The 72089-nt window shown below is 38.7% G+C and overlaps 3 protein-coding genes, 1 long non-coding RNA gene and 1 other non-coding gene across 5 annotated transcripts; 2 read left to right on the top strand and 3 right to left on the bottom strand.

Moving 5' to 3' along the window:
- Window positions 1–15388: 15388 nt before the first annotated feature.
- LOC141634109 (uncharacterized) lies at window positions 15389–15980 on the bottom strand. Its single transcript, XR_012538835.1, has 3 exons — window positions 15905–15980; window positions 15702–15800; window positions 15389–15594 (listed from the first exon to the last, which is right to left on the bottom strand). It is a non-coding gene; the product is annotated as an uncharacterized LOC141634109 (long non-coding RNA).
- Window positions 15981–20845: 4865 nt separating this feature from the next.
- On the bottom strand, window positions 20846–23857 carry LOC141631904 (uncharacterized). The gene has a single exon (XM_074444511.1). It carries the CDS (start codon window positions 23855–23857, stop codon window positions 20846–20848), a length of 3012 nt encoding a protein of 1003 aa, XP_074300612.1.
- Window positions 23858–33313: 9456 nt separating this feature from the next.
- Window positions 33314–34019, top strand: LOC141631906 (uncharacterized). Its single transcript, XM_074444512.1, has 2 exons — window positions 33314–33802; window positions 33963–34019. The coding sequence occupies exons 1-2, from the start codon at window positions 33314–33316 to the stop codon at window positions 34017–34019; spliced, it is 546 nt and encodes a 181-aa protein (XP_074300613.1).
- Window positions 34020–46981: 12962 nt separating this feature from the next.
- On the top strand, window positions 46982–47088 carry LOC141636607 (small nucleolar RNA R71). The gene has a single exon (XR_012541212.1). It is a non-coding gene; the product is annotated as a small nucleolar RNA R71 (small nucleolar RNA).
- A 3196-nt stretch (window positions 47089–50284) lies between these two features.
- On the bottom strand, window positions 50285–50779 carry LOC141631907 (uncharacterized). Its single transcript, XM_074444513.1, has one exon. It carries the CDS (start codon window positions 50777–50779, stop codon window positions 50285–50287), a length of 495 nt encoding a protein of 164 aa, XP_074300614.1.
- Window positions 50780–72089: the final 21310 nt, after the last annotated feature.

Consider the following 72089-nt stretch of genomic DNA (forward strand, 5'->3'; position numbering starts at 1 on the left):
ACAGTACCCTTCCTTGAGTTAGTTAACCAAGTGCCAAAGATACACTAAATTCATGAAACAACTCCTGTCTAAGAAAAAGTCGCTTGAACATGTTCACACTGTCGCATTAACGAAAGAGTCATGATCTTACTTGTCTCACACTGCACCCCATAAGCTAGAGGACCCGGGTAGCTTTTATGTTCCTTGCAATATAGGTACCTTCTCTATTGAGAAGGCATTATGTGATTTAGGGGCTAGTATAAGCGTCATGCCTTTGAGTCTAGCTAGGAAGCTCAATTTGACTAGGTTCGCAGTGATAGATATGACAGTTCGGATGGTGACCGATCCGGGGTCCAAATGAATAGGAGTCTTAGAGGACATTCCTGTCCAAATAGGGAAGTTCTTCTTCCCCGTCGACTTTGTTGTACTTGACATGCCCGAGGATGCTCATATACCCATTATTTTGGGTAGGCCATTTCGCACACTCACTGGTGCGATCATAGATGTCGGTCTTGGAACCTTGACTTTCAAAGTGGGAAAGCATTCTATTGTTTTTGCCCAACCTGCTAAGAAAAAGGACCCCATGTGGCTCGTGACTTGTAATACGGTCTCGAAAAGAAATCGTACTTTGTGCTTCCCGAATTGCTGTCTTTATTACTACTTCTGTGTTAACCACTCCGCCCCAGACCGGGAGCAAAAAGGAGGAAGAATCATTTGTTTTAGATGTTGCGGTTTGGTTTGGGAAGGAAGTGCTTTGCAAGTTGCTCCAATCTGTAAAGAAGCCGATCATTCAAAGAGGAGGTCTTGGTTGCCTGAGCTATGGAATTGATGAGGTAGTTGATGACGAGCCGGTCACAGCCAGAGAGTCTGATTTGGATTCTGACAAGCCCGAAGAGATCCTTGACTGGGGAGATGACGATAGTGTTGATCCGTTGAGCCATACGGACGTGGAAGCTAAGAAGGGTGCAGCTGCTCAAATAAGCACCGTTGAGGCTACCTCTAGTAGCCAGAAGCCAACGAAATGGGCCATACCGTGGTCGTTCTTGATCAACTATTAGTTGATCGAGCTCTTTATAAACTTCATTTTATTTGCTTTTGTTAGACATTTTTCTTTTATTGCTTTTGTGTGCGCGAAAACTTCGCAATTTATTCTGCTTGCTTAGGATTTCATACGTTTGAGACTTTGTTTTGGGTTTTGCGCAATTTCGGGCGCGTATTATTGTGCACTTGCAGGTTTTTAGACCTCATTAGCTCAAGTTACTGAGCAAATACGAAGAAATAAGGAGTACAGCAGTATTTTCAGTCGATCGACTGGCTACATTGGTCGATCGACTGAGTTGCACTTTCCAGGAGCTACTGTTCCTGACACATTGGTCGATCGACTGCCATCCTTAGTCGATCGACCAAGGACGCTGCTGTACCTATTCACGACCTCTCCCCTGCTGTGTTTGGTCGATATGCGGACTTAAGGGAGTTTTCTACTCCACTTTATTTTCCGTCCAATTATTTATTTCTTCTAATTCTCTCAATTGTGCACATATTTACCGCTTCAAATTGTCTTCTCGATTTTATGCGTGGGTTTTATTTGTCTTTCAGGTACCTTATTAGTAGCATCACTGCTCACTGAAACCTCCTAGCTCACGCTGGTTTGGGGAGGTTTCCCTTTTGCTGCGCTTAAAGTCTTGTAAGTTCCCGATTTTCACTTCATGTCATTTTTATTCATTTTCCCGCAAATTCCCATTTCTCTTTTCTTCATTACATGATTTTGCACAATGGGGACATTGTGTGATTTGGTTTGGGGAAGGGTTTTGCATCGCATATCATTTGCTTGCATTCACGTTTACATTCTGTTTTGCATTGTTTATTTCATTTTATATATATACAAAATTCAAAAAAAAAATTGAAAAATTTCAAAATTTTCCATAAAATGCACGTTTATTATAGCATATAAGCCGAATCGGAACGGTAGTATTTCAAGGATGATTTTGCATTTTGCACCTGTTTTGCCTGAGCCTTTCTTGATTAACAAGTTATTAGTAGAATCATATATGCATAGTCTACGAGTTCTCGTTAATTATTTGCTGAACTTGAGACTTGACTTAGAAAATTGGCAAACTACATCATATTTCTGAGATTTAGAGCCTATAACTGGTGACATCTATGACCGGTTTATTTAGGAATGTGAGTAGTACTCCTTATGAGGCATGTTACATAAATGTGCATAAATATGAACTTAATCTGCTTAATACCTGTACGCATTTGGTCTGTGGTTAGTTGACACATGTGGTAGAGCTTTCCCCTTATTCGTTTTGCCCATGAACACCACACTTCCAAAAATATCCTTTTTGTCCTAATTACTACATCCTACATTTAGCCTGTCCTTGGTCAAGCTAGTAGTCTGTGTTCTTGGGGTTGTTACTCATTTTTGGTTGCATATGCTCTGTTGAGACGTTATTGGGAAGATGAAATAAAGGAAGGAAAGAAACAAAGAAAGAAATAGAAAAGAAAAAAAAAAACAGAAAAGATGAAAAAAAAAATGATTCGAAAAAAAAAGAGTTCTGTACTGTTTAAGCAGTCGATCGACTGCCCATTTTGGTCGATCGACTGATGTTCGTGGAAAAGAGAAAGAAATCAAATTCGCATAATTCAAGCCTTTATCTTTTGGCAATTTTTGCTCCCATGTATTATTCATATTTTATGGGGAGTTAGTTGATTACTTTTATCTCTGGAAATTGTGAGATTTGTGCTTGCTATAGCACCGTTCCTTTTGTTTTTAAGCAAGAAGTTGGATGTTGCCATATGGTTCCGTTTCGGTACTAGCTTGATCACCTGTACCTCCACTTTTCCATAAATGTTTTTGCCTCTTCTTACCCATACCTCACATATCCACATATATACCTCGGCATGTGTCATGGTCTCTTGTTGGTTGGAATGCGTATGTACGGTTGTAGAGATTGCTTTCATATTAGACTGCAGGCATGTACTTATAGGTCGTAGTTAGGTGAGAGTCATTACATTTACTTCTTTCTATCTTACATATACTCACCTGTGATTATTAAGTGGTATGAGCGACCCGTGAGAGTCCAATTTGATAAGTCTCTACAGTTGACGGTTCAGTAGTTTTAACGGCTCCATAACTCATTTGCATGATTCATTTGCTAATTGATTGTTGGTTGTGCATTAAATTGGTTTAGGCTTTACATGTTGCATTTCGCTCTGAGATTGAACTCGTTCCATTAGGTCATTAGATCGAGTCTAGTTCTTGCTTGGGGACAAGCAAGGGTTTGGTTTGGGGAAGTTTGATGCGTGTCTTTTATATGATGTTTTACATCCCATTTTACACGCATTTCAGAGCTCATTCATGTAGTTCATGCTACATTTCTCCCTATTTCCGTCTACTTCAGTATTTTTGTACATTATTGCAGAAATGTGAAGAATCCAGCGGAAATCGAGCTAAATCCACCCCCGAGTATCCTGCATTGCATGTGACGTGAATTATTCACCCGAGGAACGAGCTTGGTGCGCAATTCAAGGCCCAAAAGACAAGTCCACGAGTTTATAGAAGTCAAGTAGCAGCTCAAGCAGTCGATCGACCTCTGCCATCAGTCGATCGACCAACTTGCGGGTTCCAGAAGCTACTGTTTACTGAAGATCAGTCGATCGACCAGTCCTAGCAGTCGATCGACCAAATTTCTATTCTAGACGATAATTAAAAGACCGTGAATCTTGAAGCCCAAAGTTATGTTATGTTTAGGAAATAAGGTTACGTTAGTTGCTATATAACGTAACCTAGAATCATCAGTTTAGCATTCAGTTTTTATCTAAGTTTCACATTCAATTTTAGAATATCATAGTTAGGGTTTGGGATATTGATTGCATCGGTTTTTTATTCATACTTCTAATCATTCCGTAACTGTTCTCCTGTGATTCTCGGTATTTTTCTGCCTTATTTCAGTTTACTTCTATTTCGTCATTAGTATAGAATTGCTAGTTAGATTCCCGAAACCATCTTATTATTGCATGTTAATTGTTTGTGCTACCGCTCTAATTATGAATTCAATACTTTTATGCCCTAGTATTATTGTTGTTATCACTTTCAGCATGAGTAGCTAAATAGTATGTGCTAGGATGTAGGCGAATTATGGCGTAGGCGGCGTAGTATTAAATTGGACTGAATTCGCGTGTCAGTCTATCGACCGCCATACCTGGTCGATCGACTGACCACGTGAGGTTACCTTTCGTTTTAATTGATTTTAATGTTGTATTTAACGAATCGAATGCATGCGACCAGTTAGATGCTTAATTTATGACTGACCCATTGGATCGAAAGATAGGGAAAGTTGTTAGACCACCAATTAAAATGACTAAACTGTGCTGAGATCGAAAGATAGGTATAGTTTAGACCGTTAGTCACTTTTCAGGATGAGAGTCAGTATTAGTGATATTAGGGACTTGTAGCGAGATCGAAAGATGCTATCTGTTAAGAGTGGACCGAGAGGACCTCTTTATTTCCCGCCTCACCTGTGTTTGATTCAGACCGACTTAGTATGCTGCCGCCGAAGCTTTAATGAACCGACCATCCTAGTACCCCTTCTTTATCTTTTTAAATCCGTCTTTTTAGTTTACTGTCTTAATTTATTCTTAGCTATAGACCAATTCAACTCAACCCCCACAATCGTTACCTTAGACTATAATTAGACAGCTATAAATTACGTCTGCCTCCTTGTGGTTCGACCCTGTTACCACTAGCCTAGGTTAGTCTTAATAGGAAATTATAAATCTTATTTTTGGTACTCACAACGACGGGTAGCACTTATTCAATATTCAACTTATCAATCATGTACTACCCAAATGCTTTTATTCTATAACTTTACGAAAAAACAATAACATAATATACGACATAAATCCCCTATTCACATGTTAATAACATAGAAACAGTAAAAAATCCGCTTCCATCACATACACATGTTTTTCACATGAATTTCATATTCTCATGCAATTACTTACTTCATGTTTTCAAACCAATTCATCGATCATATTCATACAACGCATTCATATAATTTATTCATCCAACATATCCATCCACCATATTCATCCTATCATATGCATATAAATAATAGTAAACTAGTAGCGATCCCAACAACGTACTATTCATGTTATCACAAACAATAAGTTTAAGTGATTACATATCCAAAATCCATAACCGTAAAGTGAAATACATATGTTCCAGAATATCAAACCAACTGAAAGAAATATAAGTTCAAGACACATCGGAAGACTCTTGTGGCATGTGATGACTCCATCCCCGCTATCCCTCGCGCAATCCATTTCATACCTGCTCAATAATTGCTCACCATCCCCGAATGGATCACCACAGTTTTTAAAACAATTACCGGGGTCAGTTTACTGCATAACCAAAATAAGACAAGTACGAAAAGATAACCAGCTGTTCACCATCCACCTCCAACTCCCAATCACATCATATAACCGATTACACACTAAAGTGTGTAGCCGTGCTAGTGGGGGACCGCAATCTTGCCCACCTAAGCCCCGCTCATCAGTGAGAGATAACCCTTTTCATTAATGTGCACATGCCCTCCCGTGGCGGGTTTTATAGGGGGCAAAACTAGGCCGTGAAGCCAATCCCGCAAGTGACTCAACTCAGCCGAGGACGCACCTCGCGAACATCACCATTAAGCATCACAACTCCAACACCCAACTCCAATTCAACAATCAGCAGATAATCACAATATCAATAGTACAACAATCACAATACAATCTTAAATCAATTAACAGTAAACCGAGTAGGGAAACCCTACCTTCTCGTAATCTTTTATGCCACAGCCAATCATGGAAATGCACAACGAGTAACACTTCATCACCTACAACAATGATAATCAACAATCAACAACAAATACGATGACCAAAATCCTAAACCCTCAAATTAGCCCAACCTAGGGTTTGCTAACTTATAAGAACAACAATAGATCGACAAGGATAAGACACTTACTACGGCGATTGACACGGAAAAAGATGCTAGAACCCACAATCAACGACCTTTGCCTTGGAATTGATGAAGATGATTAGAGGAGAATGAGAAGTCGTTTAGGTTTTGGAGGAAATGATTTTAGAAACTGATAAACGACTTATGTATAATCTCTAATCAGGTTAATCAAAACCGCAGAAATAACCCGTAACAGACCGGGTACTCGGTCGAGTATAGAGTATACTAAGCAGATTATCCCCTACTGGTCGAGTATTACCATACTCGGCCGAGTATTCCTGGACAGTAGCCTGACAATAGCACCAGTATCCCTAACGACATGTTACTATCTACAAAAACCAAACAATAGCACCCATCATGCTTATTGATGCGTGTCTTTTATATGATGTTTTACATCCCATTTTACACGCATGTAAACAAAAACAACAACAAGGTAAACAAAAACAACTTAATACACATAAAACCAGTATCCCTAACGACATGTTACTATCTACAAAAACCAAACAATAGCACCCATCATGCTTATTGATGCGTGTCTTTTATATGATGTTTTACATCCCATTTTACACGCATTTCAGAGCTCATTCATGTAGTTCATGCTACATTTCTCCCTATTTCCGTCTACTTCCGTATTTTTGTACATTATTGCAGAAATGTGAAGAATCCAGCGGAAATCGAGCTAAATCCGTCCCCGAGTATCCTGCATTGCATTTGACGTGAAGTATTTGCTTAAGGAACGAGCTTGGTGCGCAATCCAAGGCCCAAAAGACAAATCCACGAGATTATAGAAGTCAAGTAGCAGCTAAAGCAGTCGATCGACCACTACCTTCAGTCGATCGACCAACCATCGGGTTCCAGAGGCTACTGTACACTGCTATTCAGTCGATCGACCGGTCACTTCGGTCGATCGACCAAGACGCTATTCCAGACGAGAATTAAAAGATCGATATTTATCAAGCCCATAAGATATTAGGTTTAGGAATTATGTTACGTATACTTTCTATATAACGTAACCTAGTTCGACAGATACAATCATTCAGAAATTTACATAAAGTTTTACATATAGTTCTTTAGAAATAATTAGGGTTCGAGATTACTTTCGGTATTGAATACAATTCACTTTGCCATTCGGCTTTGTTCTTTTCCTTCGCAATTCACACGGTACTCTCCGGTTTTATTCTGATATTTTATTTTCGTTCATAGTTGTCGAATTGCTAGATCAGTTCCCAAGCCGAATTGCCATCTTTTGTTAATTGTTTATTTTACCGTTTCAAGCATGAATTCTTCTGTCTATCTTATTAGTTTTATTGCTGTTACCGCCCTTAGCATGAGTAGCTAAATAGTTTGTGCTAGGATGTAGGGGAATTATAGTGTAGGCGGCAATATAATGAACACGGCCTGATTCGCGTGTTGGTCGATCGACTGCCATACCTGGTCGATCGACTGACCACGTGAGGTTTTATTTTCGTTTTAATTGTTTTAATTCTTTATTCGACGAATCGAGTGCACACGACTAGTTGAATGTTTAGGATTTGACTGACCCATTAGATCGAGAGATAGGGACAGTTGTTAGATCACCAATTAAAAATGACTAAACTATGCTGAGATCGAAAGATAGGTAAAGTTTAGACCGTAGTCACTTTTCAGGACGAAAGTTAGTATTATTGATATTAGGGACCTATAGCGAGATCGAAAGATGCTATTTGTTAAGAGTGGACCGAGAGGACCTCTTTATTTCCCGCCTCATGTGTTTGATTTAGACTGTTTAGTATCTTTGCCTAAAACTATAACGAACCGACCATCCTAGTACCTCTTTTTATACTTGATTTCATATATTTCATTAGCTTACATTTCTTTTACTTCTATTAGTTGTAGACCAAATCCAATCAACCCCCCACTTTATTGTTACCTTAGACCGAATTTAAACAACTAGAAATTACGTCTGCCTCTCTGTGGTTCGACCCGACTGCTGCTAGCTATAGTTGTAGTTGGAGATTATAAATTTATTTTTGACACCTCACGACGGGTATCAGTAAGCCGTATTCGGCCGATTAACAGACTTAGAAAACCGTAGTATTATAGTCTTCCCTTCTTAAAAAGAACTTCGTCCCCGAAGTTCCAACCCAACCTATAAAACATGGACACCTAACACTAACTCCACCAACCACGCTTACTTCCACAACATGGCTCACGATATCTTCTCAACTACAGCATAGTCTCTCAATACTAACTCCATAGTACTATCGAATACCCACAACGTAAGTTTTTCTAACTCTGTCTTACTTCCATAACACTCACTAGCAAAATCAATACCAAGACAATCCACTAAACAAGATCAAAACCAAGATGGAATGTTACATTCTACCACCCTTAAAAAAACTTCGTCCTCGGAGTTTACTCATATACATAAACATCATTACCCAATCCACTAACACTATCGAAGTTTACTCACACTCCTAACATCATACTACTACAAACACGACCATTACCTGTAATAAAATCGACCATCACACAAATCCATCCTTATTCTACACCAGCACTCAAACTTCCAATTGCAACCTGTATGACCATCAAACTCTCTTGTCGCATCCTACTCCTCTTAAGATAAATGTTTCATCCTCGTAACTCACTATTACTAGGTCCTTTGCTATACCTCTCATAATCCTTATTACCACCGCATGTCAACAATAACCCACTATAACCTCAACACCTACAACCATTCCTATATCCAGAGCTCTCTTTCTATAACAGTTATCATACCTCAATTCATTCTGCTCTCTATATACCCTATACCATAAAATTCTCAGCATAACCACTACCCTAACTCTTTAACATTACCGCAAAATGACATACTTCTATATATATACACACTCATCTCCACGATCATAACTCACGATCCACAATTGTTACACACACTCACATTAGCTTCTCAAGTTCATTTCTTTTATTACCACAAAACTTACCCATAACTTAACATGATACTAAGTCCTAATACTCCATACTCACAGTCCCAATCAAAAGATTATAAACCACCTGCAATTTCCAGTTCAATACCACACATGTTCCACAATTCCCTTACCACAACTATGTCCAGCAACACCTCATCTTAAACAAGATTAAAAGTACACTAACAACCTCTCACAATTATGTCCCATTAACAGAATATTGTTATACCATGACAACAACGTAAACATACCCAACTCTCTTTCATATCATACTCTATCCTCACTCCCAAGCCGACACTGGTAAGAAACATCAGCAACCAAAACAACAGTCTATATGTCCAAACCGAAACTCACAGGCAACAGCAGTAAACAAAACAACAATCTACATAACTGATATATACTTTCGAAAGTTCGTCTCCTCAGTATCCCGCCTATTCCACCAGAACCGATGACGAGATCGCATCACCGCCACTAACAGCCGCACCGCAGCGCGAAAATACTCGTATCAAAACACGAATTACCGTGCCCGGATCGCCACACAAGGCACAACAACCACATCGATAGTCATCGCAACTTATACAATCCAATAACATTAACTCAGTACAACTTTCTTGATCATAAGACTTTCTTAAAACCACTTTACTAGATCACAACGCAACATATTACATGGAATCATAGATACTAACCTTATCAATATTATCCATACTATGACTCATGAGGTCAGAACCTCACACAAATATTTACACATATCATGCCCAATCTTATACCCCCTCACAACCATACATACCAATCAGGCGTCCATAAAATTAACCCCTTTAGAACAACTAACTTCCTTATGTAACATCATCCTCAACCACTAGTGACAACAATACGACACCACCATCCATCATGTGACTACTCTCTTACTATCACTTCTCAATATAACAATCCTTTACTCTTTCTGGTTCTCATCCCAATAACGAACACCAGATCCACCAACAAAATTTACCTCAACATTCTTTCCAATTCTGTCCTTTATCGTATCGTCACCTAACTCTCCACCAAAATCTCATATCGTGCAAACACTCTACCAGCTTCTTATTCCCTTAATACCTCGAATCACGGCTAACATGTCGTCCCGAACTCCTATATAACCATTAACTTTCACTCTCTCATGATGCTATCGTACATTTCCATGATTTCTTACTTTCATGTTCCATAACTTTGGTCAACGTTCTCTCGACTTACTTCCCAATTAATTCATCTCCTTCCTTCTTCTACCTAACTCTTTAGTAATCCGGTTACCTTCTTGTTGCTCCACAACTCAAATTTCATTAATTCATATCAATATCTTCTTATTCTGTCTTATCACTGATTTCCCCCATCATACTACTCACTCACACTAGTCACCATCAAGACTACACAACTAACGGTTACTCTTCAATAAGTTGTATCTCCCTTTCGTATCCTTAGAAAACCAAAAATTCACCTCATACCGTTTATTTCCCAAAGAATTACACACTAGGCTCACCTCTTGATAATCCAATTTCCCAAACTCGACCACTATCTACACATCGCGGCCTAACTCGATCTCACTATACACCATTCGTTTCCATCCCTTTATAACGACCTTCCATCACATATATCCTTAACCAACACAATCCTAACAGCCTCCCTCCATAAATCCTTACACATCCAGATTTGCCACTATTCGCATCCCTTATCTCAATCTTTGCATTCTAACGTTTCTTTACACTTACATAACCCTCGCCCATATACAGTTACTTTTATATTACTCAACACACGACTATATCACTCACCACATCTCAAAAGACATGCTCCCTGCCTCGATAAGCTCTTCAATCTTTCATTTCCCTTTCCACTATCACTCACAACCACAGATAACTTATGTCCTCCCTACCCAACACATATCCCTCATAAGTCCGCATTCTCTACATCATAGCATCAGGTAACTTACGTATCAAGACCGTCACAGATATAAAAGAACGCTTTAAAACCAAAAATGTACATGTGCACATAACCTACTACTCAAAACATATGTAAGAACGTGGCCGTCGACTCAAAACAACCGCCAACAGAGATACTTGGTCGAGTGCATGACGTACTCGACCGAGTACAGGATACTCGGTCGAGTAATTAGACTACTCGGCCAAGTACATGACCAGAAGCTGAACAGGATTATCACGAAAAGATTACTCGGCCGAATATGGGTTACTCGGTCGAGTATGAAGATACTCGGCCGAGTATGGCGTACTCGGTCGAGTACCGGCACAGTTCTCAGCAACACGTCCAGTTTCGTAAAACAGTCATATCTCACTCGTTACTTGGTCATTTTGGGCGTGTGACCTATCGTTAGAATTGTAAGTGAACAAGCTATCAACTCCAATTAGAATCACATCAAAATCATATATACATCTCAAGTTATAACATTTTAAAGACAACCTCTCTATAATCGGACAACAAAACTACTAAATTTTTGCTTCCAAACAACTTAAACAACAACAAGGTAAACAAAAACAACTTAATACACATAAAACCAGTATTCCTAACCACATGTTACTATCTACAAAAACCAAACAATAGCACCCATCATGCTTATACAATATTCAACTTATCAATCATGTACTACCCACATGCTTTTATTCTATAACTTTACGTAAAAACAATAACATAATATACGACATAAATCCCCTATTCACATGTTAATAACATAGAAACAGTAGAAAATCCGCTTAGCTTCCATCACATAAACATGTTTTTCACATAGATTTCATATTCTCATGCAATTACTTACTTCATGTTTTCAAACCAATTCATCGATCATATTCATACAATGCATTCATATAATTTATTCATCCAACATATTCATCCACCATATTCATCCAATCATATGCATATAAATAATAGTAAACTAGTAGCGATCCAAACCACGTACTATTCATGTTATCACAAACAATCACCTTCATCTTTTCCACCACATCTCCATTCAACCACATAACACCCATTCAACATATTCATATAAATATAAGTAAACACATAGCGATCCCATGACACCCCATAGTGACCGGTTTAAAGTTGTATCGGCAGCATTGCGGTTTCGAGACGTCTCTTAAACCTTTGCGGTAGCTCCAAACAATTCCTATCCGGGTTCATTTTTATTAGACACCCTAAGTTCATTTGTTCATTGGTTTCAGGTTCCATAATCATCGCTCTGATACCACTTTGTGACACCCCCACATACCAAGGTGCCTTACCAGGACCACCCTAGCATAAGAGACCATCACCATCTCGGTTACCCGAGGCAATGTATATCACATTGACCATAAAGAAGCATACTTTAGATAAATAAGTTTAAGTGATTACATATCCAAAACCCATAACCGAAAAGTGAAATTCATCTGTTCCAGAATATCAAACCAACTGAAAGAAATATAAGTTCAAGACACAACGGAAGACTCTAGTGGCACGTGATGACTCCATCCCAACTATCCCTCGCGCAATCCATTTCATACCTGCTAAATAATTGCTCACCATCCCCGAATGGATCACCATAGTTTTTAAAACAATTACCGGGGTCAGTTTACTGCATAATCAAAATAAGACAAGTACGAAAAGATAACCAGCTGTTCACCATCCACCTCCAACTGCCAATCACATCATATAACCGACTACACACTAAAGTGTGTAGCCGTGCTAGTGGGGGACCACAATCTTGCCCACCTAAGCCCCTCTCATCATTGAGCGATAACCCTGTTCATTAATGTGCACATGCCCTCCCGTGGCGGGTTTCATAGAGTGCAAAACTAGGTCGTGAAGCCAATCCCACAAGTGACTCAACTCAGCCGAGGACGCACCTCGCGAACATCACCATTAAGCATCACAACTCCAACACCCAACTCCAATTCAACAATCAGCAGATAATCACAATAACAATAGTACAACAATCACAATACAATCTTAAATCAATTAACAGTAAACCGAGTAGAGAAACCCTACCTTCTTGTAATATTTTATGCCACAGCCAATCATGGAAATTCACAACGAGTAACACTTCATCACCTACAACAATGATAATCAACAATCAACAACACATACGATGACCAAAACCCTAAACCCCCAAATTAGCCCAACCTAGGGTTTGCTAACTTATAAGAACAACAATAGATCAACAAGGATAAGACACTTACTACGGCGATTGACACGGAAAAAGATACTAGAACCCACAATCGACGACCTTTGCCTTGTAATTGATGAAGATGATTAGAGGAGAATGAGAAGTCGTTTAGGTTTTGGAGGAAATGATTTTAGAAACTAATAAACGACTTATGTATAATCTCTAATCAGTTTAATCAAAACCGCGAAAATAACCCGTAACAGACCGGGTACTCGGTCAAGTATATATTATACTCAGCTGAGTATCCCCTACTGGTCGAGTATTACCATACTCGGCCGAGTATTCCTGGACAGTAGCCTGACCATAAATACACGACGTATTACTCGGTCGAGTAACAGACTTAGAAAATAGTAGTATTACAGTCTTCCCTCCTTAAAAATAACTTCGTCCCCGAAGTTCCAACCCAACCTATAAAACATAGACACCTAACACTAACTCCACCAACCACGCTTAATTCCACAACATGGCTCACGATATCTTCTCAACTACAACATAATATCTCAATACTAACTCCATAGTATTATCGAATACCCACAACGTAAGTGTTGCCAACACTGTCTTACTTCCATAACGCTCACTAGCAAACGCAATACCAAGACAATCCACCAAACAAGATCAACACCAAGACGGAATGTTAAATCCAGAACCTCTAAAAGTATGACAGATGCATCAACATTTAAAAATTAAGTGGTTTAGCCACTTGAATCACTCGATTCGGAGTCCGTATGAGTAAATGGCAAATGTTTTACCGTTTCACGTTCTATAAATGTATATCCATTGTGTATGATGATTGTTTGTGCTTATTATTTGTATCATGACCCATATATTCCCTTGTTGACTTATATATGCTTATGGGTGATTCGATTTTGGTTTGTTTTGGTTTTGCCTCGTGTTACTTAATTCATTTGTTATCGTTTGTTTACACTATGTTTAAGTAACATGTAAATATGAAATATAATGTTTATTAATCTTAGGAAAGTATGAAATGGTGCTATGTACTTCATATTTGAGTTCTCATTTGTTTGTTTATTTTTTGCCTCGTGTTTCGTATTTGTAACACCCCAACTATCCGGCCAAGATAATTGGAGCGTTACCATCTCGTTTTCCCGAGGTAGTGTTTCAAAACTTCGATAAAAGAAAATTTTATAAATAAACATAATGTTTAGTGAATTACATAAACGTAATTAAATGAATAAAAGTACAACTCATGACAACTATACTCTCTAGCCAACTATACTCGTCTCGTGACTCATCAAGCTCGTCTCGTCTCCTACGTGCTATCCAAACAACCTGTACTGAATCTGCTCCCCATATGACCAAAGGACATCATATGGATCGACATAGGCCAACCCAAAAGAGATAGGTGACAATTACGCAGACACACAAATGTCAGTAACGATAAATAAAGTGTGACACGACTCAAGTTCAACTATCAAACCTCAAACTGCGGTCTTATACGCTCGTTACTAAATTCCACAAATGACTATGTTTCAGGTTCAACCCGCTCTCTTACCTATTGCAAATCCATTATCAAATCTCATATCGTCTTATGCCATTGTTATAATCCCAATCTAGAAACCTCTCTAGAAGTCTCTTTACGGGTACCCCTACGAGCCTCCCAAAGGTCAAGCGCCAGGTTTAACCCGCGGTTCGAAACTCTAAATCTCATAGATAACTTCTAACTCATCTCGGTTTTATGAATACGTATTTATCACGGGGTATAACTCGATTATTACTACGTCTCTATATCGCGTCGATCCTCACACATTAACATGTATGCTCATCAAAACACCAACTATACCTACAAAACAGAGGAAAGAAGACGGTTGAAAACCGTCCTTATATCACTACGGGAACCGTGCTCCCGTTAGTCGTCCTCTTTTCCTAAGAGAACGGTTGCTGCTAATCTGACCGTGCTCTTTAGATAACTTAAACAGAACGGTTCAATTAATAACCGTCCTCTTTTGTACACCCTTTTAGAACGGTTAAACACATAACCGTTCTGCTTTTGCGTTCTTTTTCCAAATATTGAACCGTTCTCTTTATTAAAATTTCCCGCGCAAACTGCTATAATTTTGAATTAATAGAGCACGGTTATTAAATAAACCGACGTCTTTGTACATGCTATTTTTTTTTATATAGAATTTTATTTTTAATATTACCAGCCTATATGGCTCAAATCAGCTATATAGCTTACAATAATAGCGTAAAATCTTGCATTGTCATCCAAAAGAGTCTCCAAAAACTACATTAACCGCAACATACATCTCCGATCCACAAATTCTAGCTACAAGTTTTGAATTAGCGTACATAAATATTTCTAAGTTCAATGTTCTTTTACGAAACAAGGAAAGTAAAACAAACCTAACCTACTTAAGCTAAACTTAATCATCGCTTATCTTTGGCTTAAATTGGAGTGCAAAGTTGGCCCATATATCCCTCACCTCATCAATTTGCTCAAGTGTATATGACTTTGGGGCTTTAAGCATGAACTGCAAACAAATTTAAAGAAAATATGTGAGAAAAATTCTATCCATGACGTCTAAATGAAAGTAAACAAATAGGTTGTAATGATTTAAATAAAGAAGCAAAAACATACATTTGGAATAATACTAACATATCGTCCTCTGATTATCTCCAGCATGTATCGACAAATATAATATCCACATAAGACGGTACCAAAGGGCTGCATAGGGCACTAAAATACAAGCTCGCATTATAAATACACACACTACTCAATAAGTGAAATTAACCAAAACTAAAGTATGTTAAAACACTAAAATATTGACACACAAGAAGTACCTTTATCTTTTTCAAAACAACCTCTTTGGCCTCATATCCGGCAAGTAGATCTATAGAGTTCCTTTTATTAAAGGCCCTGTATATATTGATAGAACTTATTCCGTTTTAGTCAATGAAATTTTAATTTCAAGCATAAGAGCAAAAACAAGATCACATAATCATTGAACATACTTAGTAATTATACGAAGCCAGATAAATTATGGTCCAACGGGTGCATACTATTTACTTGAAAAGCAGAAACTCTTGAGGTTAATCGCAATCCTAGTTAAGAAGGAAGAATGGCTGGGGTTCAAACTAAACAGGCATAAATCCAGGAAAACAAGGCTCCAATGCAGGATCCTAAGAGCCGTCATGAATGCTTGTGTGTATAGTATTTGGTACCCATGTTACTAGGTCTAGTTACATTCCAAACTTGGCATTATTGCTGCTGTCCTGCAACTTTCCATCATTTTACGAATAATACAACTACTTACATATTAGCAAAAAAAAAAAGACATACTTAGTAATTGTATCCACGAAAAATTGACGAGGCTCCTCATATCCAAAGAGATCACACCAATAAACTATACTTTCAAATGGATTGATCGCACCCAACATCCAATGTTCACTTTGTGAGTTGGAAAAAAATAATTAACATATCAACTTAATTATGTGTGAATGAATAAGATAATCATTATAATACTATGAAAAGAAGTTTATATTTACCCCTCGACATATGGAGCAAATATAAGTGTCCGACCTCTACCACATCCGGTACATGTCATGGCGCTAGCAATATAATCAGATCGAGAATTTTCATTCTGGACAGTGGAATATGGGGATAATGTATGTGGGCACAAAAATCCATATGAACTCGTACTTCGCATAGTCTCGGTAACATCACTCAAATACCTACCACAATAAGAAATGAGTTTTACTAAAAGGTAAATAAAATCAAAATAAACAGTCATTTTTACTTGTGAAATTTTTTCCATTTAGAAAGGAATAGAAATCTGCAATTTTATTGCAAGAATGATTCAGGCAAGGCAAGGCAAGTAATTAGTTGACAAATTAATGAAAAGTCTTGTAAATCAAGAACAGAAAACAGCGAACCTCATAAAAAGAGTAATGTGAGAGGCACCAATCTCAGCTTCATCTAACAAATGAACAAGCTCTTCATAACTAAGGCTGCAAGTTTGTTTATTGTGTAATATATGTTCATCAATCTCAACATTGATCATTGTCCCGCTTGCCTTTAAAACCCGAGCCTCGGTTTCTAACAACTTCAAATCCATAGTCCTCTGCTTTTGCTTAAACTCACGACTAACTTTTATACCAAGGAAAGTGTTTGCTGGTGGAATCAAGGGCGAAGTCTTTTGAGGCTTGGACTTTTTTGGTAATGCTTTTTCTTCTTGATGATTCTTTTTCATGTTTATTTAAATTACCATAAATAAGTTGATAGACGACATAAATGTTAAATGTATTTTATATTAAGATACTAGAAATCTTAATTACCTTATCGGGACCATGAATATGACTTTGCGGCCCCTTTGAATAAATGATTCCTTAGCTTGTATCAATGTCATCATATCATCAACGAACACTTTGTATATCAGCATTTTCTGACCCAGAATAGACCTCCTTGATTGAAACTTTTCTAAACCCATCACGAAGGGAGATGCCATGAACAGTAACAAATTCGTCTTTTCTGGATAGGTATACCAATCCTGAAGCCACTATCTTTGGTGATTTGCTTGGCAATGATAGTACACAAGCTCTCCAGGCCTAAACATTTACGTTAATACTGAATTTCAAACTATTTTCATTACTTTGAAATTGAAATTAGTGTCTTAAACGAAAGCTTATAAAACCTGCTTTGGTGGTGGGTCAGAAATATTCGGAATAATGGTCTTGGGAGCACGATAAACCTCCTCTCGTGGTGTCTCCTCACTGGGTGTCTCCTGTCGGAGTGGCTCTTCATTCATTTGTAGTGATTGCTCTTCATTCAGTTGTGGTGATTGACTATGAGACCCCTTCATAGATGTTGACTTTCTCGATCCTTCGGTACTCATAGATACCCCTTTCATTAAATCATCTAATACTTCAGGACTTGGCTTCTCACCAGTTTGCCAAAAATGCATCATCATCGCTTTCATCTTTTCTATGTCATCAATTTTCACTTGCATGCAATTTATCTTCTCGTACAACTCTTCTCGTGTCTGTTTTTTTGGTCCCTTCCCAAAATACTCAGTAATGGATATACCTTGAGAAACTCCACGCACACGGCCAGGATGCTCAGGCTTGCCTATTGCCTTAGCGAGTATGTCTTCCCGTCCTTCGGGCACAAATACACCAGCCTCAACATCCTTTTCTATTGCTTCCTACAAAACAAGAAACAGTAGCTAATGAGCCATAAAAACCGCAGCGAAACAGCGATAAAAAACTAAACAGCACAAAGACGATTTCAGCAGCAAAAAAGCGCACTTTACGCCCTCGAAAAAGCGATAAAAACCAAAACCAGCAGCAAAGAAAAGTATGTCCTTAACATAAAAAAGCTAAGATGCTAAATTACAGATATCTTGAACTTACAATTTTCAAAGCGACTTCCTTAACATAATCAGTCATGTCCCCTTTGTCAGACTTGTGACCCCTTAGCCAAGTTAAATATCGATCAACTTTTTCCACTTGTTTTCCCTTGGCAGCTAAATCTTTTTTCTAACAAAAACAATAGAGTTCGTGAAAGTTAACGCTAGCTTTTAACTTGTAAGTCAATTATAATATAAAATAAATACAAACAACTTACGACTTTAACTCGAACCCCTCGATATCCTGCTCGAGAGCCATAATATTTCCCTCTTCTTCTACCAGCATTCTCCTTGTTCTTTTTACTTATTGTCTTATTAAAAAGTACGAAGTATACAAGAAGAAAATTGTTTGAGATACTATATTATCATAAAATAATTAATGTGTATAAGAGAAAAAAAGATGAAAATATTACCTTAAATTCTTCAGTACTGTGAGATGCCACAAACGCGTTCCAGTGATCTTGAGTTATCTGCTTATACAAGGATGGTGGTGTCATTTGGACAGCTCCAGTCTCATCATACATCCACTTACGATGCAAGGTACATTTCCATTTTCTCCACAACTCACCCAACTTTTGGAGACACCAATCATGACGCTCTTCAATGACATTGAACGCACCCTAAAATATACAACAAACCATATTCAGTAGCTCTTGATTTGGTGTCTGTAAAGATAGATTCATTCTGAGCGCATCATTGAAATGAAGGCAAAATGGTGTAATAAACATTTATTTATACTGGATTAAGATTTAGAATAAAGGACTACCTGCATATACAGTATTTTGTTATAGGTATTTGGAAACATAATCAATAATTGCAAGAGAAAGGTTGGGCACGTCTTGTGCCCTTAATCCATCTTGAGTGGGAGCCTTTTCAGTGGGTTAATGATGATGAAGATACAAAGAATTTCAATGTATCACCATTAATAAAACATACACAGAACTTCCAACAAATGCATTTGAACACATAGAATTTCTAACATAATTCGGCGCTAGTTTTGAAGACTAACATTAATCTGATCTTGAGGAGCTAGCTTGCAAGTTAGAGGTCAATTGACGAAGACTACAAGGATATGTATGTATATATATAGCTGTATACAAACATAGAACTGATATGATTCAAATCTTATGGTACTCAAATTTATTGATCTCACTAATCTTACAGTAGCTAACATACCCCCGAGCAGTCACTGTATACAAAATTTAGAGGCAGCTAAATAAAACATACCGTGAGTTCACCCAACATAAGATCTAAGGTCGGTCCATCCACTTTCTCCCAATTGTCCAATGCGCAACTAACATGCCCTCGAGCAGTCACACCAATCCATGAACTAAACTTAGGCGCGTATTTTCCTGTAGGCAAATTATCTTCTTTATCCCACTCAAGTTCAATTTGTTTTTTCTCTTTAAAAGCTTTTGCGACCATATCCAACACTATTCGGCCCCCTGTGACCATATCTCCTCTTCTTTCTGCTTGCCTCGCCATCAGAGGGGTTCTTCCAACTTCGTTTACGTCTTTGCGGGGCCATCACGCAACCTGAACATAATAAATCAAAATCGCATTAAAATATTAAATTAAATAAAGGGTTTCAGTTAGGCATAAGCTCTGATGATTTGTGTCTGGTTTGTGGTAGAGCACCTGAAACTCATATGGATTTGTTTCAGCAGTGCCAGTACACTAAATTGCTTCTGCAGAAACTCAGTGCTGTACTGCATATTTATTTTCCAGAGGTTCAGCTACTGAGTTGGGTCCAATCAAAACCTTGAGCTAAAGTCAAGAAGAAGGTTACCATTGCCTGGATTCAAGCTTTACAGTATCATATTTGGCTGCAACGGAATCAAGTTAGGGTAGATGCCTGGATTCAAGCGTTACATTATCATATTTGCCAAACTCTGTGCTCTACTGAATATTTATATCTCTAAATTAATTTACCCTAAATTAATTTCCCCTTCAACCCCTACTTAATCATAATCACAACCCCTAAATTAATTTACCCTAAATTAATTTCCCTTCAACCCCTACGAGTTTCCTAATTAGAATGATGGTGTTTGGTATGAAGAATGACAATGAAGAAGGAAGCAGAAAAATAGAAGTTGACCCACATATTGACCTGTTGGGCAACGGGTTGTATCAGGTCATATGTGGGACGACTTACTTTGAATTATTACCATGAAATAATTCTTAAATAAATGGTAGTACATGCTGTATATAATAAAACAAAATAAAAGCATGTAATAAAAATAATAATAAATTGTACTTAATCATGCATCAGAACTGCGAGGGCGTTTCTTTGAATTAGACTCACTAATGATCCATATCCCTTCATCGTGATCATCACGCGTGTATAAACTAGAAGGGCCAACTATATCCGTATCATCTAACCGTGATACATGAGGATCAAAGCCCTCAAATACCACATCGTCATCGCAACTATCCGAAAGTGTGCGCTTACACCTTCTGACAGATAGAGCAACGACCACTTTTTATCCGACGGGTCAGTGACATAAAACACTTGTTTCGCTTGTGTCCCTATTATAAAGGGATCTTCCTTATGACCAAATTTACCAAGATTTACCAGCGTGAATCCTAATTCATCCTTGCGATCGCCATTATTATTATCAATCCACTTGCATCCAAATATAGGTATTACAAAATCTGTGTAATCTAACTCCCAAATCTCTTCAATAACTCCATAATAATGCATTTTACTTAAAACCGGATTCTTATCTTTTGAACTAGCGAAATGCATTGCTTCTGCCTCTACACAAACCCCACTATTTTGCATCGTGCTCATGTCATCTTGCTCACGAGTGTAAAAGGTGCATCCTTTAATGGCATAACCACTATAAGACGATGCAAAAGTCTTTGGCCCGAAACAAAGTCTTCGTAATCGGGAAGAAATACAATCTGGATATTGTTGCAAGTCTTCTATCACTCGAGCCTTGAACCAAACTCTAAAAGTCTTGTTGTGCTCACTTGAAATCCACTTCTTAGTTTTATTCCGATGCTTCTCCCGCAACGACACCATGTGTTCCTCAATGTACGGTTGTACCTCATCCTCGTTATGAAGAACATATGTATGTGCTATATGCCACTTCTCAGTTGTCATATCTTGACGAACATGACCCCTAAGACCTTTGCCCATCATCCACTCACTATGCCTATTCTTAGGAACTCCAATTAACTCAGAATTTGATAAGTGTGTATAACAATAAGAAAGTGCTTCATCCGTGATTGCACGCTCAGCGATACACCCTTCAGGACGATATTTATTGGATGTATAGTCCTTGTACACTTTCATCAATCTTTCAAAATGATATTGATACGTTAGATAAACTGGACCAATATATTTGATTTCTCTAACCAAGTGTACAGTTAAATGCACCATTATTATGAAAAATGAAGGAAGAAAGTACATTTCCAATTGACAAAGAGAAGTGACAATTAGTTTTTGCAAAGACTCTAACTCAGTGGGATCTAACACTTTATTGCATATGGCATTGAAGAAAAAGCAAAACCTAGTGATGGCATATCGAACCTTTTTAGGTAAAATGGACCGTATAGCCACTACTAGTAATTGCTGCATCAAAGTATGACAATCATGAGACTTTAAACCAATAAGTCTTAGATCTTTCATTGATACAAGGGTGCTGATATTGGAAGAATATCCCTCTGGTACTTTAACACCACGCAAACACTCACAAAATTCTATTTTCTCCTTTCTTGATAGTGTATGAGCTGCTGGAGGCAAATAAGATCGTGTTCCCTTCTCTTGTGGTGCCAACTCGGGTCTAATTTTCATATCCACCATGTCTTTCCTAGTTGTTGTGTTATCTTTTGACTTATTCGGAACATTGAGAAGAGTGTTGATTATATTATCACAGACATTTTTCTCAATATGCATAACATCTAAGCAATGTCTTATAGAAAGGTCACGCCAATATGGAAGTTTCTCAAAAAGAGGAGATATCTTCTTATATCCACGAGACGCTAATTTAGAACCCTTCTTCCCGTAAGTTATCTTTATATCTTTCACTCTTTGGTATACTTCATGACCGGTTAATATCTTAGGAGGGGGTCGATGTTCAGGTTTTCCATTGAACGCCTTTTGATGCCTACGATATGAATGATCATGTTCCAAGAACCTACGGCATCCCGTGTACGCTTGTTTACGAGAAAACTTCAAATAACAAGAATCAACATCTTCTCCGCACAAGGGGCACGCCTCTTTCCCGTGAACAGTGTGCCCACATAGATTACCGTACGCAGGAAAGTCAGAAATAGTACATAGTAACATTGCTTTTAAATTGAAATAACTATTCTGGTAGGCATCAAAGACTTGTATTCCCTTATCCCACAGTAATCTCAAATCGTCGAGAAGAGGCTCCAAGTAGACATCTATATCATGACCCGGCTCTTTAGGACCAGAAATAAATAAAGACAACATCAAATACTTTCGTTTCATGCAAAGATAGGGAGGCAAATTGTAAATAGCTAAAAACACCGGCCAAGTACTATGTTGACTACTCAAATTTCCAAAGGGATTCATCCCGTCAGTGGAGAGTGCAAGGCGAAGATTTCTGGATTCTTTGCCAAACTCGGGATATTTTTCATCAATAAATTTCCAATCTATCCCATCAGCTGGGTGTCTCAACTTCCCATCATTTGCTTTTGATGTTCTATGCCATGTGAGCAATTTGGCATCTTCTTTATTCGCAAATAATCGTATCAACCTAGGAATTATTGGAAAGTACCACAAAACTTTAGCTAGGATCCCCTCCTTCTTTTTGTATCGCCATTCTTTACAAACTGGAAAACTAGTGAGATTAGCATAATCTTTGCGATATAATATGCAATCATTGGGACATGCGTGGATCTTTTCATATTTCATGTCAATTCCCCTAAGTATCTTCTTTGCCTCATATGTATGATTAGGAAGTACATTATCTTCGGGAAGCATGTCCTTTAATAATTCCAAGAGGTCGGTGAAACTCTTGTCACTCCACCCATTTGTTGCTTTTAAATTATAAAGTTTAACAATAGCTGCCAATTTACTATGCTTACAACTACTATACAAAGGCATTTCGGAATCTTTCAATTTCTCCAATACAACACTTGTATCCTCCAAATCAGTTTCATCAGGATCTTCATCAGTTTCATCTGGGATATCTTCATCGAAATTTTCATAAATACCGCCTTCTTGTTCATCACCTCTAAACACATCTCCCCATGATTTATCCGACATATCATCACTCCCATCACCGAACTCAAAATTCATATCACAACCTGAACCTTCTAGCGATGAATTAGACTCATCGGGATCTTCATCATCACTTAACCACGTTTCTCTCTGAATCTCCCCAAATTGGACATCTACATTTTCTTCCATTATGTCTATATTTTTTTATTCACCGTTGAAAATCCAACGGCTATACTTCGGATTAAAATTTGTCTTTTCTAAATGTATTCTCACATCTTCAAAACTCATATACCTAATATTCCGACACATATCACAAGGGCACGCCATACTTGATTTGTCTTTCACATTCTTTCTTACGAAGTCATAAAATTCAGCTAACCCGGCATCATATTCTAGGTCACCTTTTTTACCACGAATCATCCATGTACGACCCATATTCTGTATATAATCAGAACATGTACATACAACACATTAAAAAATCGTCAAGGGGAATATACTGTACTGGAGTCTTAAGAAAACAAGGCCCTTATAGGCCACTCTAAAACCCAAAAAACAGCAGCAAGAATGATGTAGAAACAAGAAAACATCATAAAAAAACCTTAACACCTTGAAATCGACAATAAAAAAAATTAGCACTAATAATTCAATACACCAGTCCAGCTATTTCAGAAATATATTTACTAACACTAGTACAAAAAACCTCAAATAATTTTGTACGGGTGATTGTTGTTAAAGCTTAGAATTTTGTTCGGATGATTGTAGGGATGATTTAATTTAACGGTTTGGTGCTTAACTATTGTCATTTGGCTAGGGATTGGTTGTTGGAGGATAATTTAAACGCTCATTCAGTCAGTCGTTGTCGTGCACTTATGCTCACCGCCGATTGCGATTATCTCTTGCTTTGCTATTGTTGTTGGTCTGCGCCTCGCCATCTTTGCCAGTGCTACTCTTTCTTGTGCTACTCTTTCTTGCTGATGTCGACTGCTTCTGGTTGCTGGCTTGCTGGTGCTGACTGTAGGTTAGGTAATTAATTCTTCTCATTTCTTCATTTATTTGTATGGGTTTTTTTATTGTGTACCCTCCAGTTTTTTTGTTATTCTATGATGTACCCCTTCTTTTTCTAAATTTCATATTATACCCCTAAACTCTATTACCTTGTCTAAACTATGACCTAATGTTGGATTTCCGTCAATTTTATTTATTTGTATGGGTTTTTTTATTGTGTACCCTCCAGTTTTTTTGTTATTCTATGATGTACCCCTTCTTTTTCTAAATTTCATATTATACCTCTAAAATTTATTACCTTGTCTAAACTATGACCTAATGTTGGATTTCCGTCAATTTGACTACTAACCCCTTCATCTCAGTGATAGTGAACGCTAGCTGCTTTTACAAGTTCAGGCGATTGTGGGTAGGAGAGAAAATGACAGATAAGGTAGAGAATTGAGAGAATAACAAATAATATGGGTAATATGATATAAAAAAACATACAACAATGAATAAAATTAAATGTATATTGCCTAAAACAGGTTATAAAATATCCAATAACTTTATATCCGTTTTTCAGATTTTACCTCTCATATGTTAAAAACTCGAGAAAAAAAAAGAAGGGTACTTCGATTCAAATTCAGTAACATAAACTTATTAAAACGTACGTGGATAATCAAAGCGAACTATTCTTAAAATTTAGTTATTTACTAAATCAAAAAATATATAAATTTACTTTTAATAATACTTTTTATTACTACCCGTACTATGCACGGGTTCAAAAACTAGTTAAACAAATTCACATATTATATAAATTCCAAATTTAATCTATAAAACTTTAATTTTATTTGTTCTTCATTCCAAATTTAATCTATAATTAAACAAATTCACACTAGTATGGTATTAAAGTACCCCGTGTACTTTAAACTAGCACAAAGTGGACAGAGTGGAACTATGGTAGTATGGTTATCTCACAACAAGTAACATACGAGTGTACGTGTAACATTCCGTTTGATGTCTATGAGTGTCTTGGTATTGGGTTTGATAGTTGATGATATTATGGAGCTAGCAGCATTAGAGGATGGTAGTGGATTATGTATGGAGTTGGTGTCGTGAGAGATATATATGTGGTAGATACGATATAGTGATCATGTTGTGGAAGTAAACATAGTTAGTAGAATGGGGGTTAAGAGTTCATGTTCTATGTTCGGTCGAGTTCTTGAGTCCTTAGCTAAGTTGTTGTGTCTTGGTCGAGTCAGTATGGTTGTTTTTTATGTATGGGTTGAACTTCGGGGACGAAGTTCTTTTAAGGAGGGAAGACTGTAATACTCCGTATTTATAAGTCTTTGGGTACTCTATCGAGTAGGCCTTACTCTGTCGAGTAAGGGTGAGTTGCGTTTTAAAATAGTTTCTGACCTGTTGGGTACTCGATCGAGTAGCTGGGGCACTCGATCGAGTAAGGGGGTACTCGATCGAGTACCTTGGGTACTCGATCGAGTGTCCGGTTTTACGGGGAGTTTTCTCGGGTTTTGTTAATTATGCGATTAAGGTATTTAAGTTAAAGTCGTCATTATTCTAAACTACCTTTACAAAACCTAAATCCTGTTTAAGAGAGAAAGCAACAAGTTCATCTTCCTAATCGCATTCTTAGCAATTCCCGGAGTTCAGACGGTCAGTTCTTGTCGTTTTGTATACCGTTGAGTTCCTTGCGTCAAGGGTAAGTCCTACATACCAATTTTATAGCGTTTGGTTGACTTTGTTTAAACCCTAATTTTGGGATTGGGGGTTTTTATGATTTGTTGTGTTGGTAGTGATTATGTGATTATGTGTATAGGAGAAGGGTTCGTAGAGGAAAGGTTTTGAGACAGTTTGCTAGATCGTCGATGTTTGTGTTGCATTCCGGGTAGGATTTCCTACTCGCATTAGTCCCATAATGGGATGATTGTTGATGTGTTGAAATTGATTGTTTGATATAGTAATTATATTGTGACTACTTTGTGATCGTGATTGTACACTGTTGATAAATTCAGACGGTTGTTGATATTGTGATTGTGATTGGTTGCCTATGGTTCTCGAGATGCGTTCTCGGCTGAGTGTAGTCACTTGTGGGAGTAGCTTCACGCCCTAGTTTCGCCCTTCGTGGAACCCGCCACGGAAGGGGATGTGCACATTAATGGACAGGGTAATCGCTCACTATGTGGAGCGGGGATTTGGTGGGTACGGCTGCGGTCCCCCACTGGCAGGGCTGGTCCAGTGGACAGTCGGTGATTGAGATGATTGGAGTTGGTTGGTTGTGTAGGTGTGACAGTTAAGCTGTCTGTTTATCTTATTGTATATATATATATAGTGAATTGTGTGATTAGTACTGACCCCGTTTAAATGTTTTAAAAACTGTGGTGATCCATTCGGGGGTGGTGAGCGATTTAGCTTAGCGGTATATCTTGGATACGCGTGGGATCTAGCTGGGGATGGAGTCATCACATATCTGAGTCTTTGGTCTTCCGCTGTGTTAGTTAGGACAGTTCCTTTCAGTTGGTTTATAGTTGGAGAACAGTTGTATTTTTCTTACAGTTGGTTTTGTTATGTAATCGCTAAAACTTATTTAATAAAGTATGTTTCTTCATTGTCTTATGATTATCATGCCTCGGGTAACCGAGATGGTAGCATCCTTATACCTGAGTGGTCCTGGTAAGGCACTTGGAGTATGGGGGTGTTACAAATGGTATCAGAGAGACGATCCTGAAACCTGTAACCAATAAATCCAATGAATATAGGGAGTCAATTAAAATGAACCCGGGGTAAAGGTTGTAGGAGCTAATGCAAAGACTTGGGAGACGTCCTAAAGTCGCGAACTCGCCCTACAATTTTGAACCGGTCACCATGGGATATTTGTCGGGATCGTTATGTGCATATTGTGTGCTGTGTGTATCTATGTAGTAGTATGTTGCATGAATTGATGATGATGACGTGAATTATATGTTGGTTGATTGTAAAGCATGAAAGTATAATGATGGATACATGTAATTTGGCATGTTATAGTTATGTAAGGAAAAATGTTTTGTCTCTATATATATATATATATATATATATATATATATATATATATATATATATATATATATATATATAAAGCGATGTGTAAGTATACATGTTGTTGTTGTCGTGTTGAGTAAAAGTACGAGAAGGTTGGGAGTGTGAATTGAACAGTCTTTGGGTGAATGTGTTGAACGAATATGGTGGGTAAATATGTGGTATGATGGATGAATTAGTGGGAAAAGATGAATCATCGTGGTGTGATAACATGGTTTCTGATTAAGCATGTTATATAATGGAAGTTATTTTATAATGTTGTTATGCTAGTAACATGTGAATAGGGGACTTGATGTCGTGTATTTGTGATTTTGTTTACGAAAAGTGATAGAATAAAAACATGTGGGTAAGTCATAATTGGCAAGTTATATAAATTATGTGCATGATGAATGTTGTTGTTTGGCTTTTGAAAATAGTAACATATGATTATGAATACTGATTTTATGAGTTTTGGACTGGTTTTGTTTGCTTGGTTGTTGTTTAAGTTGTTTGGAAGTAAAATCAAGTAGTTGTGTTTTTCGATTATAAAGAGGTTGTCTTTAAACTGTTATAACTTGAGATGCATAAATGATTTTGATGTGATTCCAATTGGAGGTGATAGCTGGTTCTTTTACGATTCTAACGATAGGTCACACGCCAAAAACAACCAAGAAATGAGTGAGTTATGACTGTTTTACGAAAACTGGACAGTGCTGAGAATTGGGGTACTCGATCGAGTATCCTTGGTACTCGATCGAGTAAGGGGGAACTCGATCGAGTACATTAGTTACTCGATCGAGTAGCCCTGGTGATTTGTTTTACGTGCTTCTGATCTTCACCTACTCGATCGAGTAAGTCCCTTACTCGATCGAGTGGCCTGTGCTCGATCTAGTGACCCTTGTTTTGGGTCATATGCTTATCTTTTGACTTCGTTGCATATTATGTTTAATTCAAAGGCGTTATTTTGCTTCTTTATGCATTGTTTTACATGTATGTAGGTCTTGACGCGTAAGTTACCCAATTTTGTGGTGTAAAGAGTGGCACCTATGATGAGTATGAGTTCGGTGGGGAGGACATGATTTATATGTGTTGGGATTGGTAAGACTTAATTGAGGCATAGAGCATGTTGTGTGAGACGATATGAGTGACATGATTGTATGTTGAGTAATGAAAATGTAAGTGAATGTGGGCAAGGCATGATGTAAGTTTAAGGAACGTGAGAATGAAAAGATTGAAAGAAAGGATGTGGATAGTAGCAACCTGAGATGTATAATAAATTATGGAGGGAGATGGCTAGAAATAGTGTTGAGTAAGAACATATGTAATGAAAGGTCGTTTGGAAATAGTGGTATATAGCGAACTTAATGGGACATGTCGCGACGTGGATTTGCGGTGTAGTGACGAGTTTGGAAATTTGTGTTATCGAGAGACGAAACTACTGTGTGATTTCCTTGGGTAATTAACGGTATTAAATGAATTCTGATTTCTAGAGATGTAAAAAGGGAGATGCAATTGTTTGAACATTAAACGTTGATTCTATGGATAGATTAGTGGCAAGTGTGAGTGATAGCATAATAAGAGAAGATCCATGGTAAGAAAGAGTGAGATGATGTCGGTAGAAAATAATGGAATTTGAGTTTTGGAGCAACGAAGGGGTAACTGGATTTCCAAAGAGTTAGCTAGAAGGAATAAGGAGTTGAACTATTAATTGGTATTATTGAGTGTAAAGAGAAAAGAAGGATAAAAGTAAGCTGAGGAAAATGTTCACCGGAGTTATGTTATATAAAGGTAAGGAATCATCGAAATGTGTGATAGTATCACGAGGATGTTAGCTGAAGGTTATATAGGAGTTTCAGGACAACATGATTGATAATGAGTTTCGAGGAATTAAGGGAGTAAGAAGTTGGTGGAGTGTTGGCACGATACGAGACATTTGGTGGAGGGTTGGATGACAATACAAATAAGATAGTATTGGGAATAATGTTGAGGTAATTTTGTGGATGGGTTTGATGTTCGTTATTTGGAATGTTAACCAAAAATAGGAGAAAAACCATGTTATTTTGATATGAGTGTAAGAGGTTTGATATACGAGCAGTGGTGGCATTGTGGTGTTATCACTAGTGGTTAAGAGTGATGGTATATTAGAAAGATAGCAATTCTAAAGAGGCTGATTTGGTAGGGACCTGATGTTGTGTATGATTGTGAGAGGGTATAAGATGTGGTTAGATGAGGCGGATGCTAATAGTTTAATAGTAAAGGTATGGTTATATTTGGCAGGAAGTGATGGTTGTGCGAATGGGGAATATGTTATGAGGGGCATATGAGTTAAACTCGGGCGACAGGTAACCTTTATCGAGTGGTAACTTACGTGGTCAGGATTGACTAGTTGGTTGTGATTACGGGTCTATTATATGTGTAAATGTTTGTGTGAGGTTCTGACCTCACAAGAAGTGGTATGGTGTGATAATTATAAAGTTGTTTTATGAATGTTCTGTAATATATATGTTGGACACGGTAATTTAATTGAATGATATCCAAAAAGGTAATAATTTGATTAATTGACATGGCTAGTTATAATTTTATGTGTATTAATAACACATGTGTATTCCGTAAAATGGTAGAGATGATGTTCATGAGATGCGTATATGTTTATTCATATAATATGTTGCTTTGTGATTGAGTAAAGTGGATTTGAGTAAGTTTTCTTGTCCGAAAGGTTATTTCCAGTCGATTTATGGAATTGTATATAGTTGTGATGTCTATCGATGTGGTTGTGGTGCCTCGGGTGGTGATCCGGGCACGATATTTAGTGTTGTGATGCGGGTATTTTCGCACTACGGTGTGGTTGTTGGTGGCGGTGTTGTGATGCCGTCACCGGTTGTGGAGTAGGCGGGATGATTATGATACGAGTTTTCGAAAGTGCATACCATTATACATAGATTGTTGTTTTGTTTCTTTGTTGTTCTTTGTGAGTTTTGGTTGAACATGTAGACAGTTGTCTTGCTTATTGATGTTTTCTTTACCAGGTTAAGTTGGGAATGAGGTAGAGTATGATATGAAATAGAGTTGAATATGTTTTCGTTGTTGTCATGGTATAATGATATTCTGTTGATGGGACACGGTTGTGAGAGGTTGTTCTGATAATTTTGATCTTGTTTTCAGATGAGACATGGTAATGGAAAATGATTCGCGGAACATGTGTTGTAATGATCGAAAGCGGCGGGTAGTTCATAATCTTTTGTTGAGACAATGAGTGTAGGGTGTTGGGGGAATTAGTGTCATGTTAAGTTGTGTATGAGTTTTGCGGTAATGAAAGAAAGAACTTGAGGATCTAGTGTGCGTGTAACGTAGCAGTGCGGATCGTGAGTTATGCTTCTGGGAGATAAGTGCCTTACATAGAGAGGTATGTTGTTTGGCAGTAATAATGAAGAGTGGGTATGGTGATTTGCTACGAGTTTATGGTATGACCGTGTACGTAACGAGTGAGAATATTTCGCTAGTGTTGACAGTTGGATGATGAGGTTACGAGTGTGAGTAAACTTCGAGGACGAAGTTCCTTTTAAGGGTGGTAGAATGTAACATTCCGTTTGATGTCTATGAGTGTCTTGGTATTGGGTTTGATAGTTGATGATATTATGGAGCTAGCCGCATTAGAGGATGGTAGTTGATTATGTATGGAGTTGGTGTCGTGAGAGATATATATGTGGTAGATACGATATAGTGATCATGTTGTGGAAGTAAACATAGTTAGTAGAATGGGGGTTAAGAGTTCATGTTCTATGTTCGGTCGAGTTCTTGAGTCCTTAGCTAAGTTGTTGTGTCTTGGTCGAGTCAGTATGGTTGTTTTTTATGTATGGGTTGAACTTCGGGGACGAAGTTCTTTTAAGGAGGGAAGACTGTAATACTCCGTATTTATAAGTCTTTGGGTACTCTATCGAGTAGGCCTTACTCTGTCGAGTAAGGGTGAGTTGCGTTTTAAAATAGTTTCTGACCTGTTGGGTACTCGATCGAGTAGCTAGGGCACTCGATCGAGTAAGGGGATACTCGATCGAGTACCTTGGGTACTCGATCGAGTGTCCGGTTTTACGGGGAGTTTTCTCGGGTTTTGTTAATTATGCGATTAAGGTATTTAAGTTCCGTCGTCATTATTCTAAACTACTTTTACAAAACCTAAAATCCTGTTTAAGAGAGAAAGCAACAAGTTCATCTTCCTAATCGCATTCTTAGCAATTCCGGAGTTCGGACGGTCGATTCTTGTCGTTTTGTATACCGTTGAGTTCCTTGCGTCAAGGGTAAGTCCTACATACCAATTTTATAGCGTTTGGTTGACTTTGTTTAAACCCTAATTTTGGGATTGGGGGTTTTTATGATTTGTTGTGTTGGTAGTGATTATGTGATTATGTGTATAGGAGAAGGGTTCGTAGAGGAAAGGTTTTGAGACAGCTGCTAGATCGTCTGATGTTTGTGTTGCATTCCAGGTAGGATTTCCTACTCAGTATTAGTCCCATAATGGGATGATTGTTGATGTGTTGAAATTGATTGTTTGATATAGTAATTATATTGTGACGGCTGTGATCGTGATTGTACACTGTTGATAAATTCAGACGGTTGTTGATATTGTGATTGTGATTGGTTGCCTATGGTTCTCGAGATGCGTTCTCGGCTGAGTGGAGTCACTTGCGGGAGTGGCTTCACGCCCTAGTTTCGCCCTTCGTGGAACCCGCCACGGAAGGGGATGTGCACATTAATGGACAGGGTTATCGCTCACTATGTGGAGCGGGGATCTAGCTGGGGATGGAGTCATCACATATCTGAGTCTTTAGTCTTCCGCTGTGTTTGTTAGGACAGTTCCTTTCAGTTGGTTTATAGTTGGAGAAAAGTTGTATTTTTCTTACAGTTGGTTTTGTTATGTAATCGCTAAAACTTATTTAATAAAGTATGTTTCTTCATTGTCTTATGATTATCATGCCTCGGGTAACCGAGATGGTAGCATCCTTATACCTGAGTGGTCCTGGTAAGGCACTTGGAGTATGGGGGTGTTACAGTACGACCATAGTTCCACTCCGTAGTTATTTCTTGTTGTTTTCCATAAAGTGCTTGGTTAGTACTCCCTCTATTCAACTCCACTTTACATGTTTCTCTTTTGCACATTATTTACAAGCGGATATTCAACTTTAATTTTCTCTCGATACATAAGTTAAAATATATTTATGTGGAATGTTATTTGATTCGTCCTTAAGAGTACATTAAAAATATCTAACTTTTATAATTTATGCAAATACGTAGCTAACGTGGTAAAGCAAACATGTAAAGTGGAGTTGAATGGAGGAAGTATAAAAAAGACAGTTGAGATTATCCTCGAAACAATGCAGCCAGAATTTAAAGACGGGCATGCATAGGAGGAGCTCAAAACAGCTGCATACTCCACAAATCAACAATCAGACAATAAATTCACCTACTTCTGTTTTCCATATGACAGTACTTTTGATCACTCTCTTTATATACCCCTTTGTATTTTGTAAACACATGCACATATTTAACTTATACACTAATATACAGAGTGAATATTTGTTACTATTTCAAATCAAAATGGCAGGAAGTAGTAACGAAGTGAAACTAAGTTTGAAGCTTATAGTAGATAAAAAGGCAAATAAAGTAGTGTTTGCAGAAGCAGAAAAGGAGTTTGTGGATTTTATATTCAGTTTAATGTCATTGCCCCTTTCATGTGTCTCAAAAGTTCTACTTCTAAATGAAAAGGGCATGGTGGGTAGCTTAGGTGCCCTTTACAAAAGTTTTGAGTCTCTGGATACTCAATGCTTTGAGTCAGAGAAGTACAAAGTCAATGCTCTTAGAGGACTAACTGACTCGCAATTGTTTGTGTCCCTTTGTTATCGATTTATGAGCCCCCCCTCCATATGTCTCCTTTCAACTTACAAACCTAAATATATGAAGGGAGGTTCAGTTTATATGGTGACCGATAATTTGGAGGTCAGCCCATTCTCAATGGCTCTTATCAAGTCCCATGTTAGAAATTTTTCTGAGTTGGAGGACAAACATGTTGAAATTGGTCTCCAGGAGGTACCTACTTAACTTGTTTTCCTAACTAGTTTTAAGGTATAAATTCATTAATTTGGTTTTGGTTAAACTGAAGCGGAATCATGGTACTATAACTTGTATGTACAGCGATTCAGATGTAATAATAGACACATGATGTTTGGCTGTTTGGTTGTTTTTGCAGGGATTAGCCATATTGAAAGCATCTCTACAAACCAACACTGTTCTCATAATTCAATGAGTAGTAAACCCAAAAAAAATCAATGATTAATACAAAAATAAAGCAAGATTACGACAATAGAAGCAAACCCAACAAAATCAATGATCAGTAAACTCATATCAAATGGAAAAAATCAATAGGTACTTCATTAAATTGAGGAGAAATAAAGATAAGAAGAGTAAATCAGAAAGAGGACGTACGAATGGTGTTTGGATTGGTGGCGATTGGTGTTTGGATTGGTGGCCGATGAGTGTGCTGTGGACGATTACCTAGGGTTTGAGTGATCGCTTGATTGAGAAGTTGAGTAGTCGAACTGTCGAATTGGTGTGTATTGTGTTTGATGGCCGCCTGCTGCTATCATAATCATAATTATCTAAATTATGAATAACAAATAGGACGGTTCAATAGCCACCCGTCATATTTTTTTCTTTTTCAAGACCGGTTTACTTATTTAACCGTCTTCTTTGTGTTTTTCTAAAATATACAAAGACGGTTGATAAATGGACCCGTCTTCTATCACTATATTCCAATTGGCGCGCAATTTTGGTGAAAAATTAGGACGGCTCCGCTATAATTCGTCCCGTAAGCCCCGTCCTCTAAGGTCATATTTGTAGTAGGGACTCTAGGAAACAATTAACTAATGCAAAAATTACACGTAATGTGACTCAACCATGTTCCTCATTCCCATTCATTATTAATACTTCCGCTTATACGGAAGGCCATAATCACTATCATGTAATGACCACTAGGCGACATATGACTTTCATTTCCATCTTACTTGTACCCAACAAATTAAATTCATCTCAATTAACATGCATTAAACAAGGTTATCACATCATTCTTGTAATCCAGTTACACATGTCAATTCACCACTTCATTTGAATTTCACTCTTTAAATAGCAAAACTACCCAATATGGTCAAACGTATATAATTCACAAAATATCACCCATGTAAGGTCCACATGTTCATTCAACACAAGCCAACTAACATAAACCGCAATATAAGGGTATACACCCGATATTTGGGTCAATTATGAATAAAATAAGGGTCAAAGCGGACCACTCGGTCGAGTATAGGTGGACACTCGGCGGAGTAGGTGACCACTCGGTCAAGTACATGGTTAACTCGGTCGAGTGTCACCTGGGGCAGGATGTTTTCATTCTCAAACATGCTTCCAAGCTTTCCTATTTCGTCACACAAATACTAATAGACGAACTCTTGGCTCTAAAGGCATCATTCTACCTCCTCAAATGGACGTTACAACGAGATCACGATGTACACTGTGGGCGCTTCACTCGACGATTGGGAGGCAACTTTACAAACAACATCTATACTATCACCGCTACGCCAAAATCTCACCAACTACTCTCCCTCGTCGTGCATGCATACTTAAATTAAACGGCTACCCTATATAACATCAATAATCAACTAGCTTAACAACACCATTTAACCCACATGCATTACATATTTTGCTCTCAAACTTATACCCATAATCAACTTGGTGATGCTACATCTACAACTTCACTCCCACGTGTCCTTAAATTTTAATTTGCTAATTATGAGCCACAAACAATCGCCAAATATCCACCCTTGGTCGCATCCCACTTATCATTTATAGATTGTCCCTCATGATCAACTCACTTACTCAAAACGCTGCATAGGCCAGTATACCTTCCTATATTTCCCAAACTTTTAAACTCGATGACTATACATAATTCCTCACTTCAACCCTTCACCTAAATCCTTTAAATGTATCAATACCTCTAGGAAACGAGACATACATTCACATATGACTCATGTTCGTTAAATTTTCTTTGGTCCACAATACTTACAATACTACTTAATCAACATTCAAGGTTTAAAGCAATAGTATTCATTCCATCACTTACCACTCATAACATTTTACATGTACCTCTCTACTTGACTCAAATCCACATCACTTAATTTTTACCTCAATTCCAATAAAACACTTGTTTCCCATTCATAACCCCCAAGACGCCACACTCACTCATCGCACATTTTTAGCATTTTGCTCCTTCTCCTAATGAGCTCGCCTATTCACTCCTGTCTCACATCCCCTCAATCACAAGTCTATACTTCTTCACTCATCAAAATCATACAATCCGTAAGGTAAGCATAGCAGTGACTCGTGCATTAAAAAAACAACACATTATCAACAAAATTGCAACACAATGAAGCAAGGAACTTTATCTAAATATGAAGATGTAAAATTTAATCATATACCCTATGGTAAAAAAAAATTTAGCAAAATTTTAAGATGAGATTCTCGAATTAAGGCAATGCATAGCATTATTAACAAAATTGATGTCTTATTTCTCAATTAAATCAAGAAAACTTTTAAACAAAATTTTTAAATTTTTAAGACCATACCTCACATCATTAATAAGCCACATTTGGATCCTTACAACATAATTAGACAAAAATAAACGGAGTATATAAAACCACATTAAAATCATCCATTTTTTAAAAATGAAATCTTAGAAGATTTTTGGGCAACATCTCAAGATGAAATTTTGGATTTTACGATAATATATGACGTTACCAACAGAGAAAAACAAAACATAAGCGTGGGAAGATTCTTGAGCCTCATTAGTCAACTAAACTAGGTCTCAAACACCAACAAATCAAAGCTTAAGTATGAACCTTAAAGTTTCAAAATTTTTAAGAAAATTTCAAATGTACGACAAAATTAGTAATAACAACCAAACTTGGGTCCTTGCTAAACCATTAATCCAAGCAGTAAATGCAAAATCAAATTATCGACCCAAGAGCATATACATTCAAGTTCATAAAATTTTTTTTGCGTAAAATTCAACATGAAAACTTCATATTTCACATCATAAATCAAGAAAAAAGGTGGTTAATATCATTAATCAAACAAAACATGCCATTAATTGGCAAAATTCGAAGGGATAAGCAGAGATTTAAACAAAATCAAATTGAGAAATCTAAGAGGAAAGAAAATGTCACTTCATAGTGAAATCAGTCAATTTAAGGGACTAAAAATATGGTCAAAACTGGAATTCGAGCAACAAACCATCAACAATGAAGTTTGTAAGGAAATGATTTTAAATAGAGGAATAAAAGAGATAAAATAAGGCAATAACATAATTTTTTGCGAAATTCACAACCCAGAAAGCGGCACTCGGTCGAGTGCTGAGTCCACTCGGTCGAGTGGCTTCTCCACTTGGTCGAGTGACTCACTTCTAGAAATTTTTTAAGTTTCTAGAAATTGGTCCATTCGGTCGAGTGACTAATACTCGGTCGAGCACTAGCTCGTAGTCGGCTGGGTGCCTCTCTATGGTTTGCAATTCGCGACTCACAAACATTATTTTTACACTAACGAATAATCTACTAACAATCATTTCTAATCACATTCTAACATGTAATAGCCATTAATCAAAACACATTATCCATATGAATACTTACATCCAAATTTTCACACGCTAGATGCACCACATCATAAATAACGATATCATGCAAAACCTTTCGACTTGTTATAGTAAACAGGTACTTACGCCACATTTCACATATCATCATGTATCGAATGGACCCATATATAAGGCAAGGAACTAAACTATAATCACAACTATATGAAAACAAGCAACAATTCATTTAAGTAAATAAATCATGCAAGATGATAAACAAAATTCATATCACTCATATAATCATGCAATATATCATGTTACGTTTCCCGACTCGTAACCACCCACATAGTGACCAACTTAAACAATAGGATCTAGCTTTGAAATGAGGGATCCTTGTCACCTAAAACCGACTTCCTACTGCACTCAAGTCGGGTTCATTTTATCAGACACTCCTAGATTCATTATGGTTCATTTATTTAGGTTCCAAAATCGTCGCTCTGATGCCAGTTTGTAACACCCCAACTATCTGGCCAAGATAATTGTAGCATTACCATCTCGATTTCCCGAGGTGGTATTTCAAAACTTCGATAAAAGAACATTTTAAAAATAAACATAATGCTTAGTGAATTACATAACGTAAACAAATGAATAAAAGTACAACTCATAACAACCATACTCTCTAGCCAACTATACTTGTCTCATGACTCATCAAACTCGTCCCGTCTCCCACGTGCTATCCAATCAACCTGTACTGAACCTGCTCCCCATATGACCAAAGGACATCATATGGATCGACACAGGCCACCCCAAAAGAGATAGGTGACAATTACACAGACACACAAACGTCAGTAACGATAAATAAAGTGTGACACAACTCAATTGTGTGAGTCAACAACATGACCATGATATGAATGACACACAATTATCCAACCGTCACACTGGTATCGGGACACGCCCAGACGTACCCACAACCACTGGTGCTAAGAACACGTCCACGACACCACACTCATACAAGGTACTCCAAACACGTCAGTGGTACTGGGCCCAAGAGTGACTCAGGTCCCCTACCCGACATCGTGCCTCACCACACGCCTCCCTCCAAACTCAAGTCATTAATGTGCACATCCCTCTTGGAGCGGGAAACTCCAAGAGGCGACTCAAGCGGAAGACGGTCTCCCAACCGTCTTCCGTCTCCACAACAACAAATAACCAATCATGCCCTCCGACATATAAAATAACACAAATATGCAAGATACCGTATCACATGCCAGTTACAGACTTATCTAATGCAATTAAATGACAAACGACCCATTTAACAATTAAAAACATTATCGAACTGACTAGGATAAACCTACCTTTTAGCAATCTCATCAAATAAGCAAGCAAACCGATATAAATGCGTTCCTCCATAAAATCGCCACCTAATTACGATAGTTAAATATAATTACTAACTAATCTAATTAAATTAAATACGAGTTAATTAATTAAATAGAAACCCGTCTTAAAGCTATTCACATCCCGACTCCCGACTACCCCGACTCCGGCCACCACCTGCCGCTACCACCATGGACCACCACCACCATCTGTGGTGGCCACGGCCAACAACAGCCCTCACGGCCCCCCAACATCGACAACCAACACCAACAACAACAAACAAACACGGCATCAACAATAACTAGCCACCACAACCCCCACCGTGGGCCACCACTATCACGGTGGTCCCTACCTGACGCCCCACCAGTCACAACTTTTTGGTCTGAGCCCAACCACCACAATAAAACACCACCACAGCCGCCAACAACAAACAACAACAACAAACACAACCAAGACAATACAGTCCGTACACCCCCTTTTAGACTCGATTTACGACCACCACAACCACCCTACCCACCACCCAAGACCACCACTAGCTTCTCCTCACTATGCTTGACACAACCATCCCAAAACCAACCCCGGTCAGTCATGGTAAGAGGGTTAAAAATCCGTCTTCAGACCATCGCACAAAACGGCTATAATCCATTATATATACTCGGTCAAACCACCATTTGGGCGGTCAACGGTGGTCCTATGGTTGTCACGGTGGGTCACACAGTGGGTCTAAGTCGCGGGTGAGTCAACGGTATAAATTAAATAAGATATAAATAAGTTTAAGACGGTTTTAACTTACGATCTCGAGGCGGAGAGCAAAATCTCCACTTTCTCTTCCTTTCTCTCTTTTCTCTCTAAAATTTGGTGGGTGAGGATTGTGTTAAGATTTTTAGTGGATAAGGGTGATGGGTGGATAATGGTGGAGTATATAAGGTGAGGGTATATATACATAAGGTTGTATGCTGATACGTATACATGCATCATATTGCGTATTATTATTATTACCACTTATTATTATTATCATCATTACCATCCTATAATAATAATAATTATTATTTTATTATTCCATCTCAAACATAACTCGTATAAATATAATAAAATATTATTATATAAAAATATAAATTCGGAGTATTACAGTATTGCTTAATTCATTTGTTATCGGTTGTTTATACATTGTTCAAGTAACATGTAAATGTGAAATAAAATGTTTATTAATGATAGAAAAGTATGAAATGATGCTATATACATTATATTTTAGTTCTTATTCAATTGTTTATGTTTTGCCATGTGTTTCGTATCACTTAATTCATTTGTTATCGCTTGTTCCATTTTAAGTTCAAGTGACATATAATATGAAATATAATTTTTATTCTTGTTATATAAGAATGAAATGGTATTGTATACTTTACATTGGAGTTATTACTTGCTCATTGTCGGATATTTATCAAGTTTCAAGTGTGAAATACCTACCTTGAGTGGATACATGTGTTGAGTCGTTTTCTTATGGAAATGACATTATGCCTTACATTCTTGCTTAACTTATTTACACCTCTCTCGTGCCGTTCTGCCAAGATATGGTTATATTATGCTATTTCCGCCTCTTTCGTGCCATTCTGCCGAATTCGGGGTACTCGACTTTCGTTCTGTCGTTGAGTCTTGGATGCGAAACGTTCACCCCAAGAGTCTGGCCAGGTTTAGGCTAGTACCGTATTATATTATCGTCATCCTACCCCAAGGAAATGAGCTTAAAGTAATAGAAGTCTTGCTTGTTTTTGGTTATTTGCATGTCATTTGCCAGTGGAAACGTTTGAATTGTATACTTTGTGTCTTTTGGTCCTATCGAACACTAGGGGTTGAGATGCAACCCACCTAGTATCGATATGATCGGCGGGATTGATTTTCCCATTCGTACCTATGGTGAGATGCAAGCCATAGGTATGCATGTGAGATTAGTAACCACATCCCGTACATTGTTTGTTAAAATGCTTTCAAAGCAAATGGCTATGGGGTTCACTCACATGTACTAAATTGCTAGCCTCCTTTTTATTCATGTCATATAAGTTTATTTATTATTCATTGTTCATTCTTGCTTTCTTACATCAAGCTACTTGATGCCCGTCGTTGTGTGCACAAAAAATAAATTTATAATTCCTAACTACAACTATAGATAGCGGTAGCAGGGTCGAACCACAGAGAGGCAGATGTAATTATTAGTTGTTTAATTTCAGTCTTAAGGTAACAATTGTGTGGGAGGGTTTAAGTTGAATTGGTCTATAACTAATGGCAAATAAACGAGCTAATAAAAGAAATAGATTAAATCAAATAATAAAAAGGGGTACTAAGATGGTCGGCTCACTGTAGTTTCGGCGGCAGCGGTTAGGTAGGTCTAAAACAAATCACGTGAGTCGGGAAAAATAAGAGGTCCTCTCGGTCCACTCCTAACAAGTAGCATCTTTCGATCTCGCTACGGGTCCCTAATATCACTAGTACTGACTCTCGTCCTGAAAAGTGACTAAAAATCTAAACTTTACCTATCTTTCGATCTTAGCATAGTTTAGTCATTTTAATTGGTAGTCTAACAACTTTCCCTATCTTTCGATCTAATGGGCCGGTCATATACTAAGCATTCAACTAGTCGCATGCATTCGATTCGTCAAATGTAACAATTAAAACAATTAAAATGAAACACAGCTCACGTGGCCAGTCGATCGACTAGGGAACCCAGTCGATCGACCGACGTGCGATTTAGGTCATACTAATTTTAATGCCGCCTAACCTACAGATTCCCTACATCGTAGCACGATGAATTTAGCTACTCATGGTATTGATAAAAACAACAACAATATTAATGAATAAAACTACTGGATTCATGCTTGAAATAGTTAAATAACAAATAACAAATAAATGATAATCGGCTTCGGGGAATTAACTAGTAATTCTATACTATTAACGAAATATAAGCAATGAAACTGAATAAGAGCAGTAGAATACCGAACGTAATTTGCAGAGAATAAAGATACAAGAACCCGAATGCCCAAAATAACTTTTATTGAATGGGAAATATTATAAACTAAAGAACCCTAAAGAATTTCTGATAATAAAACTAGATTAAAAGCTTGATAAAAACTGAATGCTTGTTCTTAAAACCTAGCATACGTTATATAGAATACAACGTAGCTCTTATTTCCAAAACCTAACTACTACGGGCTTGCTTATTCTCGATCTTTTAATTCACGCAGATTAGCGGCTTGGTCGATCGACCACGAGGCCGGTCGATCGACCGTAAGCTCGAACAGTGGCTCCTGGAAGTCGTGGTATGGTCGATCGACCATAGGTAGCGGTCGATCGACTGCTTTAGCTGATACTTGACTTCTAAATTCTCGTGGATTTGTCTTTCGGACCTCGAAATGCGCACCAAGCTCGTTCCTTGAGTAAATACTTTACGTCAAATGCAGTGCAAGGTACTCGGGGACGGATTTAGCTCAATATCTACTCATTTCCGCATAAATCTGCAATATTACATAAAAATGCGAAAGTAGACGAAATGGGTCAAATTGTAGCATAAACTACACAAATGAGCTCTGAAATGCGTGTAAAATGGGGTGTAAAACATCATATTTAGGACACGCATCAAACTTCCCCAAACCAAACCCTTGCTTGTCCCCAAGCAAGAACTAGACTCGATCCTAAAAACCTAATGGAACGAGTTCAATCTCAGAGCAAATTGCAAACTGTAAAGCCTAAACCACTTTAATGCATTAACTAACAATCAATTAGTATTGTGAATCATGCAAACGAGTTATATAGTCGTCAAAAACTGCTGAACCGTCAACGATAGAAACTTATCAATATGGACCCTCATGGGTCGCTCAAATCACTCAATTAAGCGCGAGGTGGAATAATGTATCAGATAGAAAGAATTAATTTTGTAGTGACGCTCACCTAACTACGACCTACAAGAACATGCCTGCAATATAATATGAAAATAATCTCTACAACCGTACATATGCATTCCAACCGAACAAATGACCATGACACATGCCGAGGTAAATAAGGGATATGTGAGGTAATGGGCAGGAAAGGCAAAACATTTATGGGAATGTGGGGGTACAAGTGATCAAGCTAGTACCGTAACAAAACCATATGACAATATCCACTTCTTGCTCAAACTTGAATCCACACGGTGCTATAGCAAGCCCAAAACTCACAATCTCCGAAATAATCAACTCCCCATAAGATACAAATGAAACATGGGAGCAAAAATTGTCATTTGAATAAAGACTTGAATCATGCGAATTCATTTCTTTTCTTCTCGGGCATCGGTCGATCGACCAAGTAGAGTAGTCGATCGACCACGTCTACAGTACAGTACACTTTTTTTTTTTTTTTTTCGAATCATTTTTCTTTTCTCTTTTTTTTTTCTTTCCAATTTGTTTTTCTCTCTTTCCTTTTTCTAACTTCCCAACTTCATCTCAAAATGACCATATGCCACCAAAAACGAAGTAACAACCCCAAGAACGTAAACTACTAGCTTGACAAGGGCAGGCTAAATGTAGGATGTAGCAATAGGACAAAAGGGCTGTTTTTGGCAGTGTGGAGCTTATGGGCAAAATGAGAAAAAGGGGACCTCTACCACATGTGTCAACAAACCACAAACTGAATGCACACAGGTATTAAGCAGATTAAGTTCATATTTATGCAAATTAATGAAACATGTCTGATAAGGAGTAACTACTCACATCCTAGATAAACTGGTCATAGATGACACCAGTTATCAGCTCTAACAACTAAGAAAATGATGTAGTTTGCCAAAAATCAAAGTCATGTTTCAAGTCCAGCAAATAAATTAACGAAAACTCGTTGACTATGCAATAGATTATACTAATAACATGTCAATTAGCAAGGCTTAGGCGATAAAACAGATGCAAATGCAATGTCATCATTTAAATACTACCGTTCCGACTCAACCTATATGCTAAAATAAACGTGCATTTTTTTGAATTTTTTGAATTTTCTGTATATATAAAGGAAAATAAACAACAATGCAAGACAAAAAATGTAAACGTGAATGCAAGCAAATGAAATGCAACGCAAAACCCTTCCCCAAACCAAATCGCACAATGTCCCCATTGTGAAAAATCATGTATAAAGAAGCAAAGGAAATTGGGATTTTGCGAGATAAAAATTAAAATTGACATAAAGAAAGGACTTGGAAACTCACAAGGCTTTAAGCGCAGCAAAAGGAAACCTCCCCAAACCAGCGTGAGCTAGGAGGTTTTAGTAGCCAGCAGTGCTACCAATAAGTACCTGAAAAGACAAACAATATCACGCGTAATTCCGAGAAAGCAAGATTGGGACGGTAAAATTATGTGCAAAATGAGAAAAAACAGAAGAAATAAGAAATTAAGCGGAGAATAAAGTGAAAGGAACACTCCCTTGTCTCCGCAAATCGACCAAACACAGCAGGGGAATGATCGAAAACAGGTACAGCAGCTCTGGGCGGTCGATCGACCACCTCACCCAGTCGATCAACCAGGACGTCAGGAACAGAAGCTCCTGGAACTGTGCAGCCAGTCGATCGACCATACAGACCAGTCGATCGACTAGAATAGCTGCTGCAACCTTTCGATTTCTTCGAATTAGCTCACTAACTTGAGCTAATATGGTCTATATACCTGTAAAAGCACATAATAACGCGCCCAAAATTGCGCAAAACCCAAAGTAACCGACTAAAGTGTTTAAAATCCTAAGCAAACGTAATAGAGCGAAGTCTCGCGCACACGAAAACAATAAAAAGTCTTAAAAAGCAATAAAATGAAAGTTTGAAAAAGCATGCGATCAACTAATAGTTGATCAAGAACGGCCACGGAATGGCCTACTTGGTCGGCTTCTGGATACAAGAGGTAGCCTCAATAGTGCTCATCTTCTCAGCTGCACTCTTCTCAGCTCCAGCATCCGCAGAACTCAACGGATCAACATGTCGGACATCTTCCCATTTAATGACCTCTTCGGACTCGTCGGAATCCAGATCAGACTCCGTTGCTTTGACTGGCTCATCTTTGGGCTCCTCATCCGTGCCATAGCTAAGGCATCCTAGACCGCCTCTTTGAACTATTGGCTCCTTCACAGCTGGAGCGACATGCGGCTCTTCCTTCCCCAAACCAGATCTTGCAATATCTAAAATAGAAGAATCTTCCTCCACTTTGCTCCCAGTCTGGGGCGGATATGTCACAATAGGAGTAGGGGTAGAGATAGGCATATCAGGAAGTATAAAATAAGATTTCTTTTCAGAAACTGTATTATAAGTTATTGGCCATATGAGGCCTTTCTTCTTAGATGTCTGGGCAAAGACAATAGAGTTCTTTCCTACCTTAAAGGTCAAAGTCCCCGAACCAATATCTATAACTGCACCAGCAGTGTGCAGAAATGGTCTACCAAATATTATAGGAATGTGAGCATCCTCGGGCATATCTAGTACAACGAAGTCGACAGGGAAGAAAAACATTCCTATTTGCATAGGAATGTCCTCTAAGACTCCTATTGGCTGGACCGCAGATCGGTCAGCCATCTGTACTGTCATGCTGGTCACTACAAACCTAGTCAATTTGAGCTTCCTAGCAAGACTCAAGGGCATTACACTAATACTGGCTCCTAGGTCACACAAGGCCTTCTCCATAGAAAAGGTGCCAATACTACATGGAACTGAAAAACTACCCGGGTCTTCTAGCTTATGGGGAGCAATGTGGGTCAAATAAGAGCATGACTCCTCAGTGAGTGCGACAGTGTGTACAGTTTCAAGTAACTTCTTTTTTAATAAGAGTTGCTTCATGAATTTCATATAAGCAGGCACTTGATTGACTAACTCAAGAAACGGAACTTGTACATTTAAGCTACGGATAACATTTTCAAACTTATTAAACGATACCTGTTCCTTCGTCGGCACCAATCTCTCTGGATAAGGGGCTGTAAGAAGTAACTTAGCCCTCTCTTGTAAATATCTCATGCCGGCATCGGTGGACTTAGGATGAAAGTCCACAAACTTCTCCTTGTTGTAGCTTGACCCTTCTTCAGACCGTCTCAAATGTGAACCATTAATCGACAAAGGGTTGTATTTCGGAACCGGAACGGACCCATCCGCATTCGGGTCTTGCCTCAATATTTTCGGGGCAATTGTACCCCGAAACAAGTGGTCCCTCAAGTTATTAGGCATTGGAGGACGAAAAGAATCACTTTCAGCAGCGCTGTCAGTCGATCGACCAGGTTGGTCAGTCGATCGGCCCGACTTCTACAGAACGATAGCTTACGGTTGTCGCGGACCGATCGATCGACCCCGGGTATGTTAGTCGATCGACTGACGTCCCTGCTGATCGTTTTTTCTTTCCACAATTCGTTCCAGCTTTCTTCTGACTCGGTTCCGCCTCATCTTTTTCAGCAATGTCCTCGACCATAGCAGGCCCATCAAGGGTAGACCCACTCCTCAAGGTAATTGCATTTAAGGTCACCTTTTGATCAGTTTGAGTCGGTAAATGTCCCGGAGCTCGAGTTGTATTCTTGCTAGCGAATTGGGCAATTTGGCTCTCCAACAACTTCATCCCGCCCTCTCTAGCTTGGGACTTCTTCAGCAACAAGTTCTTCAATTCGGCAAACTCAGAATTTTGGGATTGCTGTTGCTACTGAGGGACATACGGGGGCTTTTGGAACTGTTCTTGCTTATGAGGGGGCACATAATTCTGCTGCTGCTGCTGCTGTGGAGGTTAAGTCGGATTCAAGACATTTTGGCTGCTCCACCTCAGATTCAGATGGACATTCGGCTCATAGTAAGTGTTTGTCTGCCTATAATGTTGAAAGGCAGCACAGGACTCAAAGGGATTAGGACAGTTGTCTGAAACATGTCCCTCAGCTCCACATCTTTTGCAGACGAAAGGACCGTCTGAAACAACGTTTACATAGTAAATCCCTCATTTTGAAGCTCCCCCCAACTCGTACTTATCAAATCTCGCTGTGAGAGCCTCTAATGCAGCTACAGAAGGAGATTCAGCAGCTCTCCTTTGATTCCCCTGGAATTTCCATACTCAGCCTTATGGGTGGCCAAGTCATCAATGATTTTCCACCCCTTAGTCTCTCCTATATTCTCCTGGAATCTGCCACTAGCCGCCGCATCCAACATAGCTCTCTGATCGTCATAGAGCCCATTGTAGAACTGATTGCATAAGCTCCATTTCTCAAACCCATGATGCGGAATGGTTCGCACCAGCTTCTTGAAACGGACCCATGCCTCATGAAAGTTCTCATCAGGCCCCTGTTTAAAGCTTGTGATCTGAGCTCTAATAGCATTCGTCTTCAAGGTAGAGAAATATTTCTTATAAAACGCTAAAGCCAGCGAATTCCAGTCAGTGATCCCATTAGCAGCTCGGTCCAGGTCTCTGTACCACTCCCTTGCAGCATCGCGGAGTGAGAATATAAACATTGTCTCCTTCACCTGGTCCTGGGTCACACCGGTCGGCGGGGGTATAGAGCAGCAATAATCAATAAATATCTCCATATGCTTGGCTACATCTTCATTTGCAGCTCCCCCGAATTGGTTTCTCTCAACCAAGTTGCTATAAGAAGGCTTCGGTTCGAATTTTCTATCAGCTCCCGGTAATTCGAACCCGTTATATAGATTTGCAGCAGTCGGCTCAAAGTGACTTGCTATTGTCGCGTCTTCAGCCATTTCTAGAAAATCTGGAGATGTGACGGTCTCGGCTGATGAAGTAGAAATAGGAGATGAAGGTGGATCCTCCTCGAACAGCTCGTTCTCGTAGTAACTAAACAGAGTAATCAGCTCTTCCTCTGTCGGTAATATCCTAGATGATCATCTCAACTCACGCAAAGTCTTCTCAATCTCAAGATTGAACGGTACTACTTCACCACCCTATGACCTGTGCATAAGAGGAAACTACAAAACGAATATGAGAATAGCTTAAGGAACGAATGTCCCTTAAACTAAGAAACAGACTAAAATAAAACAACTAAAAATTAGAACAATTGCCTCCCCGGCAACGGCGCCAAAATTTGATGCCCGTCGTTGTGTGCACCAAAAATAAATTTATAATTCCTAACTACAAGTATAGATAGCGGTAGCAGAGTCGAACCACAGAGAGGCAGATGTAATTATTAGTTGTCTAATTTCAGTCTTAAGGTAACAATTGTATAGGGGGGTTTGAGTTGAATTGGTCTATAACTAATGGCAAATAAACGAGCTAATAAAAGAAATAGATTAAATAAAATAATAAAAAGGGGTACTAAGATGGTCGGTTCACTGTAGTTTCGGCGACAGCGGTTAAGTAGGTCTAAAACAAATCACGTGAGTCGGGAAAAATAAGAGGTCCTCTCGGTCCACTCCTAACAAGTAGCATATTTCGATCTCGCTACGGGTCCCTAATATCACTAGTACTGACTCTCGTCCTGAAAAGTGACTAAAAATCTAAACTTTACCTATCTTTCGATGTTAGCATAGTTTAGTCATTTTAATTGGTAGTCTAACAACTTTCCCTATCTTTCGATCTAATGGGTCGGTCATATACTAAGCATTCAACTAGTCGCATGCATTCGTTTCGTCAAATGTAACAATTAAAACGATTAAAACGAAACATAACTCACATGGCCAGTCGATCGACTAGGGAACCCAGTCGATCGACCGATGTGAGATTTAGATCATACTAATTTTAATGCCGCCTAACCTACAGATTCCCTACATCCTAGCACGATGAATTTAGCTACTCATGGTATTGATAAAAACAACAATATTAATGAATAAAACTACTAGATTCATGCTTGAAATAGTTAAATAACAAATAACAAATAAACGATAATCGGCTTAGGGGAACTTACTAGCAATTCTATACTATTAACGAAATATAAGCAATGAAACTGAATAAGAGTAGGAGAATACCGAACGGAATTTGCAGAGAATAAAGATTCAAGAACACGAATGCCCAAAATAACTTTTATTGAATGGAAAAGATTATAAACTAAAGACCCCTAAAGAATTTATGATAATAAAACTAGATTAAAAGCTTGATAAAAACTGAATGCTTGTTCTTAAAACCTAGCATACGTTATATAGAATACAACGTAGTTCTTATTTCCAAAACCTAACTACTATGGGCTTGCTTATTCTCGATCTTTTAATTCACGCAGATTAGCGGCTTGGTCGATCGACCACTGAGGCCGGTCGATCGACTGGTAAGCTCTGAACAGTGGCTCCTGGAAGTCGTGGTATGGTCGATCGACCATAGGTAGCGGTCGATCGACTACTTTAGCTGATACTTGACTTCTAAATTCTCGTGGATTTGTCTTTCGGACCTCAAAATGCGCACCAAGCTCGTTCCTTGAGTAAATACTTTACGTCAAATGCAGTGCAAGGTACTCGGAGACGGATTTAGCTCAATTTTTACTCATTTCCGCATAAATTTGCAATATTACATAAAAATGCGAAAGTAGACGAAATGGGGCAAATAGTAGCATAAACTACACAAATGAGTTCTGAAATACGTGTAAAATGGGGTGTAAAACATCATATTTAGGACGCGCATCACTACTCACGTTTACATGTATGTTTATCGTTCATTCTAGCTATCTCATGTCAAGTTAACCATGCTAAAATGTTTACTTATAGCTCATTCTTACATTACCTATCAAGTTATCAATTTTAACACATATGATCTATTTTTATCCTTATTTTCTCTTGTCATGTTTAGTATATCTTATATTTATTATGTTTTGTCTTAATTATGTTCTTATTTCTGTTTGTTTTGATATAATATGGCTGGAAGAATCTTGAGTTACTCCCCACTAACTGTGGTGTTCATGTTTACATGAATGACAGGTGATAGTGTTGCTTCTTGGGGGTGAAGACAAGTGAGCTAGCGAGCGTTGTACTTACAAAGATTGACCTTCCTCGTTGTAGTTTAGAATTTTACATAGTTTTATAATTATGCTTTATTTAGGGATTAAGATCCCGCTCATCAAGCTAAATTGTATTTTGTATAAAAGCTTTATTAAACTCAACTTTTTGGTTTATATAGTGACTCTCCTGTGTTTAATATCAAAGTTTTTCAAACATCACTTTTTCCATTGCAAAGTTTACATTTACTTTATCCTAAGATCGCGGGGGTTCACATAGCTTGCTTGTAGTCATTCTTTGTCTTTTTGCGTTTGTCTTTGTTCTTGATCTTTTCCCATTTAGGGCAATATTTGATTATGTGATTTAATTCCCCACATTTGAAACAACCTTTGTACGTAAATTTTGGTTTAGAAGTGCTTGCCTTTTTAGTGTTTGATGATTTTTCTTCATTAAATTGAAAGTTCTTTCTAAATATTTTAACAATCATTCCCATATTTTCGTCAACCTCTTCATTGTCACTAGATTCAGCTTGTAGAGCTATACCTTTGCTCTTGGTAGTATCGCTATGGTGCTAATTGAGTTATAACTCATGTTCCATCAATAATCAAAATAAACATTCATAAGAGAGCAAAGATAAGTCCTAAGCCTCCTCTATCGCAGTGACTTTAGGTTGCCACTTTTCTGTAAAACTTTTCAAAAGTTTTTGAACAAGATCTTCGGTTTCAAAAGTTTTTCTTGGATTTCTTAACTCATTAGTTATGTTTGAAAATCTAGCAGATATGTCATCGATGCTTTCATCTCTTTCCATATGAAACATCTCGTACTGCTGAGTTAACAAATCTATTCGATACTTTTTAACCTGGGATGTTCCGTTATATGCCAATTCCAGACTATCCCAGATTTGTTTTGCACTTGTGAATGAAGAGAAATGACTAAACTCCTCCTTAGTAATTCGACATTGCAAAAATGACATTGCACGTGAATTATTTTTAGCTTTTGCCACGTTGTTTGCATCATAGTCATCTTCTTCCTTAACACTAGTGTTGTCGAGTACATCGACAGTAGTGATGGTAAGAGGTCCTTTGACTATGATTCTCGAGCACTCATAATCTGTGCGTTTTATGCAATGCATCATTTTGGTTTTCCATAAACTATATCTGGTACTATTAATGATATGATATTTAGTCTCCTTCGAATTCATGATGAAAGAAAAAACGAAAACTTTTTAAAAGATAAATAAAACACGAAAATAAAACGATACTAGAGTATTGGACCAACTCTTTAGATGTTAGGCTATCAAGAGCACGAGGCTCTAATACCAATGGTAGAGTTCAGTAGATAAACAAATACTCTAGGGGGGGTGAATAGAGTATGTACCCTTTTTAAAACTTGATGCAACACGATGTATACTTCAATTTTCGAGACATATGGATTAAGTTCGAATATGTCGAGTATATTGATAAACTTTGTAAAGAAATCGCAAAAAGCAATAAAGGTACAAAATAGATAAACAACAAACGATATTTTTAACGTGGTTCGACGCAATTGAAAAGCCTACATCCACCCCTTTTATTAATTTTTTTATCACGAGCGCCTAATCCAGTCTAGCGTGCAATAAACAACCAATCCCAATGACTAACCCTAATCATGGTAATAAAGGATGTTAAGCCTTCGGTGTTTGAGAGATGTTAAGCTCTCGGTGATGAAGGATGTTAAGCCTTAGGTGATCAAGTATGCTAAACCTTCGGTGGTGAAGAATGTTAAGCCTTTATGATGTAGGATTTAAGCATACGTTGCTTAAGATGGTAAGCTTACAAGTGTTTCAAATTCTTGATTATAATTAATTAGAATTAAATTAAAATTACATATCAATTGTCTAGATTGGGATTGTAAAACTATTCACTTTTAAAGATACACTCTGGCACGAAAAGTACTTAGTTTAAAGACTCAACATTCGAAAATAGTTTTGCAAAAAATGAAACGTTGAGAACAATGCAAGAGAGCAGCATAAATGGTTTTTTGCAAATTTGAATATAAATCAAGATGAAAGTCATTGTTAATCTAGATGTAGGATTGTGTGTGTGTGTGTGTGTGTGTCTATATATATATATATATATATATATATGGAGGCATAAGCCGAGTAAACACCATAGATCTTTCGAGCTAGGGTTTCTCGTGCAAAATGCCTTGCTACACACTCCATATCTAGGTCTTTCATAAAATAATAAGGGATAATAATTTCCAAAATATCTTTGCCAAAAATAAGTTAGAAAAATTAGAAATACATTTGATATTTTATTAATGTATAAACCGAAAAGATATATATCATTATCTTGAATATTTCGGTTTGAGTAAAGTAAGGAAACCAAAATGATTTCCATGATTTTGTAAATATAGAATATTTTTCATATCTTTGAAAGATAGGAAATTTTAATAAATAAAAAACCTAATATTATCTATCTTATTGTTGAAAGATTCCATCATATCTTATAAACAACATATAATAAAATCATTCTCCAAAAGATATATAAACATAGATTCCAATCTAACCAAAATCCTATAATATAAACACGAGATACAATAGTTTAGAAAGATAATCTTCAATAAAAACGTAAACAAAAAGAGTTTAGAAAATAAACGAAAACTTCAAACACTGCAGACGTGAGGATACGGTCCCCTCAGCTGAGGATATCGTTCCCTCAGTGTTGGGCCAAGAAATGTCCTACCTGATTAGACAAAAGTTAGGCAAAGAAATACCAAGCATAGCCTGAACGGAAGTAACCCAATACAAAGCATACTATACCCAAACAGGTGCCATCCAGGAGGGAAAGACAGGTCATGCCATCTATCCAGGCCAGGCCTAAAGGAATAACTCATCAGCCGAATGTTGGGCACTACTAGAATGAGTCAGGCAACAACTAAAGCACAACTAAAACCTAGAGAAACGGTTCCCACTTTAATGGAAAGACCTATTCAACAAAATATACGAAGAATATGGAGCAGCTGACTGAGCAAAGATAACGGCAGGTGGATTATAAAGTCAAACAACCACCTCCGGGTAAATAGGGCACGAGGCCTATTATCTAGGAACATCCAAAACATGCATTAAAGAGCCGTTATTTGAAAGATATATATAGCAAAGCAGAAGGAAGAAGGAGGATCATCTACTATTCAGTTAACCTTACTCTCATTTCATAATTGTAATCACCTTGAGCATATTTACTAAGCATTTATACACTACCTCTAGCCTGACAAACACATTACCTGGCAGGATACACTAAAAGATAGTAACAATCCCTCCTGACTTGGTGCCCGTGCTTTTTTCCCTTATTCCTAGGTTTTTCCACGTAAAAATCTCTCTCTTTCACTTTACAATTCATTTTTTAAGTTATTCATCATACTAGTCAGGCATAATTATTTGAGATAGATTGCCCTGCAGTTAAACCTCTGGAAAGACTTTATCTCCGTGTGAAATCGTGCTAAAAGAATTGGCGCCCACCGTGGGGCATCTAGCTTAAAAATAATCCAACCCTAATCCCAAACAACACAAAAACTCTCCCAAAATATGACTGGAGATAGTATAGACCAACGACTGGCTGCCGCCAAACAACAACTACTGGAAATGGAGAAACTGAAGCAAAAGATGGCCCAGGCTGAAGCTGAAGTCCAAAAACTGAAAGAATCAGAGTCCAATCTGAAGCAAAAGCTAGGAGATAAAGCTTCAGGCTCAAAATTGAAGATTCAGCCTGGAACACCATTTTCTTCAATCATCAGGAATATTGATTTGTCCAACTTTGGTACTCCAACTCCATCAAAAACCAAAATAGGGGATCTTTATTCAGACTCAGAAGAAACCCCAAATGAAGATACTATCCCGGATAAAAGTAATGTAGCCATAATGATGGCCATGGTCTAAGAGATCCAGAAACTCCATGAAAAATTTGAGAAGATCCCTGGAGTGCCTGTAAGCATTGAGGAAGCCAACCCTGAAAGTTATACTAACTCTCCCTTCGTGGATGAGATAGCTAAAATAGATCTGCCTAAAAGGTTTGTGGTGCCATCAATGAGAACCTATGATGGAACTGCAGATCCTCAAAAGCATGTAGCCTGCTACAAATAGAGAATGTTGGCAGCCTCTATACCCAGTGAGCTACGACAAGTATGTATGTGCAATGGCTTTGGAACAACCCTGACCGGACCTGCCCTTCAATGGTACATAAACCTGCCAAATGGAAGCATCAAGTCCTTTGCAGATCTGATAAACTCGTTTAACCACCAGTTTGCCAGCAGTAGGGAGCTCGAAAAGAGATCCAGTGACCTGTACAGAATCAAACAAAAGCCTTGCGAGACAATCAGAGAATTCCTGACCAGATTCAACAAAGAGAAAGTATCAACCCCTAGATGTGATGTTGGAATAGCCGTGGAAGCTTTCAGGCAGGGGCTACCATTGGATAACGATTTTTATGACGAGCTGACAATGAAACCTTGCCTAACTTTTAAAGACGTTCAGGCAAAGGCAATTGGCTACATCAGACGAGAAGAAGATAAAAGCTTCAAGGCTGAAAATACTGACAATGTTTCAGGATATGAAAGATCTAACAGAAAAAGTTCTAATCACAGGGGAAGCAGCTCCAGACCATCCCCCTAAACTAGGCCTGACAGATCAGAAGTCAACTATGCTCATGAGCAACGAGGTAACACTTATACTTATCCACCTATTTAGGAATATAACTTCTCTGTTAATACAACAGGACTCATCAAAAGGCTTGACAACATGGGAGACATTGTCAAGTGGCACAAAAAGATGGACAATCCCAACTCAAGGAAAGACACAACAAGATGGTGTGAATTTCACATGGACATAGGACATACAACGGAAGAATGCATGGGTCTACGCAGACAAGTGGCTTACCTGCTAAAGAAAGGCTACCTAAAGGATTTAATGCCATCAAAGAACAGGGAAGACATCGGATCAAGACAGCTCCAATTGCATTATTACAGGTACTATCTAATCAGACCAAAGCACACAACGGGAACAAGAAAGCAACTTCAAATTTCACCAGGGATAAAGCAAAGAACAAATTTTGCCCAGGGAACATCCTCCCCTGGGTGGAACAATTACCAACTAGCAGAAATTCAATGTTTGTCCAGGGAACATCCCCCCTGGATAGGCAAAAAAAGTTATCCTAAATAAAACCATCAACCTGCCTTAGAGGCAGTAGTAGAACCTATGCCCTCATCAGCTGTCTCCTCCTCTTCATCATCCTCATCCTCGTTAGCCTCACCACTTTTGTCTTTGGACAGAGGAGAATCAATCTCATCATCAGCATGCAGCTTGCAAAGATCAAGTTAGGTAGCATTGAGGTTAGCCATTTCCTGCTCTAGGTTCCAATACGACCTGACTTCCACAGACTCCTTCATGGCGTCAACACGGCCCTTACCAAAGAAATACAAGGCAACATCCTTATACCTTCCCTACTGTAGATACCCGTATCCGTCGATATTGGAATTTATAGAGAACCTGACAAACACCCGATGATGATAGGACACATGTATTCTTTAGTTGTCATTGTCATTATTTGGGCTCGTTTTACGATGTAGAATGAGCGTTGTCGACGAAGTATTTTATTAATTTAAATGATATTTAAATTAAATGTTTTTTAAAAAAAGTGAAATCATTTTATTGTTTTAATTTGAATTTATTTTCTTAAATTTATTTTATTGAAAATAAAATATATTTTTGATTTGAAAAATCATTTATTTTAACGTGTTAATTGATTTGAAAGATCGATTTTGAAAGTTGAAAATTCGTTTTGATCACACGTTTTGGAGCTCCATCGTAGCTCGGTTTTTGAGCCCGTTTTCTTTACGATTTGGCACGAATCTCGAGTTCACTAACCGACCTAGGCTTTCACTTGTCCAACCCCAGTTCGAACCCCCATACCCACGTTCCAAATCTCGTCCCAAACATACACAAAACAGCTCAACTCTTTCCCCTTACCCGCGTTAGCCCTTCCCCTCTTCCTACCCGTTTTGTGTGTTTCAAAGCTTGACCCAAACCCGCTACAACCAACCCAGTTCCTGCTCCTCATTACCCACAACAATCCATCACTAAACCCACCACGAAATCCATCCAATTCCCGTCCCAAATACTCCATAGACCGCCCGCAAATAACACAAGCAGGCCCCCCTGTTTTGCGTGCTCAAACCCGAGCCTCAAACCCGCTCCAAACACCACTTAAACCCGTGCCCATTAACCCTAAGCCATACCCTACTATCCTACCCATATTACCTTAGCTTAAACACCAAGAAAACCCCCCATACAAACCCTAAAAACCCCACGAAATAGCTGATGGACAGCAGCTATGCAAACCGAGCCCGACTGCTTGTTGCTCCCTTTTACCCTACTTTAACTCCCTATAAATACCGCCCCTCTGCCATACGTTCAATCCTCTAAGTTCTCTATACATACTACCGTCACTCACAAACATTAAACTCCAGAAACAAACCCAAATTGCCTCTCAAAACCCTCGACAAAACCGAGACATCCAAACTGAAACAGTTTGTGTCTCTCTCGAAATACAATTCGTTTCCCCTTCAAATCTCCATTAAAATTCGAGTTTCTGGTTCATTATTAACCACATAACATCCATCTACATCTTAGACAAAGATTCACGAGCCAAATAGACCTTGAGAGTACACGAATCCCCTCGAAAAACAGAGTGTCATACACTCTGTTTTCGCGGCTTTTCCTGTCTGTCCAGTTCTGTTTGTGCTCGTTTTTCGTGCCCAATGACTCAGAACGAGCGTGGTTTGTTTTAAGATCTTTGTTCTACTCTCTTTCTAGTTTTCAAAAAATCTTTTAAATCTAATTTTCATCGTGAAACGAGTGAGAAATTGCAGTTTGAAAGTTGCTGTCCAGATTTGCGAAAAAACGTGTTGTTGCTTTGTTCCTTCGTCGACGACGGCCTCTCGAGATAAAATCTACGATCGATTACAACACAAGACGGTGTCAACGATACATGTAGGTTGAGGGTGCATCTAATCCTCCTCTTCTCTCTTTTATTTTGTTCTTTTTATGTTTGTTTTTCCATTGTTCGTTTTACATTGTTAGTTCGACCTCTGAATGTTAACATTTGACTTAATTAGACGGCTTTAGATCGATTAAATAACCTAATTAGACATGTTAGGGTGCTTCGACACAAGCATTAAAATTGATCAACAATTCTATAACTTAATTGAATGCATCTCTCTTTTCACTCGATTTCTCGCTAGCATAGGAGTGCGTGATTAGCACCTTCCTATTAACACTCAATGAGTAAGCGTTATTCTTGTAATATTGTGACCTAGTTGGACCCTTTAGGCCGTGTAGAATACACATTCGCGTGACATCTTCTCAATCGATCAACGTCGTTTCTAACTTGTTTTCTAACTCGTTTCCTAACTCGTTTCGCAATCATTTGATCTAACTAATGAACCTAACCCAGGAACTAGGGTGGACGTGGCTTGGCCGTGAGGGTGGCCGTGCCTTTTGCCGTTCTTGCTTCGTTTTTTTAATGTCATTTGTTCTTTTTTGTTTTGTAGCTTGTAATTTATAGTTTGTTCATCGAGTTGTAATTTTCAAGTTTGTTTTACTTTTATCGAGTCAAAACTTCTTCAAAAACCTTAGTCTTATTTGGTTAGATAGTTGTGCTCCAATTCATGTAGGAGCGTAGTAAATCGCATGTTGTTTAAAGCGACATGGCCCGATTTATGCTAATGCATGCTTTGGTGTGTCGCCTAATGTCTAATTCGATAAGATTAAGCGAAAGCACGCATTACGAGGAGTGACCCAAGGCCGTGAGTTATGTAAACCGTGGGCCACCCCTTTGTGCACGTTTTCCTAGGCCGAATGGCCATGTGTCGTGTATGGTGTCGTATATTGCAATTGTATTTAGATCGAGTTGTGTCTCTTATTTCTCGTTGTGTCGGCATGAAATGCTTGGGTTGTAATAGGGTAGATCCCAACGGCTCCCCCATTCCCCTTAAGCCTTGTTTGCTCTGTTTTATGTGTTGTTAGATCAATCAACCCACATGCTAAATTACAACTTTGACAACGTTAGTTTAGTTGCATCTAAATCGACATAGAAACCTCACATGTTAGGGTTTTAAAACGATGTTTGCATATCATATATCGCAGTAGCTACGACCTTGTTTGAAATCCGATACTTGACTTAGTAGAGGCCGTTATCGACGGGCGGGGTTAGGTGTCCTTATGGGCTTCCTAACACGTACCCTCACCCCTTACTCAATATCTATGGTTTGTGGATCCGTCTAAATACCATTGGATTACGAGAGTCATTCAAATCGAGTGATATAGGGTACAAGTCTTTATCTTTAATCACTCGTAGTCGATTGGCTTTATGCTTTTCGAAGAAAGGTGTAAAGTTGACTTGAACAGTTCTAAGTTCCCATAAAACTTGGTGGCGACTCTAATTTGTCTTAATTCGATTCGAAAGAACCTCGAGTCGATAATGCCTAGTGTGGATCCCGCGGACGCAGTTCCCGCGGGCGTTGTCCACTGTTTGGCGACTCCGCTGGGAAAAGAGGACTAGTTACACTTTGTTTCTAGGATCTTTTCCTCCGAGGTGAAACTTGAAAAGAAAGTATTAGAAAGTAAAACATTACTCGTAGTGCTACGATTCATGCATAAACCCTTAAGGAATTTACCGGGCCGTCCCAGCGCTTCTTTGTGACGCGTGGGGGGCAACGTCCCACTATGCCAGGAACTTGCACATTGCTTGCTTCCGCTCCGCCTCGTCGTGGTTCTTGATGGTGGGGATGCTCTTCTAGGTACTCTACCTAAAGGCCCTTGCTCTATAAGACCCAAAAAGGATGAAGGGCATAGACCTTCTTGTAGAAGACTTGCCGAGACTTAGAGATGTCTAGGAGCATACATCCTTATAACATGAGAATGACAATGTGCGAAATGAATTTCCCGAGTCTTTTCAAATTTTCCATATCGATTTCAAAACCGAACTTGTGAACAACTTACTTTCAAAATAGCATGGTTTTAAAAACGCGGAATGCTGCCCAAGTAGGACTAGATTTTTCTGCCCAAAATGAGCTTTAATAGCCGGCATGCTGCCCATTTTAAATCTCATTTTCAAATCGATCTCTCGTTTTTTTTCAAATTCAATCTGAAATATTTCTTGAACCTTAACGAAGCATGAAATGCGTCGAGTCGTTTCCAGATCCTGGCCATGTTAGGCTAGGCGTGTTTTGCCCCGAGAGTCTAGAACACGACCTTGTTGGGTCACCCAAGCTCACCTCTTGGGCTTCGAGTCATGTGGGTCGACCAATTGGCCTAGGATAGTCCACAGAAACGACCAAGCTTGGCCATTTAGGGCGTTTCACTTGAACCTATGGGCTATGTTAGTCCAATCACGGGTTTAGTCACACCGAGTCCAGTTTTGAATCGATTTATGATGGTTTGGGTCGTGTCGTTTTGTCGAGTCCAAAATGAACCGAGGTCTAAATCCAACCGTGAGTCGAACCTTTTGGTTAGTCAGTCATAAGTCGAGTCTTTGTTTGAGTCAAGTTGGTGTCGTGTCCTTAAGTGTGCAGGGGCTCTTACATTTGAATATTGACTCGGTTCGGGGTTTTCTTGTAGAAAGGCCGCCAAAAACCCGACTTCAAGCAATGGAAGATGCTGTTAACAAACTCACTGAGGCCATGAACCTCATGATGACCAGAATGGATGCAATCGAATCCAAGCTGGGTGAATATTCCTCTTCGTTTACCCCACCTCTGACTGATCTGCAGAAATAGTTCAAGTTCATTGAGGACCGTCTGAAACACTTCCAGGGGAAGAACATCCATTACGAAAATGCTAGGGCCTATGCCCCAGTTCAGGATAAGTTGCCCACGAACATGGTACTCACTGATATCCCAAAGTTTAAGGGCACAGAAGATCCAGTCCACCATGTTAAGGCCTATAAGGGGTACTTAGCACTGAAGGGAGTGCCTACTGACATGCTCTTTGAAATTTTCGCTCAATCTCTGGATGAACACCCGAAGGCGTGGTTCTACAATCTGAACCTTAAGAACTTCCCCACTTTCGAAGATATTACGGTGGAGTTCTGCAAGCACTATGCTGATAATGTCGAGATTCAAACCAACATAAGAACATTAGAGGTGATGACACAGAAAGAAAAATAAGGCTTTACTGAATTCCTTGCAAGATGGCGCGCTGAAAGCGTAAAATTAGCCAAGAAGCCTGATGAAGTTGAAATGGTAGATAAGTTCGTAAAGAATCTACGACCTATTTACCGCAATGCTCTGAAATACCAGAATTTTGGCTCTTTCAAAGAATTGATAAGAATCGGGATAAAGGTAGAAGATGATGTCATAAGGGCAGAGGCTGAAAGGCCGAAAGGGTACCAAGGGGCCTCATCGTCTAAGGGCAAGGCCCCAGCAACGGCCCATATTGATGAAGCCATCAATCTCATAGAAGGGCAATCGAAGAAGTCGCAGTGCCAAACACCTAGAGCATTCACCGATATCGGATGCACTTATACATACGCTCTCCAAAGGCTCATAGCCCAAGGAAAGCTGAAGCCTATTGGTCCAACTCCGGACCCTCCCGTTGATCAACAAGGTAAATGGTATAAACCAAATGCCTATTGTGCCTTTCATCAAGGAAAGGCCATGATCTTTGAAAGGTACTATCGACTGAAGCACGAAATCCAAGACATAATTGAGAATGGAACACTCCCGATCCCAACTGTTAAACCCAATAACATCACCAATCCATTTGGCGATCACGCCAACTTTTTTTCTGTCGAAGACAATGTCGATTATTCCCATCTTATCCGCCCATGTCACTTGAAAGGGGTGTTTATCGGGATAATATTTGTGGATTACTTTGAATTCTTGCCAAACCCGAAGAATGAAATTCAAGTCGGGAGTCTTGCTCTAGAATGTACTCCTCTCGTTAACGAAGTTAATAAAAGACAATTCGGTTCACAAACCTTTATCACTGGCGTAGATCCTCAGAGGACTACCTCGGGATGGAGGCAGACCATCAAAGGGATAAAGGACCAGAGTCGGGCATCTATGCTGACAGCTGAACAAGAGAAAGCTCAAGACCAGATTTGAAAATTATGGGTCGGGATCTGTTTTCTTATCTTAGTCGAGTCGAGTCTAGAACTTTCTTTTTTGGAATTTGAGTCGTTTGTTCTGCGATGACCTAGGATGTGTCCTAGGAATCGTTCTTCGAGTCTGTTAAGCATTTCTCATTCCAATAAAAAAGTTGTAGTTTCGTTTCCAAATATGTCTTGTTTCCAATCCTCAATCATTCTGAAACATGATAAAATGCACAACACACTCAAAGGAATCCCTGGGGTAGAAATATGTCATGTTTCAAAATGTAAGGTACACTAGGATCCCGTGTTTGATTCCTTTACCTATTCCATGTCTGGTGGTATAAAACCTCCATCTGAACCAATGTTTGTGACAAGCTTTTAGATGATTCTATGACAAACCCAGACTAGCTCCTTGTTTCCCCTATCAGTGATGGAAGACAAGCCTTTTCCCCAACAAAATCATCCCATCTCGAAGAGAGAAGATATCAATCCGTTCTAACAAGGAATTGTTAGTTCCTACCCAAATTAGTTGGCGAAGCCCAGTTTTCAAGGTGTATCCATTTATGACTAAGAGAATGAATAGAAGATCATTTTCAAAGAGAGAAAAAAGATGAAAAAGAAAAAAAGAAAAATTGGAAAAATGAAAAAAAAAGAAAAGTGAAAAAAAGATGAAAGAAAAAGAAAAAAGGAAAAAAGATGTTGAAGTTATTGCGGAATGCTTTTTGGTTGAATGTTGAAGTTACGGAAGCCAGAATTCAAGTCAAGTACCCATAGTTGAGGTTCAATGGGCGAAGCCCAAAAGCGTAAGTAGTGACCTCTTTACCCTCTAAGTCCTTCCTGAGACGGTTACAAGGGGATAGTCAGGAATTTTGAGAATCATTCCGCTTGTGCTGTTACACCCAGCCTTTAGGGTTTAGATATGGAGATTTGAACCCACATTGTTTTCCAACCCATTTGCACTCGGATTTCATAAAAACCGAGACACCTTTTCCAACCACGATGTAAGCCATAACCCGTTGGCCTTAGCACCACAAAGCGAACCTTCAGCATGATGGTTTACCTTACGAACCTATTTTTACCAAGCTCCACATCCCAAAAAATCAAAACCTTTTGTACCAACCCTAGACACGGGATAAAATGGTACCTTACAGGCTAGAATGGGATACGACATGATACCTTAGGTGAAACCTTTGAGTGTGTACACACAATCAAAATGCCATGTTTATGCACCAAGATCGAACTACGTCGGATTTGATTTCGCTCCACGCGAATATGTAGGCAGTCCTTCAGAATAAGGGATTCAATCCACTCATCAACCAAGTTGTCATCTTGTCGGTTTCTTACGGGTCTTAACCAAGTCCAAATGAAGCCACCTTTATTTGAGTCAGTCTTAGCACTCGATGTAGGCTAGGATAAGGATATAGGTTCGGATGAATAGTATCAAGTCTCAGAATGAGCTTTATCTAACGGTTTAGGCAAAGATGCTGAGTCATATAGATGTGAGTTTGTGTTGGGAATAGAAAATATGAATAACCCGCTGAAAAGAAAGAAGGCGTGGAAGAAAAATAGTAAAAGCCCGCTGAAAAGAAAGAAGGCGGTGGCAAGAAATGATGAAAACTCGCTGAAAAGAAAGGAGGCGACGAGAGGAGTAATGAGAATGTTCCCAACAAGAGTGATGTGTGATGTCTAAGTGTTCTCATAAAATCAGTCTGTGTTTAGTGTCTAGGCGAAGCTAACGTTGTTGCTCCATGAGTTTAATCCACCTTGTCAATGCCAAGTGATCTTGATTCCCATGTGCCCTTGTGAGCACGCCCATGCCATACGATATCTCTGTCTCAAGTCCGGCGACCAAGTGATTCCCATTTGCCATCTTTTGGTGCCAGAATGGCCAATTTACATTTTTACCCCCAACAAGTCCATAATTGAATTAAAACCCGTGCACACTTAGGGTTTTATTTTCCTTTTTGTTTTACGGTGGCAGACTCGCCCACTTTGTTTACTGGGTCATATGAGTGTCTGAGTTGTATTTCATGCTCACCCATCAAGGTTCGTTTTCAAAAAATTTCAAAATTTCAAAATTCCAAAAACTTTTTGCGAATTATAGATAGATGATCCAAGTAGTGGAATCTTTTCGGGTCGATGACCCCAATCTTTCGAAATTCAAAATTTCAAATTCAATTTTTGAAGGGTCGATGGCCTAACATACCAAGTGATGTCAAATTTAAACTTCGGGTCGATGGCCCAATTATTCAAAATTTTCAAATTCAATTTTCGGGTCGATGACCCAATCTTTCAAATAATCCAATTGTAAGATTGATGATCCAAATGTGCTTATGTGATGATTATTGCTTGTACGTTTTTGTGTTTCAAATATAGCAGGATATGCTTCAACTGGGGGCTCTAAAGTCTTCGACTTTAGAGCCATTGCAAACTGGGGGCTCTGAAGCCGTTGGCTTCAGAGACCATTATCAGGATGTAAAGGATGACATCCACCAAGAATTCAATTCAATACAAGAGTATGAAATGGAAGAATTCCGTAGCTGAAAGCAAATGACGAAAGCGGCGGCAACCTCCTTGGAAAGTCTTGTCCCATTCGGAAAAGCGCCAGCAGATGATAAATTTTGGGCAAATCTCAGCAGATGATGAATTTTGGACATACGCCAGCAGATGATAAACTTTGGGCATGTGTCGTGATTCTTAGCTGCCGAACTACGACGCGGGTTTGATTCCGTCAGAAACGGATACGTAGGCGCCTAAGGATAAGGCTCAATCCACCATATATGCAATTTTATGGGTCGATGACAACCGATGATAATTTGACGCAACAGGAGCAAGAGTTAATCCCCGACGAAGTTTCAGGTACGATCTCTTCTTATGGCTGGCGAGCTTATATACGCAAGTCTAATGGACTATAAACGACCCGCGGAATCCTCAGGTCGAGAGGGACCTGAGGTATACCTGTCAAAAGCTGATCCGACCCGAAAACCGACCGTAACCCGACCCGTAAATAACCCGCAAATAACCCGGTGTTTTCAACCTGAACCCGAAAAATACCCGAACCCGTTTTGACCCGTAAATAGCGGGTTAAAACCCAACCCTTAATGGGTTGACCGTTGGGTTAAGGCAATATATCTTCCTTAATATTGAAAATGTCAAATAGGTATTGACTTATAAAATTCTAAGGAAATATATGTATATATACGGAATGCCGCGTCATCACCTTGAACCATATGCCACGTCATCACCTTGAACCATATGCCACGTCATCACAACAAAGTGTGTGCCACACCGTCACTTTCACCATATTACATTAATCCCTATTCTACGTCAGCACTGCCATGTCATCATTTCAGGCGACATGCCACGTCATCACCTTAAAGTGTGTGTCACGCTATTACTTTCACCGTGTTACATCGAACCGCATTCCATGTCGGCACTGCCACGTCATCACCTCGATCACATGCCACGTCATCACTTCGAAGTGTGTGGCACATCGTCACTTTCATCGTTTTTTACCCGAAACCCGTATCGAACCGTTCGTCTAACGGTGTGATATTGAAAATATTAAGCAAAAAATGTTTAATCTTACTAATATCATATATTAAACTAGATAATAATAAAAATTTAAGAATAATTATGCGTTTATAAGTAGAATTAAAGAAAATGAATTTTTTTAAAAAGGCGTTAATCTGACCCGTTCTACCCCTAAACTCGACCAGAAACCCGTATAAACCCGACCCGTATAAACCCGTATTTTTCAAACCCGAAATAGACCCGACCCGTATTTTACCCGAACCCGAAACGACCGAACCCGTAACCCGCCCGTTTGACCCGTTTGACAGGTCTAACCTGGGGTATACTTTGACTTTCGCCTTGTCAAGCCTCAGTCAAAGTGGGGGCTCTGTAGATACCCGTATCCGTCGATATTGGAATTTATAGAGAACCCGACAAACACCCGATGATGATAGGACACATGTATTATTTAGTTGTCATTGTCATTATTTGGGCTCGTTTTACGATGTAGAATGAGCGTTGTCGACGAAGTATTTTATTAATTTAAATGATATTTAAATTAAATGTTTTTTAAAAAAAGTGAATTCATTTTATTGTTTTAATTTGAATTTATTTTCTTAAATTTATTTTATTTAAAATAAAATATATTTTTGATTTGAAAAATCATTTATTTTAACGTGTTAATTGATTTGAAAGATCGATTTTGAAAGTTGAAAATTCGTTTTGATCACACGTTTTGGAGCTCCATCGTAGCTCGGTTTTTGAGCCCGTTTTCTTTACGATTTGGCATGAATCTCGAGTTCACTAACCAACCTAGGCTTTCACTTGTCCAACCCCAGTTCGAACCCCCATACCCACGTTCCAAATCTCGTCCCAAACATACACAAAACAGCCCAACTCTTTCCCCTTACCCGCGTTAGCCCTTCCCCTCTTCCAACCCGTTTTGTGTGTTTCAAAGCTTGACCCAAACCCGCCACAACCAACCCAATTCATGCTCCTCATTACCCACAACAACCCATCACTAAACCCACCACGAAACCCATCCAATTTCCGTCCCAAATACTCCAAAAACAGCCCGCAAATAACACAAGCAGCCCCCCTGTTTTGCGTGCTCAAACCCGAGCCTCAAACCCGCTCCAAACACCACTTAAACCCGTGCCCATTAACCCTAAACCATACCTTAGTATCCTACCCATATTACTTAGCTTAACCACCAAGCAAACCCCCCATACAAACCCTAAAAACCCCACGAAATAGCTGATGGACAGCACTATGCAAAACCCAGCCCGATCGCTTGTTGCTCCCTTTTACCCTACTTTAACTCCCTATAAATACCTCCCCTCTGCCATACTTTCAATCCTCTAAGTTCTCCATACATACTACCGTCACTCACAAGCATTAAACTCCAGAAACAAACCCTAATTGCCTCTCAAAACCCTCGATAAAACCGAGACATCCAAACTGAAACAGTTTGTGTCTCTCTCGAAATACAATTCGTTTCCCCTTCAAATCTCCATTAAAATTCGAGTTTCTTATTCCTAATTAACCACATAACATCCATATACATCTTAGATAAAGATTCACGAGCCAAATTGACATTGAGAGTACACGAATCCCCTCGAAAATTAGAGTGTCATACACTCTATTTTCGCGGCTTTTCCTGTCTGTCCAGTTCTGTTTGTGCTCGTTTTTGTGCCCAATAACTCAGAAAGAGCGTGGTTTGTTTTAATATCTTTGTTCTAATCTCTTTCTAGTTTTTAAAACATCTTTTAAATCTAATTTTCACCGTGAAACGAGTGAGAAATTGCAGTTTGAAAGTTGCTGTCCAGATTTGCGAAAAAACGTGTTGTTGCTTTGTTCCTTCGTCGACGACGGCCTCTCGAGATAAAATCTACGATCGATTACGACCCAAGACGGTGTCAACGATACATGTAGGTTGAGGGTGCATCAAATCCTCCTCTTCTATCTTTTATTTTGTTCTTTTTATGTTTGTTTTTCCATTGTTCGTTTTACATTGTTTATCGTTTTGTTTATCGTTTGACATCGTTAACTATGAAACTAGTTTAGTCCGAGTATGAGTTAAAGTACCACCATGAACACCCGCGTTGACTTGAGATGGGAAGGAAATCCGCCACATCGGTCGGTCGTATCCCCCGTCTCATTTACATATCCTCGTGTTCAAGGTAGGGCATTAATAAAACGAATCCTAACTTCGTTCCTCGCTTTTGACCCCTTGCCTGTTTCGTTCAGTTCGACCTACCCTAGGACCCTTCGGATGTTAGTTCGACCTCTGATTGTTAACATTTGACTTAATTAGATGGCTTTAGATCGATTAAATAACCTAATTAGACATGTTAAGGTGCTTCGACACAAGCATTAATATTGATCAACAATTCTATAACTTAATTGAATGCATCTCTCTTTTCAATCGACTTCTCGCTAGCATAGGAGTGCGTGATTAGCACCTTCCTATTAACACTCGATGAGTAAGCGTTAATCTTGTAATATTGTGACCTAGTTGGACCCTTTAGGCTGTGTAGAATACACATTCGCGTGACATCTTCTCAATCGATCAACGTTGTTTCTAATTTGTTTTCTAACTCGTTTCCTAACTCGTTTCGCAATCATTTGATCTAACTAATGAACCTAAACTAGGAACTAGGGTGGACGTGGCTTGGCCGTGAGGGTAGCCGTGCCTTTTGCCGTTCTTGCTTCATTTTTTTAATGTCATTTGTTCTTTGTTGTTTTGTAGCTTGTAATTTATAGTTTGTTCATCAAGTTGTAATTTTCAAGTTTGTTTTACTTTTATCGAGTCAAAACTTCTTCAAAAACCTTAGTCTTATTTGGTTAGATAGTTGTGCTCCAATTCATGTAGGAGCGTAGTAAATCGCATGTTGTTTAAAGCGACATGGCCCGATTTATGCTAATGCATGCTTTGGTGTGTGGCCTAATGTCTAATTCGATAAGATTAAGCGAAAGCACGCATTATGAGGAGTGAACCAACGCCGTGAGTTATGTAAACCATGGGCCACCCCTTTGTGCACGTTTTCCTAGGCCGAATGGCCATGTGTCGTGTATGGTGTCGTATATAGCAATTGTATTTAGATCGAGTTGTGTCTCTAATTTCTCGTTGTGTCGGCATGAAATGCCTGGGTTGTAATAGGGTAGATCCCAACGGCTTCCCCATTCCCTTTAAGCCTTATTTGCTCTGTTTTATGTGTTGTTAGATCAATCAATCCACATGCTAAATTACAACTTTGACAAAGTTAGTTTAGTTGCATCTAAATCGACATAGAAACCTCACATGTTAGGGTTTTAAGACGATGTTTGCATATCATATATCGCAGTAGCTACGACCTTGTTTGAAATCCGATACTTGACTTAGTAGAGGCCGTTATCGACGGGCGGGGTTAGGTGTCCTTATGGGCTTCCTAACACGTACCCTCACCCCTTACTCAAGATCTATGGTTTGTGGATCCGTCTAAATACCATTGGATTACGAGAGTCATTCAAATCGAGTGATATAGGGTACAAGTCTTTATCTTTAATCACTCGTAGTCGATTGGCTTTATGCTTTTCGATGAAAGGTGTAAAGTTGACTTGAACGGTTCCAAGTTCCCATAAAACTTGGTGGCGACTCTAATTTGTCTTAATTTGATTCGAAAGAACCTCGAGTCGATAATGCCTAGTGTGGATCCCGCGGACGCAATTCCCGGGGGCGTTGTCCACACCTACACCACATCCCTTTCAGCAACCAGCTCCTCATTTGCCTTCAAGAGATCCTGCATAGCCTGCTTCTCAGCCTTCAATTCATCCTGGACAGTAGCAAGTTTAGCCTGGATGGACTTTAGAGTATTTTGAGCAGACCCCAATTTGGATGTTTCAACAACTAACCTTGCCTGCCTCATTTTCCTTCTTTAAAGACTCATTCTCCCTTTTTAACACTTCTAAATCTGTCTTCAAAGATTCAGCATCCTTCTTCAGGCATTGCACCTCCAAGTCCAAAGTCTCATTCTTGGCATTTGATACCGTCGTTTAGTACCAAAAATAAATACCTAAGACTACTTACAGAAGTTAGTGGAAGTAGGGTCGATCTCCACAGGGAGGCTATTATATCTATCTGCTAATCTAAGTCTATCTGGTAACAAATGAGGTTTTCAAATGATTTCTAAACTAAGATTAAGGCAAGAGAAATTAAGCGATAAGAGGAATAAACGATATAATCTATTAAAGAGAAATACGCTAGGAATGCGGTTCACCATGGCACTTGATCAACTTAGTGGTAAATAGTCCAGACGATCTAATGAGAGAAGGGCAAGGGAAAGGTTCTTCCTGTCTGCTATCCACCCTAGATTACAACTAACTTAACTTCCGTCCTCATTAGGGTAGTCTACTGTTCATAACAGGTCTGTTCATTCCAATCTCCCGATCCAGAATTGAATTTAATCAATTTAACGGGTTTAGAAGCTTGCACTCAACTAAACCATTACAATTATTTTGTTAATGAGACAGGTCTCACAATTTATCATTTAATCTATTTACAACATCGTCAACTCACTACCATGGCTCCCCTAATCCTAACATAAGAGAATTTAGCTACTCATGCTATTAATGACATAAACTATAACAACTTTGAATATACTAAAGAAAGGCATGGTAGATGAAACATAAATTACTAATAAGAATAATAAAACAAAGATAAGAGAATAAGGATTAAGAGCAAGCAAAAGAATTAAATTAAGATTAAAGAGTAAAGAAGGATTACAAAGTTTAGACCCGTAATAAAGAGGAAAAAGCAAGCAAAGGGAAAGTTCCAGCAGTGATTAAGAGGCAAGAGATTAATTAAGCGTACTGTAATCTTCTATTTTAACCTAATGACGTCTTCCTTATATAGGGAAGAGATTATTAACTAAAACAATAACTAATCACGCAATAAAATCCCGTGTAAATAAGCATAGTCACTCGATCGAGGCATTTGAAACCTCTCGATCGAATGACTCTTCATCGAATCCTCTCAATTGAACAGATATGGGCTTCAATCGAGATCTTCTAATTCAGCCCACTTCGATCAAGCTCAGCAGGGTCTCGATCGAACACTTTGAACACTCAAAACCACTCAATCGACCAAGAAAGCATTCGATCGAGCAGTTAGCTACTGAAAATAGCCTAGATTTCGTTTGGTTAGCTTCTAAGGATCTCCTTCATGCTTCCCGAGGCACATCATTCCGCTCTAAATTCTCCATCTCCTTAAATGCATGCTAGGAGGAATGAATAACGCATGATTTCACCACTTTGAGGTCCGTTCCTTCAAATGAGACAAAACAAACTAAAGTAGCCTATTCGGGGCATTTTGCAATATAAAACTGTAGAATGACATAGAAATGCGTGCAATAAGAGGCTAAAAAGACTATATAAATTGCACGTATCAAATCTCCCCAACCGAACCTTTACTCGTCCTCGAGTAAACTAAATGCAAACTAATGGAACGGAAACGAAAACTCAGAGCTAGCTATAACTTGTCCACTTAAACCGTTTAATGCAAACAAAAACTGACACTTAAAGCTACAATAGTCAAGCGCAAACGAGTTGTCTGATGTCTTAAATAAGCGCAAACGAGTTGTCTGATGTCTTCTCTCCTGAAGCAAAGGGTAAGTGTATAAGTGTAAGAGAAGAAGAGAAAACAGTCACTCAACTAAACTACGACCCACATAAACATGCTTGCAACAAAAATGATAGATAATTATAATCACCATACATACATTCCAACTAAACAGTGTCTGTCACAGCCGAGGGCTTACAAAAGTTATGAGAAAGTGAGGAAACGGGTATGAAAAGGCAAAATAATTATGGATAAAGTGGAGGTAATGTCTCAAGCTAGCACCTAAACAATATCATACTAAGCAAATTCGATTCTCCGCCGATTATAAAATCAAACACAAGTGCCCTTCTTTGGCACATAAAGCTCACTAACCAACACAACAACTCCTCAAAAAGATATAAATAATACATAGGAGTAAGACCGTCACAAACTTCCCTTTTTTACACGGTCTATTCTTTTTTTTTTCTTTTTTTTTTCTTTTCTAATGCTTTTCTCATTTTCCTGCCCACATTTTTCTTCTCTTTTTATCATTTTTCACAACTTTTTTTTTCAATTTCAACATATCCTCCTTTATTTTTATTTTCTACCAACTCCATACGAAGTAGAGCGAACCAACTTGCATCAATGAAAAATATACCACAAAAATACACTAAACTAGCTTGACATGCATGCTTAATTTGGGTGTAGTTAATGGGTCAAAAGGCTAAGTTTGGCCAATGTGGAGCTAAATGGGTGAAAATGAAAGAAAGGGAAAATTGCAAGCACCTCCCTGTATGTGACACCGACCACAAACCCAAATGTATGCAAGCAAAAAGCAATCGAATGTCATAAAAGTGCCAAATGATGAACATGTTATGCAAGGAGTATACTACTCTCAATTCCTACATGAACTGGTCATAAATGAAACCAGTTATATGGCTCTAATAACTTAGAAATTTTAAAGTAGTTTGCCAATTTTTCAGGTAAGGTCTATATGATCAGCTGTATTTTTAACATTAATTCGTAGACTATGCGCATGACAAAGCTAATAAAATGCCAATCAGATGCAAGACTTAAGTAAAATGACAAGTTACAGTGCAATATCATCACAGAAATCTATCGTTCCGACTCGACCTATATGCAAAGATAAACGTGATATTTTTGAAGTTTTTTGATATTTTCTATTTTTTTGTGATTTTTCATTATTTGAAATTAAAAACAATGCAAGCAGAAAAAGAAACATGAATGCAAAAACAAATACAAATGCAGACTCAAAGGATGAAAAACCCTCCCCAAACCAAAACTGACAACGCCCTTATTGCCCTCCAGCATACACCAACAATATATATATATAAGGGAACGGGAAAATTACAGCCAATGAATGAATGAATGAATGAATAAAGGAGATGAAAAATAAATAAAGCAGAAATACTTACAAAACAAGCGATCCCCAAACCAGGCAGAAAACTGGGGAAGTGAGTACACCAGTAGCTACTCGTCAGCCTCCTCCTCCTCATCAACCATCGAGAAGTCGGGATCACGCTCCTGCTCCCGTCTCCTCCTTTCGTCAGCTGTAGCTCTCTCCTCCTGCTCAACTGTGTCAGCCTCGCTCTCCGGCTGTGGGCACCCCCTCTTCAGTCTGAGGTCACTTCCGCTTCTTAGAAGCGGAAGAAGTGGAAGGAGCAAGTGAAAGGTGGTAGAAAGGTAGAGGTGGAGGTAACCTACCCGACACAGTGGTCAAAGGTAAAAGAAGGGGTAGGTCGGGAAACGGTAAGGTCACGGACTCGGAACCACAGATCTTCCAAGTCCGCTGATCCTTAGCTAACTAAAACATCGCCTGCATGGCGTTACTATCTAAGTACGCATCTCTATCTATATGTGTCAGGCCTCAGGGGAAGTCAGTGAAGAGGGAACGGGCAATGAAGGAGGCTATCCGTCCACAGGAAATCGTACCCATCCTCTTCTGCCCGATAACGTTAAAATGTTGAGATGTCAAATATGCAATGTTAAGAACGAAGGGGCCTGCGCTGTCAATGTTAAAATAGCCCCCTAATATAGATAACTCAACGTTGTTAACGTTGTTAGGATCCTTTCGGCAAAAAATCGTCCCTCCGGCGAGACGAAGAAAGTAACGGGCAGGGGGAAGATGGATGTGAGCCACCTTCCTCTAGTACTTGGGAGTCTATGCAATAGTAGGCCAAAGTAAAGCCAGGACCTTCCGAGGAGGG

The sequence above is a fragment of the Silene latifolia genome, chromosome Y (genome assembly GCF_048544455.1).
Source record: "Silene latifolia isolate original U9 population chromosome Y, ASM4854445v1, whole genome shotgun sequence".
Lineage (NCBI taxonomy): Eukaryota > Viridiplantae > Streptophyta > Magnoliopsida > Caryophyllales > Caryophyllaceae > Silene > Silene latifolia.

Excerpts from the sequence above, each read along its gene's own strand:
- LOC141631906 (XM_074444512.1), top strand. The coding sequence starts at position 33,314 with ATGGCAGGAAGTAGTAACGAAGTGAAACTAAGTTTGAAGCTTATAGTA. Across the intron at positions 33,803-33,962 it reads TTGAAATTGGTCTCCAGGAG|GGATTAGCCATATTGAAAGC; the intron begins GTACCTACTTAA and ends TTGTTTTTGCAG.
- LOC141631907 (XM_074444513.1), bottom strand. The coding sequence starts at position 50,779 with ATGATGCATTGCATAAAACGCACAGATTATGAGTGCTCGAGAATCATA.
- LOC141631904 (XM_074444511.1), bottom strand. The coding sequence starts at position 23,857 with ATGGAAGAAAATGTAGATGTCCAATTTGGGGAGATTCAGAGAGAAACG.